This window comes from Pinus tabuliformis, chromosome 2_2 (assembly GCF_031772625.1).
Source record: "Pinus tabuliformis cultivar Carrire ecotype Pingquan chromosome 2_2, CPIR1, whole genome shotgun sequence".
Taxonomy (NCBI): domain Eukaryota; kingdom Viridiplantae; phylum Streptophyta; class Pinopsida; order Pinales; family Pinaceae; genus Pinus; species Pinus tabuliformis.
This window is the reverse complement of record NC_142300.1, coordinates 687,834,526-687,906,614: the sequence shown is the minus strand read 5'-3', so window position 1 is coordinate 687,906,614 and position 72,089 is coordinate 687,834,526. Positions and strand designations below refer to the sequence as shown.

The following is a 72,089-nucleotide window of genomic DNA, read 5'->3' as shown; positions in this document are numbered from 1 at the left end:
CAGGTCTTGGATATTCTGAAGAAGCATCTCAATCATAAAATCCATCCACCTCCAAAAGTTATCTTGATGCAGCAAGGAGAAGTGAACAGGTTGATAATCGATAGCAAACGCATAAAGTAGATCACTAGGTAAATCAATGTCAATCTACTTCAAGGATGAATAGAGATCACCAAGTAAATTAGGGGCAATCTACTTCAAGGATGAACAGAAGCTACAACCAACCGCAGGTAAATCATTCTCAATTTGCCTCAAGAATGAATGTCTATGGAAACTACAATCACCTGGATGGTAGGTTTGATAATTGCAGGAATTTCTTCAATGGCCAATGTTTCTCTTGTCATAACTTTGGACACAAAGCAGCTCAATGTGTTGCCTACAAGACCATCATGACCAGAGAAGCATGAAATCAAAGGAGTGTGACTGGAATCATGAAAAGAACCTACAATAACTTTTCTACTCTTGAAAATGAAATAGAATGTTCTATTTGTAACAACTTTGGTCATGAAGATTCTAAATGTAGGAGTAGGTTTCGGAAAACAGCTTAGAAGGAGCAAGCTTCATTGAGTCCCAAAACATGGAGAAAGAAAGAACCATAACCAGAAAGATGTGGTATAGCCTTATATGTAGAAGGACAGGAAAATCAGTGGTACATCAACAGTGGATGCTCGAAAAATATGACAGGTGATAAAGAAAAACTTCAGTCATATAGTGCTTTAGAAAAGGAAAGGAAGGTCTCATTTGGAAATGACACCCCTGCACTCATAAAAGGTAAAGTTTCTGTTCTTTTGAAAGAAAAGGTCAAAGCTGGAAATGTTATATATGTTGATGGCTTAAAGCATAATCTATTGAGTGTCAATCAAATGTGTGATCAAGGAAATGAGGTAATATTTCGATCAAATGGATGTATTGTTCGTGAGCTTGATACAGGAGAAATAGTGATCAAAGGCATAAGAACTCCAAATAATTTATACATACTCAAGGGAGGACAACAACAATGCTATCTAAGCAATAACGATGAACATTGGCTATGGCATAGAAGATTGGGGCATCTAAGCTTCTCTCAGATAAGGAAAACATGCAAATATCAAGCAGTTCATGATCTCCCTGACATCAGAATTCCAGACAATACAATATGCAAATCATGTTAGTTTGGTAAGAAAACCAAAACTAATTTCCCTGAGAAGTAAAGATCAGCTAGTAAGCCACTTGAACTTGTCCATACTGATGTATGTGGTCCATCCAAGAAAAGGTCACCTCAAGGAGAACAATACTTCATATTGTTCATTGACGACTTTTCCAGGATGTGTTGGATAGGACTTATAAAGCATAAAGACAAAGCTTTCGAAAATTTCAAAGCATTCAAGGCCTTGGTTGAAAAGAAATCAGATCGCAAAATCAAATGCCTCAGGTCTAATCGAGGAGGGGAATTTACCTCGGATGATTTTTTTTATTTTTGTGAAGAACATGGAATAAGAAGGGAATTCTCTACTGCAAGGACTCCTCAGCAAAATGGATTAGTAGAAAGGATGAACAAAATGTTTCAAAAAATGGCTCGTGCTATGCTTGATAAGTCTGGAACTCCTACAACCTTCTGGAGTGAAGCTGCATTTGTTGCCGTTACTATTCTCAACAAGACAAACATCTGAGTGAACAACACTCAAACTCCTCATGAACTTTGGTATGGTCAGACTCCTATGGTAAAATATTTCAAAATTTTTGGAAGCAAATGTTACATCAAAAGGACTGATGAAAACCTTGGCAAGTTTGAACCTAGAGCAGATGAAGGCATTCTCCTTGGTTACTCTCCCAAAATCAAAGGATATAAGTGTTACAATAAAAGACTTGGAAAAATTGTTGAAAGTATTGATGTAGTGGTTGATGAAGAAGGAAACAATCCAAGGCAGGTAAAATCAGAAGATTTCAAAAATGATGAGGACTATCCTTCAACATCAAATCAGACTTATGATGAAGAAGAAACCTATGAGGCACCATAAGAACAGATAAGGGTAGAAGAAAAGACTCCATCCAGGTATGTCCAAAAGAATCATCCAGAGACTCAAATTTTGGGGCAGAAAGAGGCAGGTGTACAAACAAGAAGAACTATTTCAGAAGCTTCAAGCTATCTAGCATTGCTCTCCTCCATTGAACCATGAAAGGTAAGTGAAGCATGCAAAGATGAATGCCGGGTCAAGGCCATGAATGAAGAACTTGAGCGGATTGAAAGGAATAACACTTGGGAGTTGGTTCCTAGACCAAATGATAAGAATGTCATAGGGACAAAATGGATATTCAAAAACAAGCTGAATGAGAATGGAGATGTTATTAGAAACAAGGCCAGACTTGTTTGTAAAGGGTATGCTCAACAAGAAGGCATAGACTTTGAAGAAACTTTTGCACCAGTTGCTAGACTTGATGCCATAAGAATGTTCCTTGCTCTTCCTAGCTTTCAGGATTTCAAAGTATATCAAATGGATGTGAAATCTTCTTTTCTAAATGGAGACTTAGAAGAGGAAGTGTACATTGAGCAACTAGATGGATTCATCCTTGGAAATTATCCAAAACTTGTATGCAAACTCAAAAAGGCTCTCTATGGCTTTAAACAGGCTCCAAGGGCTTGGTATTTTCAGTTGGACAAATACCTCCATCAACAAGGTTTTTCAAAAGGATCAACAGATAGCAATCTATATATAAAAATTGATAATGATAAATTGCTAATACTTGTTGTGTATGTTGATGATATCATCTTTGGTAGCAATGAAGAAACCATGAGTCAAAACTTTGCATTGGTGATGCAGAAAGAATTTGAAATGTCTTTACTCAGTAAGCTCACATATTTTCTTGGTTTACAAGTTCAATAAAACAAAGACAGTATCTTTCTATCACAAACCAAGTACCTCAAGCAGATCTTGAAGAAATATGGGATGGAGGATTTGAAACCAGTATGTACCCCTATGGTAACAGGATGCAGCCTCAGCGCAAATGATGAATCAACAGCAGTGCATCAACCAACCTATATATCCATGATTGGAAGTCTGCTCTATTTGACAGGTACCCAACCAGACATCATGCATGCAATGGGAATAGTTGGAAGATTCCAGGAAAATCCAAAGGAAGCACATCTTCAGGAAGTTAAGAGGATTTTAAATATCTTCAAGGAACACAAAACTATGGTTTATGGTATCCTAGAGGCATAGATCCCACACTTCATGCATATATAGATGTAGATTTGGCAGGAAGCGTGGATGACAGAAAAAGCACTAGTGGTGGTGCATTCTTTATGGGTTCTAGATTAGTATCTTGGTTCAGCAAGAAAAAAAGTTCAATTGCATTATCTACAGCTGAAGTAGAATATGTAGCTGCAGCATCTTGCTACACAAAACTCCTTTGGATGATGCAAACATTGCAAGATATTCAAATCACTTGTACTACACCTATCTCCATTTTTTGTGATAATACGAGGGAAATCAGTATTTCAAAGAATCCAGTCATGCATTCAAAGACCAAGAAAATACCTTTCAAATATCATTTTCTCTGGGAACAAGTGCTTGAACAAAAGGTCAAACTGGAGTATGTTCCCTCCAAGGAAGAGGTTGCTGATATATTCACCAAACCGCTGCCCAGGGAGACATTTGCATACCTCAGACAGAAGCTGGGAGTAGTTGATGCATCATCTTGCTGTTGAAATTATCTGTTTCAGAGAACAGTGGTTGTACGTGAGTTTGATGAAGCGTATTCGCGTACATATGCTAATTTCTGTGGATACAGTCGCATATATATATTGGTTTGAAGACAAACAGTGGGGCCGGACTTAGGATGAAAAAGAGTCTGATATGGGTCCGACAGAGACCATCTAGCACAAGTTCACGGGGAGCATATACTTCTAATAATGCATTTTCGGCATTATCTTAGAAGATCTTGGTTCATTTTCTTTCAGGTGGAACAGTTGCAGAGGGAGATCATGGTTGCTCGTCTTGTTGATGATTGACAGATCCTACCGATGTTAGTTATTGATGACTATCATAGTCTTTTCTCATATATTTAGTCTCTATGTCATGTATTTCCTTTATTATCAAGGTCATGTAACGGCCTATCTTGGTTTCCCCACTATGCCTGGGATGGATGATGTGATGTTCTTGTTTTATCATGTGTAAACTTTTGGTGTATCCCCACTTGGTTGGGTGGATGAGTCAATATTGGTATATCCCCACTTGGTTGGGAGATGGATGTATGTATGAGTCTTTGGTTATAGGAAGGTCATTTACAATGTATAGAGTCATGTTATTTCTTGTAGAACATCTTTTTGCAGACCTTGCCTACAATCAAGGGGAGCATGGACAACTCAGCAAAGCAAACATTTCAGCATGTACTCAGGGGGAGCACCCTTTGCCCTTGATGACAAAGGGGGAGAATGACTTTGAGTGACTTGGGGTTGCCATCAAGTCCAAAGGGGAAGATTGTTGGCATTATGACACAGGTTTGCCGCTATGACACAGGTGTTGTCCTTGATGGCAACTCACTCAGATGATAGATCATAGTTCAGGCTCTCAGAATGAAGGAAAAAGATTTATACACAGGTTCCTCTTAACCAAGTCACGTATACACGTGGGATCGCCGATCAAAAGGCGCGTATACGTATGCACGCACTTCCATGCAAGGAAAAGTGTGTACATGTGGGAAAACTTATTTTTTGTTCCATGGTATTTAGTCCTTGGTATTTGGACCTATGGTTTTGGACCATGGTATCTCATCCGAAGTGTTGAACCCAGGTATTAGGTCCATGGTATTGATTCTTTATGGTTTTGGACCATGGTATTAAGAAAGGCCTAAGACTATAAAAGGGGAAGGAGATCATTAGGCAAAGGTATTCACTCAAGCATTAAATATCTTATGAAGAGCAAGATCTAGAATTGGGTTATGGTGCATAGTTGGATCTGAACCAAGGAGGAACCTGAGTGCTAGAAGAAGGATAAGTTCTATTGATGGGTCAAGATCTTAACGCTTGAATAGTAATATCTATATGTGATTCTGATCTGTTATATTTGGTGCATGACTTGATCTCTAAATCTGATAATCTGGGTATAACTGATGTCTGAATAGGTGAAAAGGGTAAATTATGTTTTATAGATCTTTACGCAGGTTCGACACAACAGAGGCGCATATACACGCTGGTTCAGTAAGTTAAAACGGCGTATACGCTAGTTGGAATTAATACAGAAGCGTATGCACGCAGGTTCTACATATTGAAGTAGCGTAAGTCTCATGAAATATGTTTTAGCTACTTTTATTTATTGCTGCAGTGTTTTGGGTTCAGGATTGGTTTCTGGTTACTGTTACTATATTCTGGTTATAGCTTTTAGAGAAGTAATTGTTTGATTTAGTTTTGATTGGAGCAAAGGAGATTGATTGATGCAGATGTATTTGATGTTTGATTATTGTTATTGATGGATCCAATCTGAAAATTTATGAAACGTGGTCCCTGGAAGAAAAGAGAAGGTTGTAGCCTTCTATAGGTCAGCACCTATGTACTAGTACATCAGCTAGTACAAGAGCTAAGGGGGTTGTAGCTCCCTTCCAGGAGAAGATGGAAAATGAGAGAAGGTTGTAGCCTTCTGCAGGTAGAAGCCTGCGTACTGGTATAAGACTGCACCAGTATAGAAACATTGTAAAAAGAAGTTTCTAATTGAAAGAAGATAGAGACGAATTGCATCAGGTGCTTTTCACCCACATTGGGTTTCCACCTTATATCTTGTGTTCCTGTGTGTGAATGTCTATTCTTTTTAACTGTTCTTGGTTACTGTTTATATGGTTCTGACACACAGATTAATTATCAACATCTAAAGAATAAATTAAATTATAAGTCTACAAGTTATACGTGAGTTTTCTTAACTGCAGTTGCGTATATACACCGTTTTCACTAACTAAAGTAGCGTATGCAAATTTGATTATGAAATGAAAAATAATTGACTTGATAATACTGATTCACCCCCCCTATCAGTATTATTTCTAGCATTTAATAGAAAATGGAATGGTCCTGCAAAGCTTAACAAAAAAAAAAAAATTAAATAATAAAAGTGACAATAATATTGTTACTAATAATATTAATTAATTAATAATTTAATTAAATATTAATAATGATTTATTTATTTATTTATAGTAAAAAATAACATAATAATAATTATTTGTATTTTTTATAATAATTAGTTTATTTATTTACGAGAAATAATTAATTTTTAATATTACTTATTGAAATATATATATATATATATATATATATATATATATATATATATATATATATTTGTTACTACTACTAATAATAATGTTTATAATAATTTATTAATATTAACTATTAGTTATTAAATTAATAATAATTAATTAGTAAATAATAATATTAATACTAATAAATTTATTTTTATTTAATAATAATTAATTTATTAATTATTATTATTTAGTTAAAAAAATCAATGATGGTTAATTATGGCCGACCATGATTGATTTCATATTGAGACAATCATTGTCAGAATGTGACGTTGGACCATGGTTACCACTATGGTTGACCATGGTTGACCATGATTGACCATGGTTGATGATGGTTGGCCATGGTTGATTTTATTATTGAGACGATATTTGTCACAATGTGACATTGGACCATGATTTACCATGACTATAAACCCAAGGCATTTATATTAAACCCCAGGATTAATATTCTAAAACCTGTGAATAATTTTATACCCGAGGAATATGAACCCTTAAATTAATAAACCCAAGGTATATAAATCCTAATATAAATATTTTAAACCCCAAAATAAACATGGATGAACATGGTTTACCATGCTTTATTTTCATATTGAGACAATCTTTGTCATAATGCGACATTGGACAATAGTAGACCATGATTGATTTTTATATGAAGAAAATCTTTGTGACAATGAGACGTTGGACCATGGTTGACCATGGATGATTCTCATATTGAGACAATCTTGTCATAATACGATGTTTGGCCATGGTTGACCATGATTTCCCATGGTTGTCATAATGTGACTTTGGACCATGAGACAATATTTGACACAATGTGACCATGATTATTAACCATGTATGATAATGTTTGATTTTCATATTAGGACAATCTTTCTAACAATGTGACGTTGGACCATGGTTGACCATGGTTGATCTTTATAGTGAGACAATCTTTGTCACACTGTCATGTTGTACCATGGTTGACCATAATTGACCATGTTTGACCATCTTTGAACCTAAGATAAATATTATAAACCCTAAAATAAACCCTAAGGGATATAAACCCTAATATTAATATTATAAACATGAGGATTAATATTATAAACCCAAGGCATAAAAGACCCAAGTAATTTATATTATAAACCCTAGGAATATGAACCTTTAGATTAATAAACCCAAGAGATTGATAATATAAGCCCAAGGGAATAATAAACTCAAGACAGTAATACTAAGAACCCAAGGGAATAATATTAAACCCAAGGGATTAATATTATATACCCAAGGTATATAAAACTTGATATAAATATTATAAACCATAAAATAAACATGGTTGACCATGGTTTCCCATGGTTGATTTTCATATTAAGACAATATTTGTCACAATGCGACATTGGACCATGGTTGACCAAGATTTATTTTCATATGAAGACAATCTTTGTGGCAAAGAGATGTTGGACCATGGTTGACCATGGTTATTTTTCTTATTTAGACAATCTTTGTCACAATGTGACCATGGTTATTGACCATGGTTGACCCTTTTTTATTTCCGTAATGAGACAATATTTGTCACAAAGTGCCATTGTACCATGGTTGACCATCATTGACCATGGTTTATCTTCACACTAAGACAATGGTTGACCATGTTTGAGCATGATTGGTTTTCATATCCAGACAGTCTTTATCACAATGTGACATTGGACCATGGTTGACCATGGTTGAAAAGGATTATAAACCCAAGGGATTTATATTAAACACAAGGATTAATATTATAAACCCTATGAATAATATTTCACCCTAGGAATATTAACCCTTAGATTAGTAAACCCAAGGCATTAATATTATAAACCTTAGGTATATAAACGTTAAGATAAATACTATAAAATCTAAAATAAACATGGTTCACCATGGTTTACCATTTTTTATTTTCATATTGAGACAATATTTGTCACAATGTGACATTGGACCATGGTGAGCATGGATGATTTTCATATTGACACAATCTTGGTCACAATGTGACACTGGATCATGGTTGACCACAATTGACCATGGTTGATGATGGTTGAGAATGGTTGACCATGGTTTATTTTCATATTTATACAATATTTGTCACAATGTAACCTTGGTCCATGGTTGATTTTCATATTGAGACAATCTTTGTCACAATGTGACATTGGATCATGGTTGACCATGATTATAGACCCAAGGGATTTATATTGAACCCTGGTATTAGTATTATAAATCCTATGAGTAATATCATACCCTAGGAATATGAGCCCTTAAATTAATAAACATAAGGAATTGATATTATAAACCCAACGAAATAATAAACCCAAGGGATTAATACTAAAAACCCAAGGGATTATAAACCAAAGGGAATTAAATATTAAACCCGAGGGATTAATGTTATAAGCCCAATGTATATAAACCTTAAGAGAAATATGATAAACCCTAAAATAAACATGGTTGACCATGGTTGATTTTCATGTTGAGACAATCTTTGCAACAATGCGATGGTTTGTCACAATGTGGTATTGGACCATAATTGACCATGATTGACTTTCATATGGAGACAATCCTTGTTATAGTGTGATGTTGGAACATAGTTGACCATGGTTGACCATCATTGATTTTCATATAGAGACAAACATTGTCACAATGCAATGTTGAATCATGGTTGGCCATGATTTATTTTCATATGGAGACAATCTTTGTTACAATACGACATTCGAACATGGTTAATTTTCATATTGATAAAATCTTTATGACAATGTGATGTTGGACCATGGATGACCATGATTATAAACCCAAGGTCACTATGGTTGACCATGATTGATTTTCATTTGGACACAATTTTTGTCACAATGTGTGTACTTCAAAGAAGAAGAACCATAATGAAAACTATCAAATCAAGAACACAGACACATGGGTAACAGAGTTCACCCAGTGTGGGCTACATATCCTAGCCACAGTATCAAGAGTGGGGAAGTTTCTTTGTTAAATGTTGCAAAATGATGATGAGTACATGGTACATTGTTTTTCATAACAAGGATAAATACCATCAACCAGAGTGGCATGTATCTCCATGAGACATTCTCCCTATAAGAGATCTCACTCAAATGGGCTCTCCTTTAGCATGACAAGCTAATAAATTATCAAATGGCATGGCATACAAATATCCCTCAACATAATGGTAATCAAGGATCTCAACAACAAAAACATCATCTCAGAAAATCAGAAGAAAGACATGGCATAACTGCATCATTTACCTCCACCTTTAGGGATGATCGAAAAAATTCAAAGACTAGATGACAAAATGGACTGCACCATTGAACTTGTGCATGAAATCATTTCAAATTAATAGAAACTTTGCTCATTTCTGACACTGTCAAATTTTGGACCCTCGAGAATCTTGAAGATTCCTTTTTGAAGATGGCCGAAAAATTCGTTGCTTGCATGAATATTTTGAGCACACCACTATGCTCCTCATGAAATTTTGTGAAAAATGACTATAAAGTTGGCATCATTCTGCCTTGGTAAAAAATTAGCCTCCAAGGGAACTTTTAGATTCCATAAGATTCTCCAAAGATTCTTTGTTGTTGGATGTCTGAAGCTCTGCTACTCAGATGGGGAAACAGATTACACGGTTGGACTCCTGGTGAGAAAACATGAAAAAATGACTATAAACTTGTCAAGTTCTGACAATACCACCTCTAGCCCTCTAAGGTAATCTTTTCAGCATCTTGGCATATTCCCCCTCCCATGGTTCCAAACCAAAAGGCCACTCAAGGTTTTGCCACTCCTCCATCACCAGGCCTCCTCAAATGGAAAATTATTTGAGTTGATATAATAGGCAAAGACGTTAATTTTATTGTGGGATGTCTGGCCTGTTGGCAACAAGGCTTAAGTTGTGGGGCAGGTTGGCGGTTCCAACCCCCCCCCCGACCAACATAGAATATGATTTTCTTTTAAACGTGGCTTAACATATTTCAACACCGGCGGTGAAATGCAATTTGGTAGTTAGAGTTTATGACATATTTTAACATATGTTGGTTTGGTGTTATTCCACCAGTGGACCAACCAATTGTTAAACCAGGCAGATTAGACACCCACCATAACATATATGGTATACTATTAGTGGTTGGCAGGTCTGCTAACATATTGAATATTACATGTGTTTTGTGTGTATGGTTGGTGGTTGGGTGGGTTCATCTTGGGTGGCCCACCCACCATACTATTTATTATACATATGGTATCTGGTTGTTCCGTGGGTGGCACGGGTGGCAGCCCACCACCCAAAATTATATATATGTTTTATTTTTATAACATAGTGGTTCAAAATGTCCCTCTGAAAATTAAGGGTCACTGAGAAAATTAAGTAGGTGAAATATTCACCCTTTCTGGTGGGCAATTCCATTTTTCGAGACTCTACTAAATTGTTTCCTCATCAGTGATTGCCACTTAGCCAAGTTTGACATGAAATTTGAACAACTACAACTTTAACATGCAAACTCAGTTTTGAACGACTTTTGCACGATTTGAATTAGGACGATGAGAATTACGATCTTGTCTTAGTCTCATTTCGATCTGAAGAATTTGATTTTTGAGCTTTTTTTCAAGGCTACATTTGAATTCTAAGTGTTCCTAGAGCCATCTAGATAATTACTCCCCATTGAGGAGCTTTTGGTCCTCTAAAGTCATGAATATAATTTGGAACTACTATGTTACATTGTCTGCATCAGAAACGTCCTGACAAGTCACAATTTTTTTTCCTTCACCCTTGTTCTTTGGAGCCATAAGTGATGAGTCGACACCCGCATCCTCTGCAAACTTGTAGTACAATATTTGCAAACTATATGCTCATTTACATCATCAATCATGACCCGAGCATCTACATACTTGCCAATATTTTATAGGACACACTGTTTGGTCACGTTTACATCAGAATATAAACTAATACCCCAGTTATTAAGGCCAAAACATCATCGTTGCTTTAACAAGTGATGAAAAACACATCGTGACTTTTACATTTATATTGAAACACATGATTTACAAAATGTGGCCATTACAACCTACCATATCTAGAAAAATCATCTCTCACTCATGAAAGTGAATGGGTCATCATCCCCATGTGGTAGATTCGCTTGTTGAATAATTTTTCCAACTAGTTCTTGCACAGGTGCTTTGTCCTTAAGACGTTGCTCTCGATGGAGCCTCCAACATGTGGCCCCTTGATTTCCACCTCTATTACAATGACTGCAAAAAATATTCTTCCTCTATACATGCTTAACCTTCTTCTTTCCCTAATGTGGAGAAGGCATTTCATGCCTAATCCTCTTTCTTGCTGCCATTCTCTTCCAGCACCCAACAACAACATGGTTATGTAAACCACAAAAACTACATATTTTTGTATTCCATGATTTTTTTTCATCATTAACATGCTTGTAATAAAAATGTACTTTAGAATACTGAGACTGTTTATACCTCTCTTGAATATCTCTCATGCATCCCTGGTGATGAGATTTTTCCTTAGCTCTTAGTCTGCAATGTGCACTATCATGGGAGGATTGGGATTTGTTCCAATCATACTCTTTTTTTGATGGCTTCGACAATGTCCTGGAAGCTTCTGATGCCTTTGATCACTCTCCTCCAGTGTATCCCAAACCTGCAAATCGAGGTCTTCGTATAACCTCCAATTTCGGAGTCATTCTTTGGCCATTAACACCAAGTCCTCCTCCTTTATACCCCATCCTTGTAAGGAGTCTCATGTCAGTTCCTGAAATGTGTACCTCCATGACTCCAACAGAAATAGTGTCACGTGAAAATGAAATAGAATAATGATCAACATTGTTTACCTCAGTTGTTGATTCTGGAGCAAGTAATGATGCCATCGCTGAGCCTTCATTGCACTTCAATTTTTCCAAGCCATCTTCTGTGGCTCGTAACTAAAGCTGAAATCTCTACTTCTACTCTTTTTCTACTCATAGAATCCTCCTCAATTCAACATTCTCTTCCACAGGAATTTGATTCATCTCCTCATCTGAATGATAAGAGGATGATGAAGAAGAAGAACAATCATTGGATGATGGAGATGGAACATCGTCCTCTGCTTTTTCTTTCTCCCATTCATCTCTTGCCATATTCTCCTCATAATCTACATACATTATGTCTACCATGCGTGCCATCGTGAGGAGTTCCTCGTATGGATATTTGTTTTTATCCATTTCCATTCTTTTTGCATGTTCAATCATTCACACTCGCAATTCACATCCGCAAGAATACCGCTCTGATACAAAAACTTGATCTCGATCTCCTCAGCTACTGGAATTAAGAAATACCTTTTACTTCTGCGATATTAGCATAATTACATGTGAAAGAGTATAATATGACCACATGTGCATAATTTGAAGAAGAAAAGCGATAACGACAACCACCAAATCAATAACACAAACACATTGATAATGGAGGTCACCAAGTGTGGGTTATGTCTTAGGCCCTGGTGTGAAGAGTGGGGAGGTCACTTCATTAAATGTATCAAGATGATGTTGAGTACATGGTACATTCTTTGTCATTACAAGGATAAATACCCTCAAGTAGAGTGCCATATCTCTCCATGAGACATTTTCCCTATAGTAACTCTCACTCAAATGCGCTCTCCTTTACCATGACAAGCTAATAAATTATCACATGATGTGGCATACAATTATCCCTCAACATAATGATAATCATGGATCTCAACAAAAAAAATATTATCTCAAAAAATGCAAAGCTCAGTTGATGGTTTATGACATATTGTAATTTATGTTGGTTTGGTGTTGTTCCACTGGCGGACTATCCTGTTGTTAAGCCAAGTGGGTTCAACAACTTGTCAGAACATATATGGTACACTATTAGCGGTTGTCGGGTCTATCATCCTATTACATATAACATGTGTTTTGTGTATATGGTTGGTGGTTGGGCAGTCTGTCGGGGGTAGCCCACCCACCACACTTTTTATTATACATATGGTATGCAATGGTTCCAGGTATGCCAGGGGTAGTAGCCTACCACCCAAAATTATATATATATGTGTGTGTGTGTCTGTGTGTGTGTGTAACATAATTGCTCAAAACCTCCCGCCGAAAAATAAGGGTCATTGGCTAGATTCCATGCACCGGGACTCTGCCAAATTTTTTCCTCGTTAGTGGCTGCCACTTGGCCAAGTTTGACCCGAACTTTGACCAGCTATAACTTGAGAATACTACATTGGATTTGAGTGTCACTCACACTGTTGAAATAAGGGAGATGAGCACTACGATATGGTTCTAGTTTTGTTTCAATCTGAGGACTTTCATTTTTGAGCTTTTTTCAAGGCCACTTCTGAATTTTGAGTGTTCCTGGAGCCACTTGGATCAAATTAAGGATTATAGGATGTATTAATTAGATTTACTGAGTAAAGCTTGAGAGAAAAACATCTCCTTAAATATCATGTGTCAAACCCGAAACATATTACGCGGTTATAAAAGGTTTTTGTAGGTTTGGCAGGGGGTGAAAGAGAGAATGGGGTTGTCACCAATGGTCATTACATGCTATGATTTTTACATGTATCTTGGAGGTGGATAAATATCATAAAAACTTAAAATAACACAATACAATCTATGAAATCAACAACCAGTGTCTTCTCCGACATCGAGCACCACCAATTTCATTTGAAGAACTTGTTTCCACGGGATCATGTTGCAAGCGAAGAAATATCACATACACCATCAAATAACACAATACATTCTATGAACTTCATGACCAGTTCCGTCTCTGATTCTGAACAACACGAAATTTATTTAAACAACATCATAAGATTTACATCTTGTTGTGGATATTCCTATAGAAATCATAGAGAATTTGTTGCTGAGTTCGAAAGAATTACTACTAAATTCTTAAGTACTAAAAAAATTATTTGAAAATTATAGTTCTTGTATTCACACTCTTGCATGTGCAAGTAATTTTTTTATTGTATTGATAATCTATGAGACATGCGTAATAAACATGAAGCTGCAGTGACTATTTTGCAAGAATCTATTGTGTCTCAAACTTCTTAAATCTATGATTGTTTTGGTGTGATCAATGAATCCACCAATCCATGATGAAGATCTGATCGTTACAATCGGTGGAGATGAAATAGTTTTGAAAGCCTCATGGTACAAAATAGTGGAGACTATCTCACAAATCTAACACATAAACGCACACATTTGATTTGCAGTATAAGAGAAGGGGAAACGTATACAATTGCAAGAAAAGAGTGAGAGCATTTGCACACTAATGGAAAAACAAATTTGTGTTTAACATTGTAAATTGGGCAAAGATACACATGCAAAATCCAAAAATATTAACATCAAATATTCTCAAACAAATCTCGAACAATTGATAAACAATTAACGAGTGTAACTACCCCAACGGTCCAAGCCATTGATCTAGATCAGTAATGCCTATAAAGAAGAGGCACCTATTCAACAAAAGGGATTTCACCATAGCACTTGTCCCCATCCGCCATGGCTGAAAATTCTTCAATGAAGATATGGTTTGATACCCCTTGGGTAGTCTCAGAGGTGGTTCCTACATTATATTTATCCTCAACAGATCACTAAAACATAACAAAATCATGATATATATATTCATGGTGGCCATGAAAGGAGATTGAATTATGGATTGCAAATCTTACTTGAGGTAGGGTGATTGAATGCAGGTTGTTAATAAGTGAGAATGCAATCGATAATATTCAAATTAATATTAAATTTGAATTCATGCATCTATCATTGAACCTATACATTAACCCACATTAGGGACAAAGAACGAGAGGCAAGCGAGGACGAGTATTGAAATGAATCAGTAAATAGATGAATCATTACCTAATCAAATGTGTTACTCTAGTTTGGAATTCATTATTAAAAAATATTTTTAAAACATCGTTTCAATTAATTCTACTGGTAGGTTACCAGTGGCATGCACTCTAATTTGTAATGCCCAGGAGGAGAGTGCTCTCAGCCTAAATTGTTTATTCAGACAAAGCATATTCTAATAATATTGAATCTTAATCGCTAATTTAAAAGTCAACCCCACTCCATCCACCGGAGGTTGAAATAAGACACTTTTGACAAAAGATGAAATATAAGAAATTGAATTAGTTTTTCAAATATAGAATTTATATTTATAAAATTTGTGTTTGATTAGGTGAAATTTGAGTTTCTCTAGTGATATGTTATTTTTCATACAAAATAGAATGCAAATGTTAAAGTTAGTGTAGTTGTTGATGTTGAGTATAGAAATTATGAGACTTCCTTCTTGTGCGAGATTTTTTCTTCACATTTTATAATATTATGTCTGTGTGTGTGTGTGTGAAAAAATCATTATATCCTAGAAACTACATGACATTGTGTTAGTGAAGCCTTAGTTTGTAGGACTGTTATATGTTTAGATTGTAGATATTGGTTTGTATTAGTGAAGGTTATAATTTATTCTAAGAATGGATATGATGATCCAAGACATGTATGTATTTTAAGATTCTAATATATGTCAATACAAAGACATACAATGAAAAAATGGTTCGCAAAAATGCAGGTTTTTATGTATTAGTAGCTCAAACCACCAAGTTTATCATTTCTAACATTAATAGGAAGAAACCAATCTAGGAAGCATGTAGTTCAAATTTTTCACTTCAACCCAAAATATTTAAACAAATAGAATGTGCACATATTTCTTTCCTTTTGTTAATCACACATAATTTGATTAATATGATTCTTCAAATATATACAATATGGTTATTTCTACTCTTCTACTTCATGTGAAACCAGACTAGTAGAACAATTCTTTTTTTATATAACATATTGTTTAAACTAACTCTAACTATATAGAAATTTTTCTATCTATCTTCCTATCTACTTACAGAAACTCTAAAATTCACAACTAGGCTTGCAATCACGTGTTTCCTATCAAGGTAAACACAAAATTTTACTTGAGGACTATCTACTTGGACTATAAATCCACTTTAATTGTATCAAGATAAGCCTCCTATTCCTATAATGTTAAGAACTTTAGATGAATTTAATATTTTGTCAGGATTAAGATATGTTACTGAGCTTATTGGTATACATTTGGAGTTCATCAATACATAATAGTATTTTCTATCGAAACACTATTCATTCCACTAAAACCTACACCATTCTTTAAATTCCAATAGATATTGATGTCCTACATGTATCTTATGTTTTTGGTAGTGGTACTTCCTATGCGAGGGATCCCATGCAAACATTGCTTCAACTTTTGCATCTATTATGAAATTTCTTTCAAATCCCCCCTCCCATTCTACTTACTATGTTTCAACTTGAAATGTCATGGGGACATATTGAACATAAATGGTAGTAGAGCACTCCATAAAGCATTTCACTCTAGAATTGGATAGGAGAGAGCTATTGTAGCATACCCCTTAGGCTCCATGACATCCCTTTCTAGGCATATTGGAGGATGAAGTCCGATACATGGAATTCCAGTTACGCATAGGATACTAGGACGAGAGAGAGGGAGGAAAATATATAGAGAAAAGTAGAAAGGTTCCCAAAGATGAGGGAGGTGAAACCAAAGAGTTAATACTATAAGAGTGCCAACTGCCAAGACATGTAAAATATTACAAACAAGGAATTTATTACAACATAAAAACCAATGAAAATATTCAACAAAAAAAAGTAATAACTCTAATAGAAAGTAAATATAATCAAGAATAGGGATCTAGAGGCTGGAAAAAGCCTCGATTTACATGTTAAATTTTGATGCTATGACTAGAAAATTTGTAGAGTGGAACTAGGGTACCTATGAAAACAACTGAGAAATAGTTAGAACAATAATATTCAAGACAATGTAAGGAAAAATTTTATGCAATAAAATAACCAAAAGGGAACAAGAAATTTATGTGAAAAAATACTAAGTCAAACTAGGTGCATCCCATAACCATGTTAATTTTATTACGTTTTGGATTGTTTAACCAATTGAAACAAACAAGAATATGATGGTAATATCTTCATGAATGAGGTAAAACCCCCTTGGTTGTAGTGGAGTTTGATATGAGGTTAGAAAGTTCAAATTGTATATGGAACAACATCACAATGAGACTGGGAAGAGGAAGCATAGTAGAGTAGTTACCCTAATATCATCCTAATCAACCATCACCATTGATTAACCAAGATTTCATCTTCACTAGTAAGTCCAACAACTTGCTAGGGTTCCATGCAGGAAGTGTGGGCCTAAACCTATAACCCATCGCCCCATGATGCAACCCTTTGTGGTAGCCATCTTGGATAGTGATATGTATGACTATATGCATATAAAATATAAAATATAAAATTCACACCTTACAAAACACTTTGGTGAATGTGGAATAATTCAAATGAACCCCCATGACAATGTTTATAAATATATAAGTTGTGCAAGTTATATATATATCAGTTTGAAACATAAGAGTTATATGTCATTTTCAATGATGCAAGTGGTAAGTATATGTATGGAGATCAAGAGGTACGACCTATAATGATTTATAAAGACTATACAAACATATATAAGTAAGCATATAGATTTATATATATATTGAAATAAATAAAAGAATCATAGTACTATATTCTTGAATATAAGAGTTCAAGAAAAAATGAAGCTCGGTCTTGATACAGTAGGATTTGGAAATGATCCAAAAAATTTAAAAACATTCCTAGAAAAAATAAAGTATGAAAAAACATTTTGTAATGAATTTCAAGGGGATATAATAGAAGCATCAAATGTTATCTGTAAATAGTAATAAAATCATGATCAGGTAGTCGATGTGGTGAACTTTATACAATGCTAAATTATGCAATTGTGAAATATATTTTCCTTAAAAAATAATTCACAATGTAATATTTCTATGACAATTACATACTTTTATTCTTTGTAATATGGGAGATATGTTACATCTCTTTCTTACTTCCTCTCTCTCCCTTTCTCCCTTTCTATCCCATATCCCTCTACCGGCCCCCCTCCCCATCACTCTCCCTCTCTCTCTCCAACGTTGCCACTATCTCCTTCTCTCTCTCCTCTCCTTCCCTCTCCTCATCTCTCTCTCACCTCTCCTTCTCTCTCTCCTTCTCTCTCTTTTCCTTCTCTCCCTCTTTCTCTCCTCTCCCTTTTTATCTCTTCCATCCTTCTCTCCTATCTCCCTCACTGTCTCTTCATCTCTTCCTTGTCACTCAGTGTCTCTCTGCACCTCTATCTCTCAATGTACTTGGTTTTGCCTCCCTCTCTCCCACTCCAACTCTACCTCTCTTCCATCATCCACTCTCTCTCTCTCTCTCTCTCTCTCTTTGTCTCCCCATGTGTATCCCCCTTTCTCGCTCTCCTCCCTCCATCCATATGATCAAATCTTTAGGTCTAATATAATAATACTTATAATGCATACAATTATTATTCTAATATATTGGAATAATAATTACTAATATTATTAATTATTATACCAATAATAATATATAAATAAATAACATGTTAAAATCAAAATAGCATGTTAACTTTACATTATAGACACAAATTTCTTGTGATCAAATTGGTAGTTCTATGCCTTACATTTTAGATTTTGTATTTACATTTTTCATTTTTCACCTATATATTTTTTATTTGAATCCTAAGTAAAACATATGAATGAAACATTTATTTGTTTATTTCTATATATATATCATCCCTTGGTAGATTCCTGCAAAAATCAATAGGATTAGATTTTACCAGTTTTGCCAACATGTAGTATTCTCAATGACTTGTCCCATACTCCTTAACTAATAAAAAAATGATATAATCATGATTATTAAGTGAAGTAACCTTAGAAAAGGAATAGTGAATCTCATAAAATAATAACCATTAAGGCAATTTGTTAAGGTAATGCCTCCTATTACAACTTTTCATCCTTAACATTGTTCATTTAGTTAATTTTTTTAATAGCACATTGAATGACGTGATTTTCAACATCATGTAAGGTAGTGATACCATCAAAATAACAAAATAGGAAAGCACATGAATGTTCATCAATATACCTTAGAAATCCCAAAGGGAAAAACAAGAAAACATTTATTTTAATAAATGTTCCATGAGGGAGTTCATCTGTCGCTCAATGGAAGAAAAGGAGCCCATCCCTTGTCCACTGTTTAACTTTTTACAAAAAAAGTTTAATATTTAATTTGAGCATAATTAACTACAGGTGATTACATTAAGCATGCTCCCACATTATCGAGTAGTTTTTTTAGCACAATGTCGTCATGGTATGGTTGTTTCCCGTAGTAAGATACCTCTTGTAAACTATTTTAAATGATATTTTAATCTATAGGTAAGAATAAATATGCATAATTACCTCATCCCTTACAATAAGATTAGTTCAAATCCATTTTTCGATCGTTGGAAAAGAGGTTATATTAGAAACTATCACTATATTCTTACAAAAGTCATGATTATTTCCTACAACATTATCGTTCGTAAAATTCTAACATCTTGATTATCTAAAATATAAATTTATCAACCCAAAAACATTATGACTTTTTCATCAAATATATGATTTAATCACTATGAGTTATCAATTCCATATCAAAACCACTAACATGATTCTACTTATTATACCTCTTACTATGAACACTTTATTTCACATGTATAAATAAAACTAAAAGTCATATACCTAACAAATCTTTTTCTTTTAAATGCATTTATAATGCATTAAATAAATGCTTACAAAAACCATACCCATTAATCCATTGCATCAAGATTATAAAACATTCCTATTCATATATCTTTCCATTGCATTAAATAAATGCACAAGGATTATAAAAGAATGTCTATTTATCAATAATTTACATGCATGCATTCAATGCAAATATAACACCCGTCATGAAAGGAATATCATTCACACAAAATATACAACATTTTTATAGGCAGGGTTCACTCAATTCCAAACTGTCAATGAGTAGAAGAAATATATTACTTCTAACTCTAATTTCAATCAAATTAATTCCACGTCATGTCGAGAAAGAGACTTTGTGCTTCCCATTGGAGCTCAAGACTGAATTGCACTTGCATTAGGGTTTATGGTTTATTACATGGGATTTTAGCAAACTCAGATGGAAAATTATAGTATTTTTTTTAGTTAAAAAAGTTCTCATATGATACCGCAATCTAATATAAAAGATTATTTGTAGTGAATTTGAAATTATAACAAGAGTTGAATGAAGAGTTGCTAGTCATGAACAGTTGAATGAAGTGCTGCTAGTCAAAGGCAAGCATAGACCACATAACATAATCTTTGTATATATACAACCGTCTATGCAACATTTGTTTGCATATATATTATATGCATGGATTTGTTCTGATCATTTTGGGATGAATTACATAAACGCACTAAGGGATTTTTTTTAGATTAAATTATCTGGATGAAGAACTATGGTGGAAAAAGTTGAAACTTTGAACCCATCTCAATAAGGTGGTATGCATGTGAATAATATAGCCCTACTTCCTCAGAGTCTCCCGACAAATCACTACCACACACATCTACCTATCCTAATTCACATACTGGGAAAACAAAATAGCATTAGTGAAGTAGAAGCTCCCCGTCATTAAATATAATGAGGATTTATGTCATGTGTGGAAGATGATATAGATTTGTAGGAATCGAAACCACGACCATGACCATTCTACCTTAAGTAAAACCATACTACCATGCATTTAAAAATCATAGTCTCAAAGGAAATAAATAATTTATTGCTTACCGAGAGACTCAAAGAGGGATTTGCCAGATCTATAGACATACCTCGAACTACAAATATTTCCAATGTTACATATTTGTCGGTGATAATGGAGTGTTTCACGAATTCCCTTTGATAGAACTTTCCAACAGTGAACTTTCCAGCAGTGAAAACATGCAATAGCGCTACCTGAAATCGTTCAATTTAATGACTCTAACTTTCCATATTCTAGATACCTCAACTCTGTTTGTAGAACCTTCCTCTCTCAACCACAAATATTCACTTCACTACAATACACAAAAAAACATACAAAGACATACCTTCGCTACACTATTGATATCTACAGACATACTAGATGAAAAAGAAATGCAAGGACTGCCAAAAGCGAGGCCGATCAAAAGCGAGGGGATCAGAGTGAGATCATCTCACTTTCTTCTTCTGAAATTGGCGAGTGATCTAAATACAAATGGTTCTGCAACTATTTCTTCACATCTAATGATTTATTTCATTTTAATTTTAATTTTAATTTAACTCTCCTCCCAATAAATTATGGCAATTAGCCACCTCCAAAACTACAGTGATATTAGGGCTTGCATGTGAAGGAAAATGTGACCGATCGTATGGAGTCTTTATTTCCATTCACAAACTTAATCATTGATTATTAAAATCCCAATGATGTGTATCTATGGTATGCATAAAATATAGTACAAGAGGTTTAAATACTAGCATTTTCACCAGATGTTGCAAAGGAAACGCTGTAAGGCATAAATGTAAATGGCCATTGAAAATAAGAATTAATAAAGGCATCTTTTGCATCATTCATAGCAAGAACCTACATTCCAATACTCTGCACAATAAGTAGTTATGCACACACCTTTGAAATGATAAAAAGAGATTCTTCAAACTCTATAATAGCAAGTGATTCCCTAGAATCTAAAGTGGTTGCCAAGTTCCCCAAGTATAGTGATCAAGTTACTTTAACAGAACCACCAATAACAACCTGTCAAGAAGACATCATTCCCAACAAAAATTTGTATTTTAGAAACAAAATAGAGGAAGAAAGATATTGAACAAAATTGAGATTGTGAATCAAAAAACTAAAAAATTGCAGAAGTATCATTCAGAGTCAAGGACTATGCACTCAATTTGGTGTGATCAAAAGAGATTCCCCTAGAACCTATATGGTTACCAAGTTCTCTATACACTCATAAGTTGCTTCAACAACACCACCATCAACAATTATCTATCAAGAAAGAAAGCATATTGGCTAAATAACGGAATTGTAGATAAAGGAACAAATCAATATTTAAGAAGATAATAATTTAATCAACCCAATAAAGAAAAACTCTATAAAAGCTCAGATTCCTATGTTAGATTCCATTGTCCTTATCACGGTGGATAAAGGCGTTGTGCATAGAGCATTCCATCTCATCCAGCATGTAATCATTAGCACACCTCATAATATTATGGAAACCTAATTTATCACGCATGTGACAAGTGATCTTAGGCAATTCCAAACTACCTGATTGAATATAGTCATCACTATTTTTAAAATCTCTTTTTAGCAAAACACCAGTAATGATGCACAACCCAAGAAAATATTTAACAATGACTCGTGAGAAAGAGAATGCATTATCTAGGAGAATCCCCTAGGTAATATCCTTCCACAAATTATATATATGTTGTGGGGCAATGCATTGCTATTATCATCATCTACTATTCATAACTAATCAGAGGGATATACATGCCATATGTATGCAATTTGCTCTACTTTGAGTCTTATATCTATAAGTGGAGTAAACTGCATACATATGGCGTGTATATCCCTCTGATTAGTTAAATTTGTAGATGAGGCTTGGATCTTGAATGCTTACATCCTTTGATCAAAATGCATCATCATCATCAACAATGTGCTCCTATACAACTCCATATGCATACCCAAAAAATGATGGATCGAATGTTTCACCACCTACCATATCAGAAAATTTAAGAACCTACAAAACCAATCCCAAAATTGGAGAAAATATTTAACAATGACTCGTGAGCAAGAGAATGCATTATCTAGGAGCATCTCCTAGGTAATATCCTTCCATAAATTATAGATATGTTGTGGGGCAATGCATTGCTATTATCATCATCTACTATTCATAACTAATCAGAGGGATATACACGCCATATGTATGCAGTTTGCTCCACTTTGAGTCTTATATCTATAAGTGGAGCAAACTGCATACATATGGCATGTATATCCCTCTGATTAGTTATGAACAGTAGATGATGATAATAGCAATGCATTGCCCCACATCATATCTATAGTTTAAAAGTAATGCTTAGTGCTTTGCAAGCAAAATGTTTATCTACTTATGAGCAACAATTTCAAATATTTGAGAATGCAGATTTCCATAGTTCATCATATTAACCTTTTAGAGTTTAACATGTGGAGTTTTGAAATAAATTAAATTATGTTTAGAAATCCACAGTTTCAGACACATTGAAAATCCAAAAATTCCCTCACAATATGCCTCCAAGCATGCAAATATGACTGATCATTGAACTTTCCTATTCAAGCAGTATCATAGTTTTAAAAACCGTCTAGTCTAAACTAGAAATTGGCCAAACCGGTCGGTCAAATAGGCCCAAATAACAACCGGTAGAAAATCCCTTTAGGTTCCAGTTCAGAACTTGGTTAGATAGGTGACATTTTCAAAACCCGATTCCAGTTTTTAAAACTATGAGCGGTATCCAGTCGCTCTTAAATTTTTAGGATATGACAAGTTCAAAAAATAAGAATGGAAAGTACCAACAATAATTCCAAATATTAATATATTTAGCAATGCACAATTTCAGATGAATTAGAAACCCCAAATATCCTTTGGATTTGCCTCGAAACATGCAACTATGACTAGTTAACTGAATCTTTCCATTCAAGTGCTATCCAGTTTCTCTTGAATACTTAGGATATGAGTAATTAAATAACTACAAATGGCAAGTACCAAACATCCAAAGACCAAATCTTAAACAAAATAAAATCTAGTTTGGAACATATCTAGAAACGTGCCCCAAATTCTATCAATAGACTTCCAAGCTATGTCAAATTAAAATATATTGTTGTCTAAAGGCACTAGGACTCTGCCAAATTCTTTCCTCATTCAGCACTTCTAGACAAGTAGTATTGACGAGTTGAAAGGATGTTCTTTAAGGAAAGGATAGCACATGACAATTTCAACAAACATTTTAAGGCCTTCATCAAACCTGAAATGAAAAAACAACTCAATATTGCAAATGCCTTTTCATAACAGATTAAACATTAATCATGTGCAACAGATGGTGATATGAGACACAACGGTATCAATTTCAAACTCAAAATTAAATCATAACTATGACAATTTCAAGACTATAACCAACAAAGACTTGAATGCTTTTATCTTTGGAAAGGGTTTATCTTTGGAGACAGCTAACTGGATGGTCAAACAGGCTGGTAGAAGCATTTTGGATGCCATAAGATTGACGGGCATCTCCTTTCATGGAATGAAAATGTCATGCAACTTCAAAGCAATTGGGTAAATTCACAGGTTTCGGATCAGGACTAGCAGTTTAGAGTTCAAGCAAGGTTGGCATTTTTAAAAAAGATGTAGAGCCTCTTGAAATAGGATTGAAGATAGATATGTTGGCTCTCCTAGCCAATGTAGGGAGTAGTGATATTTTTCCCAAAGAACTTTTTCGGGAGGGTCTAATTAAAATAGGCCCATGAGAAGCAACCACACTATTGGCTGCAAGTCCTTATCGAATAGGTGATAGACCCCTAACAAGTTCCAAGTTCTGGTCAAGCATCTTAGAGAAACCAATAACAGGGTCTGTTATAATTCTCTATGCAGGTATACCAAACGATTTTTCATTCTTTATCTGTAACCATAACTCATTAGAGGCTTCTTTACATACATCCCCATAGGTTGTATTTTCATCGTTTTGTATTGTTGATAGTTCCCCCCTCATATGCATTAAGATATAAGGGAAAAAGAGATCGACAACTATAGAAAACATGTTGGGATACAAATGACATCCATATATATTGTTCACAACATGGGCTCCATTTCTTACTGTCTCAGATGCAACTTTAGCATCGAAAGTATCTACTGATAGGATTTTACCTTCAGCTTCAGGAATCTGCACAACTGCTTCTAAAACTAGCAAAAGCCAAGACAATTCCTCCTCTGTTGAAATGCTTAATGCTGTTGGCCTGGTTGACTGTGCTCCAATGTCAATCATATCCGCTCCTTCAGATATTATCCATCTAACCTGATCAACTGCATTCTCTACAGACGTGTACCGTCCTCCATCACTAAAACTATCTGGTGTTAAATTTAAAACACCCATGACATGAGTTTTTCTCGACCAATCCAATAACTCATTTCCAATGGGAAAAAATCTCTTCATTCCCTCTCGTCCCATAAGGTCTTCCCCTCCAAGTTTCTCCCATGCCTCAAATATGCTACCATTTCTTCCCGACAAGGTGTGCCAACAGGAAACAGTGTCGTTGTTAGCTACCAATCCAAGAAGGTCTACAAGCAGAGTAGGAACAAAGGGTCGCTCCCACAAATTCTGATGGGGTATCGATGAAACCTTGAGCTTTCCATAGAATAAAATTTCCAAATCAATAGGCCGAGGCCCATACCTTATGCCCTCAGTCCGACCTAATCCCTTTTTAATTTCTTTCAGAACTGTCAACAAAGCATGCGGACCAAGTTTTGTGATTGCCCTTATTGCAGAGTTAAGGAAGCAAGGTTGATCAGTTATATATGCAGGCCTAATCCATTTTTAATTCCTTTCAGAACTGTCAAGAAAGCATGTAGACCCAGTTTTTTGATTGCCCTTATTGCAGAGTTAAGGAAGCAAGGTTGATCAGTTACATATTCAGGTGTGGTCTGGTATAATTTTGCATTCTTTTTAATATATACACCAGCTTTCCCCATCATGCTCAAAGCTCTATTCAAATTTTCAACTCCGCTGACAACATTGCTGCCCAAGGCAATGACCACTACCTCCAGGGAGTGAACTTCAATGCAAGATTCAAAGGCTGATGAGTATGCAAAGGAATCCCAAGAATAAGAAACTCACCCAAAGCTGCAAAAGATAGACCCAGAGACAACTATTTCAATGAAGGATTCATGAAAATGGTTTATTTTCCCATTTGCATTAGCTTAGATGAACTGCCTAACGCGTAGGTGAAATTCAATGCTAATGTCTAGTGCATACATACAGGAAGAGTGTGTGCGCCTCTACCGCAAGAGGCTCTAGCATAGAGAATGAATTTGATATAAGCCTGCATGTGGAAGAGGTTCTATTGCTTAGATTCTAATTTTGAAATTTATCTTGATATTACTGTTTGGTGATTAATGAAACTTGGAAGTGGTTCCTATCTTATACAAAATATACAAATGCCCAACAAATAAAATCACATGGAAGGGAAATTAATGAAAGAAATGAATTTATTATGAGGGAGAAGACTTACCAGCATTCTGGGAACCCCACGGAAAAACATCCAAGTTTCCATAGCTTTAGATTCCAAACCCATTGCATCCATTGTGCCCCGAGTATCCATAATTTAATCTATCAATCTGAATCTCTGTAATAAAAATCTTTCCTTTTTCCAAAAATTATGCTTTCCTCGGGCACTTAACGTTCTTTACTTTTTGTTCTTTGTATTGCTCATAATTTTGGCAACTTGACTTGTTGAAATAACTTGCAAGATATAAGGATAGAGGTTGCCAAAAATTAATATTAATATGTATTTGAAAATATGTTAACAACTTAAATAAAGTATAAAATTTTAATACAAGAAAAATAGTCTATGAAATGTTTTAATTCCCATATTAGATAAAATATTTTAATATCCATATTAAATAAAATATTTAATGTCAACTATACATATATGTATATATTATATAAATCTCTTGAAAAATGAATTTTTTACCATTAAAATAGTTTTAAACATTTGAATTAATCTCAGAAAAATATTCAATTTTGATCAAGTAAAATATCCCATTGTAAAATCTTAAGTAGTATCTTGAGTAATATTAATGTGTATTTGAAAATATATTAATCACTTAAATAAAATATAAATTTTTAATGTAAGTCATATAGTTTATAAGAGATTAAAGATTATAAATTTTGAAAAATAAGTGTGGAAGACCTGTACTCTTAAATATGGGGTTGTTTGATAATGTTAAGAAAGTTACAATAAGGGAAGGCTTTGTAATACTTAGTCCGAGAGAAATGTGTCATTTCATCCATGCTCAATGTGAAATTGGCACATGTTCATTTTAAAATAAAAATAAAATAACTATAAATAAAAAAAAATGTTTGTTAGAGTATACGTACTTGATTAGTTTTAGTTAAAATCTAATAGAAATGGATATTTGGTTAAATGAATATACACATTTGGTTACACTCATTTTAAAATAAAAATAAAATAACTATAAATAAAAAACAATGTTGGTTAGAGTATACATACTTGATTAGTTTAGTTAAAATGCAATAGAAATGGATATACATATTTTGATGTCTATCTTAAGTAACATAATTTATATCAACTTTATATATTTATACACTCAAAGAAAGAAAGAATTAAAAGTAAAATAATTTAGAGATTTTCTACAAAGAGAGAAATGTGTAATTCATTTAAGTATCTATATCTATATATATATATATATATATATATATATATATATATATATATATATATATATATATATATAATTGAAATGAAATGCAACATTTAAAATATATTATTGATAACAAAAAAAATTCAATTTTGATCAAAATAAATATCCCACATTAAAATTCTCCAAACCAACAATTCTTCTCTATCTATTTATTTAATAAGTTGAAGAAATTTAATACTCCAAAAATGTATACATAATCCTTATAGTATGCTTCAAAATCCAAAACCTTATGTACTTAGATGAAAAACAAACAAACAAACAAACAAACAACCAAGTTGCCTTTTTAAGCAATCTAAGTTTAGTTATCCAAAAAATGGATAAAATTCAAATTGTCATTATCAGAATCTTTATTAATCATCACTCCCAAACTACTAAAATTCTCCAAACCAACAATTCTTCTCTATCTATTTATTTAATAAGTTGAAGAAATTTATTTAAAATAGTTGGATATTTAACAGAAAGTATAAATGATTATAACTGATTTTAAATCAGAATCTTTATTAATCATCATTCCCAAATGATTAAAACCAACAATTCTGCAAACCAACAATTCTATTTATTTAATAAGTCGAAGAAATGTATTTAAAATAATTGATTATAACTAATTTTAAATCTGAATCTTTAATCATCATCGCTCCCAAACAATTAAAATTATGCAAACCAACAATTCTTCTCTATCTATTTATTTCATACGCTGAAGAAATTTATTTAAAATAGTTGGATATTTAACAGAAAATATAAATGATTATAACTAATTTTAATTTCTTTATTAATCATCACTAATTCTATTTATTTAATAAGTTGAAGAAATGTATTAAAAATAATTGATTATAACTAATTTCAAATTGGAATCTTTAATCATCATCACTCCCAAACGATTAAAATTATGCAAACCAACAATTCTTCTCTATCTATTTATTTCATAAGTTGAAGAAATTTATTTAAAATAGTTGGATATTTAACAGAAAATATAAATGATTATAACTAATTTTAATTTCTTTATTAATCATCACTCCCAAACTATTAAAATTCTGCAAACCAACAATTCTTCTCTATCTATTTATTTAATAAGTTAAGAAATTTATTTAAAATAGTTGGATATTTAATAGAAAATATAAATGATTATAACTAATTTTAATTTCTTTATTAATCATCACTAAACTATTAAAATTCTCCAAACCAACAATTCTTCTTTATCTATTTATTTAATAAGTTGAAGAAATTTATTTAATATAGTTGGATTTAATTTCAAATAGCGCTCCCTTTAATTATCAACAAAGATTTAAATTGATTTCTTTATTTCAAAATTAAAAATTTGAAATCACTTTCCAAAATAATAAATCAAAATATTAACTTTACAATTCACATGAAAATATTATACTAATAACAAATCTAATCCTAGTCATAACATCAACATTGAAAATACTTATTCACTTAGTAAATTAGAGTTGTGAAATAAATTCAAAAAGTTAATATTAAATAATTATTTTAAGTTAATTGTGGAATAATTAAATAATTTTTATTTTTATTTTATATTATAAATATTCAAATTACAAAATGAATATAAATGTGGATGATGGAGAAATAAATTATTTTTTATTAAAAATTAAAATTATATTTTTAATTTTTATAAATTAATTAATTATTCCAAAAATCAATAGAAAATCAATTTATATGTCAAAAATAATCAAAATATATTTATATAGAATTTTTAAGCAAACTAAATTTAGTTATTAAAATAATAGATAAAATTCAAAGTATAATTATCAAAATCCTTATCAATCAATTCAAAAAATCTATTTAATATAGTTGGATCTTCAAAGAAAATATGAATAAGTATAACCAATTTTAATTTCAAACAAGGCGAGTTGCGAAGCAGCAAGTCCCTGCTAGTGTCCAATAGTTTGTATTGTGGTTTTGAGTAATAATGATTTAGTTCAACGATTATGCTATATTAAAGCATTGCTGAAACAGGGGATTGATGAATGAAACAGTGTTCTGGTCCACAAATGGAACTTTATTGTAGTTTTGGGTAATAATGATTTAGTTCAACGATTATGCTATATAAAAGCATTGCTGAAACAGGGGATTGATGAATGAAACAGTGTTCTGGTCCACTACTGGAACTCAAAACCCATGTTTCCATTTATGATTCAGCTACTGGAACTCAATCTTCCAACGAATCCTAGAGTATAAAGTAAATCTGCCAATAGAGCGTGAATCTTGATGCCTGGCTTCAGAAGAACAAGGTGTAGAATCATTTCACAATGATGAAGCAGAACGAACAAACAAATGATTCAAAGGTAAGCTTGTAACGGAAGGCTTACTCGTAACAGAGCTGATGCCACATTAGGCTATGGGAATGGTATCATTCTTCCAAAAGAGATGATTCAATGTTTAAAATTTACATGATCAAGTTTTGTTGAACTTAGAACTGACACTGAAGGAACTGGAAGTTAGCTTGAAGGCAGGTTTACTGTTTGCTAGATTGATTGCGGAACAGGGGATTGTTTTCAAAGAAGAGTTCTAAGATATGCCAATTGCTTTGGACCATGTAAGAAGACAAGACTCTCAGACCTGTCTTGGTCCCAAGGATTTGTGAAACCCTAGAATGAGATCTAGAGCGCCAAATGTCAGTGAAGGTAGATGTCAACCCGGAATTTTATCTAAATTGTTCTTAAACCTCATGATCTGTAGGACTGATGAATGAAACAGTGTTCTGGTCTTATAGGCTAAGGACAAAGTCAGACATATACAAAAATAAAGGGAGCTATGAGTCTGAAGTTTGATGCTTCTTGAGCTGGCTAGAATCAGAACCCAGGTTGCTAAATTTCTTTTTGAGTCAAAGAAAGCTAAGAAAGGTTATTGATCATAGGACTCCCTGAAGGTCAAATTACTGAAATCGAGAAGCCTGAATATAAACTTAAGGAAAGGTCAAGCCATTGTTCCCCTGCTGCAAACACTTTATTATGCAGATCAGTTAAAGACAGAGTCCACTATCATGGAGCTTCTTGTTGGTTTGAATTACATCTATGTACTCTGTTCTTGGATTTTATCTTGAGCTAGATGGTACCCGAGCAATTGAAAAACACGTTGACTGGAAAGCATTAGTAATAACTTCTTACTAGAATTAATATTGATGAAGAGTTCATTATTGTCTTCAGATTGTTAGTGGCAGCTGCTTATTCTTGTCAACTAACCTTAGCTAAAAATATAAAGGTTGGAATACATGACATTGCTAGAAATTTAAAAGATTGGAGTACCTGACTTTAATACTCCATGTAAACCAGAGGTTCTAAAGACACAGTTACAGATTCAAGCTAGTGGGCTCGCTGAGGGTGGAAATCAACCTGTTTCTTTGGACTATGTTGAAATGCAGAGGATGTAGAACATGAGAGGACACTAATCAAGCCAGGAATCATATCAAATTTAAACATTAGAATGTAACTAGGAAACAAAAAGAAGAATAGGCTGCCTTAAGTGTCTTTGCTCTTATGGCAGAGACACTTAAAGATCTCCTGTGTCTTTGCTGTCATGGAAGAGGCCCTTAAAGGTCCCCTACAAATTTATTTTAGGAATAATTTTAGAGAGATTTATTGGCAAATTAAAGATGACTACTTACATCCAGAATATATTTCTCTACACCCAAGCGAGGGATCCTTCGTTACCAATAAGAGTGAAAAGAGAATGAATGCAAGAAAGTGGTAAGCAGAAATCATCTTCAAATTCAAGACAAACGGATTCATTATAAATATAAATTGAAAACCAAATCATATTGCAGAGAATTGTATTTTAATTTGAATTGCTATCGTATTGGGGAATCAACTGTCTTTGTTTGTTTGCAGATGAAATGCTCAAGTGCACCTCCATAGATCAATTAAAAGCCCAAGAGTAAGAGATGACCTTTACAGTGAATAACTAAATTTCTGTTGATTTGCCAGCATTCCGTCTAATTATCGTTGTTTCAGTGAATGCATCTATTCATGGACCAAATCCAAGTTAAGAATCTCGCATTCCATTTTAATGTTGTAGTGAGAAATATAATAGTGCGATGAAAATCAGATTGATCATTCTGAACTAAATAATAGTTGCTGACTAATACAGGCTTGAAGCAATAATTTTTAACCGACTGATAAATAACATCTGACATGGTTACTAGCATTGAAACAAATGAAAAAGATAATTAAGTTTATATTCCAGAAGGTGGTTGATTTAAGCTGAATTTTAAAAGTGCAGATTGTAGGATGATGAAAATCATTTAGCCCATAACCTGAGTACTATGATGATTTCGCCAGTCAAGACAGGCATGGATATAACTCAACGTTTTAGTGTAACCCCTGGTCTGAAAGGCACAAATATGCGAAGGACCTTTAAGTTTGAAACATCCACCAGATCACAGCAGTGCCTCATATTACTTCAAAGGGGTAAAGATATGCAAGCTTCAGCAATAAGCAGATGAACTAAATCTAAACTGCGGCAATTGAAATTTTGTAAGCAGCAACTGTGGACCTTCCAAGCAAACCACAGTGAAAACGAGTTGCTTCCATGCTTATATGTCGCTGCTTCCATGCTCATTGCTCATTAGTAGAGGAGGATAGGTACATAGTAAAATTAACTATATGCATTTACACCGAGTTCTTAAATAGACAGCTGGCAAAAAATAAAAATTTTAATGTCTAGTGATATGAAACGATGTTCAAAACTGGTGACTTAAGTTTATTTTTCGGGTCAACACACTTGCATGGATGGCAAGTGTCACTTACAAAGTCGTAAGTGTCCTAAGTTTTTACAGTGTTCCACAACCTCAAATGCTTCCTCTCGGCTCATCGAGCCAGAGTTTTTGGAGAAGACCACGGGCTCCAGAGCTCTGAAAAAGATGTGCAGTTGAACAGTAGTCTTACCGCAGCTGAACAGTAGTCTTACCCCACCGTGACAAAATCGTACGAAGAATTTGTCCTTTTTTTTTCTCATCTGGTTTTTACAGAAGAAGTACTTCAGCCTCTTTCTTACAAACAGAGAACAGTTTATTCCTGCCCAAAAGAAAAGGAAATTTGGAAAGCAGGTACAGGCATTGCAGTAATGCATTCACAGGTAAGAAATTTCATGCCTGTAAGCTAGTGATAATGCATTAAATTGCAAAAGTTGCTGACTAATACAGGCTTGAAGCAATAATTTTTAACCGACTGATAAATAACATCTGACATGGTTACTAGCATTGAAACAAATGAAAAAGATAATTAAGTTTATATTCCAGAAGGTGGTTGATTTAAGCTGAATTTTAAAAGTGCAGATTGTAGGTTGATGAAAATCATTTAGCCCATAACCTGAGTACTATGATGATTTCGCCAGTCAAGACAGGCATGGATATAACTCAACGTTTTAGTGTAACCCCTGGTCTGAAAGGCACAAATATGCCGAAGGACCTTTAAGTTTGAAACATCCACCAGATCACAGCAGCACCTCATATTACTTCAAAGGGGTAAAGATATGCAAGCTTCAGCAATAAGCAGATGAACTAAATCTAAACTGCGGCAATTGAAATTTTGTAAGCAGCAACTGTGGACCTTCCAAGCAAACCACAGTGAAAACGAGTTGCTTCCATGCTTATATGCCGCTGCTTCCATGCTCATTGCTCATTAGTAGAGGAGGATAGGTACATAGTAAAATTAACTATATGCATTTACACCGAGTTCTTAAATAGACAGCTGGCAAAAAATAAAAATTTTAATGTCTAGTGATATGACATGATGTTCAAAACTGGTGACTTAAGTTTATTTTTCGGGCCAACACACTTGCATGGATGGCAAGTGTCACTTACAAAGTCGTAAGTGTCCTAAGTTTTTACAGTGTTCCACAACCTCAAATGCTTCCTCTCGGCTCATCGAGCCAGAGTTTTTGGAGAAGACCACGGGCTCCAGAGCTCTGAAAAAGATGTGCAGCTGAACAGTAGTCTTACCGCAGCTGAACAGTAGTCTTACCCCACCGTGACAAAATCGTACGAAGAATTTGTCCTTTTTTTTTCTCATCTGGTTTTTACAGAAGAAGTACTTCAGCCTCTTTCTTACAAACAGAGAACAGTTTATTCCTGCCCAAAAGAAAAGGAAATTTGGAAAGCAGGTACAGGCATTGCAGTAATGCATTCACAGGTAAGAAATTTCATGCCTGTAAGCTAGTGATAATGCATTAAATTGCAAAACTAATTACTGATAATATCTGAAAAACACAAAAAATGTTTGACAAAGACTAGTAAGGTTTGTTTAGCACAATGTGAACAGCAACAGGATGTGGGCATCACAACAACCGGATGATGTGATGGAAAGCAGGTACAGGCATTGCAGTAATGCATTCGCAGGTAAGAAATTTCATGCCTGTAAGCTAGTGATAATGCATTAAATTGCAAAACTAATTACTGATAATATCTGAAAAACACAAAAAATGTTTGACAAAGACTAGTAAGGTTTGTTTAGCACAATGTGAACAGCAACAGGATGTGGGCATCACAACAACCGGATGATGTGATGGAAAGCAGGTACAGGCATTGCAGTAATGCATTCGCAGGTAAGAAATTTCATGCCTGTAAGCTAGTGATAATGCATTAAATTGCAAAACTAATTACTGATAATATCTGAAAAACACAAAAAATGTTTGACAAAGACTAGTAAGGTTTGTTTAGCACAATGTGAACAGCAACAGGATGTGGGCATCACAACAACCGGATGATGTGATGGAAAGCAGGTACAGGCATTGCAGTAATGCATTCGCAGGTAAGAAATTTCATGCCTGTAAGCTAGTGATAATGCATTAAATTGCAAAACTAATTACTGATAATATCTGAAAAACACAAAAAATGTTTGACAAAGACTAGTAAGGTTTGTTTAGCACAATGTGAACAGCAACAGGATGTGGGCATCACAACAACCGGATGATGTGATGGAAAGCAGGTACAGGCATTGCAGTAATGCATTCGCAGGTAAGAAATTTCATGCCTGTAAGCTAGTGATAATGCATTAAATTGCAAAACTAATTACTGATAATATCTGAAAAACACAAAAAATGTTTGACAAAGACTAGTAAGGTTTGTTTAGCACAATGTGAACAGCAACAGGATGTGGGCATCACAACAACCGGATGATGTGAACAGCGACAGGATGTGGGCATCAGAACAACCGGATGGATGTGGGCAGGGTTCAGTATCGGGCCGAGATCAATTCAGTGAATGATACGGCAGAGTTTCACTGAGTTACCAGCAGGTTTCATCGTTCCACAAAATTCCAATGAAAACCGACTACTGGGCACTTCTGATATAGATTTTTCTGAAGTGGTCAGAGAAACGTATGAAGCAGGGTAACAGTATACCATAAAACACGTGTACCAGAAGATCCACCACATGTTAACTAACGCTACAGCCGCTTGTACAGAAGATCCACCACATGTTAACTAACGCTACAACAACGCTGACATTAGTTCCTATGTTATAAACCTTTCCGCCTCTTTCCGGCTCGAAAAAAGGCCAAATAATGCTAGCATTAATACGAAACCGTTAACGGTCAGGCATAATCAAACTGCGCGTAAATAGCAAGTTAACCTATGTTCGGGCCTCTTCCGCCTCGGGAAGAGGCCAAATAAGATGGGAAACGTTAAGGGGCGAATCCGACTTTGGTTACCGAATTCCAGACTTTAGTATAAGCGCAGTATAACAGGGACTAAAAGCTCTAAACTAATGCTAAGTCGACTTATAACGATTACAATAGTCCCTGCCGATTGCCAGATGGCAGGGACTAATAATAGCAACCTTAATTATTAACAAAAATTTAAATTAATTACTCTATTTTATTTAAAAAAATAAAAAATAAAAAACAAAAAACAAAAACAACACGAAAACCTATATATACATGTCTTGGACCCATCAATCTTTTAAAATTCTCGATACCCATAATTCTAATGAGTCACGTATATAATTTAAAACATAATAAACTGATTATTAATTTAAATAAATAGTAATGATTATTATCATTATATTTCTCCAAATCCATAATTTTTATGAATTATGTATATAATTTAAAACATAATAAACTAAATATTAATTTAAATAAATACTAATCATCATTATCATTATATTATTATTATCATTAAAACCATGGAACTGATCCCAATAACCTGTTGGTGGGAGTTGATTTAGGCGTGCCAGAAAGCGTAAAATGAACATTAATTGAATTGTGAGGAACTTGCATCGTCACGCATTAAAATAGTTAACAAAATTAAAAGTGACAAACTTATTCTAAAAATCAAAATAAATTCCAACGAAGACATTGATTAATTCCCAATGTTTAGGATGCTAAACACCTTCTACATATCAGAACTTTATTTATATACTCTTGCCTCCACGGGTCATAACCATTACATTGAAACATCTACTACCTTTTGGCTTGGCTAAGATCGTTACAATCGGCTAGCTCCGCAATCGGCTCCATAGAGGGCGTGCAGTGAATTTCGTGATTGACCGTGAAAAACAAACTCACACTCCCTAGCTGGATTTCAAAGAAACGGGCATTTTATATAACATTTTATATAGCATTTAACCATTTGCAAAACTTCTGAAAGCAGAAATATTTATGACAAAAACGTCGAACGAGACCTTTCAAAAAACCAAACCACAAGTCTGTTCAAAAAACAAACCTACCGAAGCAATCACAAGTCTATTCAGAAAGCCAACCGAAGCGATTCGATCCGCCGTGTTTGTTAAAAGTGTAATTTCAACGCAGCCGAAAACCACCAAACAAAACCATCTACCTTGTTCGCACCGCCTTTTGGCAAAGGCTGTTTTTCCTTGGAGCCCTCCGAACACATTCAGCATGAGACACGCGTCCAGTGTACGAACCCCCCAAAACCATTTTCCCCGGACAGTAAAGTTCGTTTGTTTTACCCGAGGTTGGTGTGCGAACCTCGTTGGATCAGCCAAGTGATCTGGGCATGAAATCTTCACCGTCGATCTCCGGAAAGTGCACAGGCCCACGTCAAATCAATTTTTACGTGGAGTAAAAGGTCTATGGTTTGACCGCCGTGTAAGAAAAGTCATGGCTTTTAATGCTGTTCGTAATTGTTTGGTGGAGGCCTGTTTTAAATGGTTATGGGCATACGTCCCATTTGTATTTTTTTTATATATGCATTTACGTAAGTTTAGGTGTAGGCCATTTAATATGGTTATGGGCCTCGTTAGTTTTTTTTATTATGTTTTTTTATACATGGCTATGTGTGTTGATTTTTTTTGGTATGTATTGCGCACGGGAGTAAAGAGAAAACTGGTTTTTTACGGCAGTAAGAAGAACCAGAGGGTGTATGCACAGCAGTGCACAAATATGTTGTAATGTTTTTGTGTGGGCATTGAAAAACAGAGGTGAAGGAAAACCATGTGTGGTTTTGCAAGTGCATAAAGAAAATGGTGGAGCGTAAGTTGTTTTACACACCAGTGAATGTAAATTTTGTTTTACAGCAGTAAGCTCATGTAAACTTTTGTTACAGCAGTAAGTTGTTTTTCACAGCAGTGAATATGAAAATGATTTTACAGTGGTAAATCTCTCTCAGAAAAAGAGGATGTATTAGTTTTTTTTTTGTTTTAATGAATAGAAATATTTTATGGTGGTGAAATCCTCTGTTACTCAGTGAAATTTTTTTTAAGCTGTCTGTGTATAAAAATCCTGTGGAGGTAAAACAGAGCATTGCCTCTGTGTTTAGTTTGAATCTTGGTTTTGGTATTTTCCCCATCAAAAATACCCAACAGTGGTATCAGAGCAGGATTAGGCTCTTTGTAGGAGACAAAGAAGCTGAAGGGAGAAGGTTGTTGCTGCAGCAAAACCTCTCAGGCAGTTAGAAGACTCAGACAACGAAAGATTCAGGTATTCTCCAAAAGCATTTCTCTTGTTATTGCAGAAGACAGTCAGTTTTTTTTTAAAAAAAATCACAGTCAAAGATTTAAAACCATAGTTCAAGATGCAAGGAATGGCAAGCACAAGCATGGGTATGTTCAACACCCAGCTCCCACACTTTAATGGGAAGAACTATGACTACTGGTCTATAACCATGAGAGCTTTGTTCATCGCTCAAGATATATGGGAACTAGTAGAATATGGGTTTGAGGAACCAGCAGATGAAAATGAGTTCAATGCACTAACTCAGGGAGAGAAGGATCAGCTGAAGCTCAATAGGAAGAAGGATGCAAAAGCCATTGTCTTGTTGTATCAAGCAGTGGACCAGAGTATATTCCCAAGGATAGCAGCAGCTACAACATCACACAATGCATGGCAAACCCTCAAGACTGCCTATCAAGGCATGGAGAGAGTAAAGACAGCAAAATTGCAAATGCTGAGAAAGGATTTTGAAAACTTGAACATGAAGGAGTCAGATAACATTGACTCATTCTTCACTCATGTTATTGGTGTAATCACACAAATGAGAACTCATGGAGAAACAATTGAAGATAGAAGAATAGTGGAGAAAATATTGAGGGTCTTACCCTCAAGGTTCGATGCCATAGTCACCACCATTGAAGAGACAAAGGATCTCTCAAAATATTCAGTTGATGAGCTACATGCATCACTGATAACTCATGAGCAGAGGTTGAGTAGGAATGAAAACTCATCCCTTGAGCAAGCCTTCAAGACCCAGATGTCCTTTGGAAGAGGAAGGGGTCAAGGAAGAGGAAACCGAAGAGGAAGAGGCAGAAGCCAGAACAGAGGTGGAAGGAACAGCCCAGCAAATGTACAAGGAAGAGGCAGCAATCCAAATCAGAACCAAGGTCAAGGCAGCAGCCAACAAAGAGATCAGTATCAGGCTCAAGGACAAAGGTATGATAAATCTAATGTTCAATGCTATTATTGCAAAAAGTATGGACATTATGCTAGTGATTGTAGAAAGAAACAGCATGATATGAACAGCAGACAAAATGCAAATGTTACAAGAGAAAACAGCAGTCAAGAAAATGTCCTGTTAGCTTGTAACATGGCTGAAACACATAGTGAGGACATATGGTTTTTAGACTCAGGTTGCAGCAACCATATGACAGGGAATGTAGCCCTCTTTTCAGCCTTAAATCAGAATTTGAAATCAGAGGTCACACTAGGAACTGATTGTAAAGTGTCTGTTATGGGAAAAGGGGAGGTAAAAATAGTTACAAAACAAGGAGAAAGGAAAACCATAGCAGATGTATACTATGTCCCCGGAATGAGATGTAACCTATTGAGTGTTGGACAACTTATCCAAAAGGGTTACAATGTTTACTTTGTAAATGATGTGTGCACCATCATGGACATACCACCCAGCAAAAGATGCATTGCTGAAGTGAAGATGACAAGGAACAGGATGTTCCCTCTCCGGATCCGGGCAGACATGAAAAACAAAAGGGAAATGGCAGCAGTCACCCAAGAGGCCTTCCAAAGCGTGCCAAAGGATGAGAACTGGTTATGGCACTTGAGATTCGGGCATCTAAATTTTGGAGGTCTAAACTTGTTAAGCAGGAAAGGAATGGTAAGAGGACTACCATTGATAGAGAAACCGGACAGCCTATGTGAAGGCTGCATATTGGGAAAACAACACAGAGAAAGTTTTCCATCAGGTAAAAGCATAAGGGCAAAGACACCCTTAGAGATTATCCACTCAGATTTGTGTGGACCAATGCAAGCTCCATCATTAGCTGGCAGCCTATATTTCTTGACATTCATTGATGATTTTACAAGAAAGACTTGGATATATTTCCTCAAGAACAAAAGTGAAGTCTTTGAGAAATTCCAAAACTTCAAAGCACTTGTGGAGAACCAAAGCGGGCTGCACATAAAAGTATTGAGAACTGATAGAGGAGGTGAGTATATCTCAAATGAATTCCTAAAGTTTTGTAGAGAAAATGGAATACATAAACAGTTCACAACTCGGTACACCCCACAGCAAAATGGAGTTGCTGAAAGGAAGAACAGAACCATCATGGAGATGGCAAGGAGCATGTTGAAGGCAAAGCATTTGCCAAATGAATATTGGGCTGAAGCTGTACATTGTGCAGTTTATATTTTGAACAGGTGTCCTACAAAGGCAGTCATGAACAAAGTGCCAGAAGAGGCATGGAGTGGAAGAAAGCAAGTAGTCACCCACATGAGAGTTTTTGGGTGTGTGGCCTATGCACACATTCCAGATAAACTAAGGAGGAAGTTGGACAGCAAAGGGGAGAAATGCATCTTCATTGGATACAGTGATGAATCCAAAGCCTACAGGCTGTACATTCCATCTACCAAGAAGTTCTTTGTCAGCAGGGATGTTCAATTCATTGAAGAGGAAGCTTGGGATGGAAGCATAGAGAAAACAGTGAATGTTAAAAACTGTTTGTCTCATGATGAGGATGAAGAAGAGGTGGCTGAAATGAATCCCCAAACAGCAGCACCAACACAAGAACAGCAAGGTACACCATTGAGGATCAATGAGAGTGCTTCTCCAAGCACACCACAAGGAGGAAACTCAAGTGCATCTTCAAGCACTTACACACCAAGTGAACGAGGTAAGAAGTTTAGAAATCTAAGTGAAATTTATGAAGAAGGAATGAATTCCTTATTTGCCTTGTTTTGTCATGTTGATGATCCTATCCATTTTGAAGAAGCTATTAAAGATAGGAAATGGATAGAAGCTATGGATGAGGAAATCAATGCCATAGAAAGAAACAAAACATGGGATTTGGTTGAATTACCAAAAGGCAAAGAAGTCATTGGTGTGAAATGGGTCTACAAGACCAAGAGCAATGCTGAAGGCAAGATTGAAAGGCATAAAGCAAGGCTGGTTGTCAAAGGCTACAAGCAGCAGTATGGGAGAGATTATGAGGAGACTTTCGCCCCGGTTGCAAGAATGGAAACCGTGAGAGCAGTGCTGTCCATAGCAGCACAAAACAAATGGAAAGTCTACCAAATGGATGTGAAATCAGCATTCCTAAATGGAGTGTTAATGGAAGAGGTCTATGTGGAACAACCTCTCGGATATGAGAAGAAAGGAGAAGAGCACAAAGTGTGCAAATTGAAGAAAGCTCTTTATGGGCTGAAGCAAGCGCCAAGAGCATGGTACAGCAGGATAGATTCATATCTATTGGATAATGAATTCGACAAGTGTGAAGGAGAACCCACAGTCTACATCAAGGAAAAGGATGGTAAGATTTTAATAGTTGTCTTGTATGTTGATGATGTGATTTTCACAGGTAATGATGATCAGCTCATTAAGAATTTTAAATCAGTCATGAAGGATGAATTTGAAATGACTGATATGGGTTTCTTGAGATACTTCTTAGGCATAGAAGTAGATCAAAATGAAAAAGGAATTTTTATATCTCAAGCAAGATATGTAAATCAAATTTTGAGCAGATTTAAGATGGAAGAATGCAAGGCAGCTATCACTCCCACAGTAATGGGATTAAAGCTCAGCAGAGAGGACAGCAGCAAGGATTTTGATCCTAGCTTGTATAAAAGCATTGTGGGCAGCCTTATGTATCTAACAGCAACTAGGCCTGATATTATGTATGCTGTTAGTTTGATTTCCAGGTTCATGGAGAGGCCAAAGGAGGCACATTGGCAGGCAGCAAAGAGAATTTTGAGGTATGTCAAAGGTACCAAAATGTTTGGAATTCTATATCATGCCTCAGAACATTCAGATTTGGTTGGGTACACAGATAGCGATTGGGCTGGAAGTGTAGATGATCGGAAGAGCACTTCCGGTTATGTTTTTAATATGGGTTCAGGAGCCATCTCATGGGCTTCTAAGAAGCAGTCCATTGTAGCATTATCTACAGCAGAGGCAGAGTATGTGGCAGCGACAGCAGCAGCATGTCAGGCAGTATGGATGAGAAGAATGTTGAGAAGCTTAGGCCAAGAGCAGGCAAAAGCGACAGTGGTCTTTTGTGACAATAGCTCAGCTATTGCTTTGTCAAAGAATTCAGTGTTTCATAAGAGAACGAAACACATCGACACAAGGTTTCACTACATCAGAGAGTTAGTGAACAATGGAGAAATTGTCTTAGAACATTGCAGGACTCAGGAACAGGTAGCAGACATTTTGACAAAGCCACTGGACCAGAAAAGCTTTGAATTTTTGAGGAAGTGTCTGGGTATGACAGAATGCCCAGCTGTTGAAATTAAAGGGGAGTGTTAAAAGTGTAATTTCAATGCAGCCGAAAACCACCAAACAAAACCATCTACCTTGTTCGCACCGCCTTTTGGCAAAGGCTGTTTTTCCTTGGAGCCCTCCGAACACATTCAGCATGAGACACGCGTCCAGTGTACGAACCCCCCAAAACCATTTTCCCCGGACAGTAAAGTTCGTTTGTTTTACCCGAGGTTGGTGTGCGAACCTCGTTGGATCAGCCAAGTGATCTGGGCATGAAATCTTCACCGTCGATCTCCGGAAAGTGCACAGGCCCACGTCAAATCAATTTTTACGTGGAGTAAAAGGTCTATGGTTTGACCGCCGTGTAAGAAAAGTCATGGCTTTTAATGCTGTTCGTAATTGTTTGGTGGAGGCCTGTTTTAAATGGTTATGGGCATACGTCCCATTTGTATTTTTTTTATATATGCATTTACGTAAGTTTAGGTGTAGGCCATTTAATATGGTTATGGGCCTCGTTAGTTTTTTTTATTATGTTTTTTTATACATGGCTATGGGTGTTGATTTTTTTTGGTATGTATTGCGCACGGGAGTAAAGAGAAAACTGGTTTTTTACGGCAGTAAGAAGAACCAGAGGGTGTATGCACAGCAGTGCACAAATATGTTGTAATGTTTTTGTGTGGGCATTGAAAAACAGAGGTGAAGGAAAACCATGTGTGGTTTTGCAAGTGCATAAAGAAAATGGTGGAGCGTAAGTTGTTTTACACACCAGTGAATGTAAATTTTGTTTTACAGCAGTAAGCTCATGTAAACTTTTGTTACAGCAGTAAGTTGTTTTTCACAGCAGTGAATATGAAAATGATTTTACAGTGGTAAATCTCTCTCAGAAAAAGAGGATGTATTAGTTTTTTTTTTGTTTTAATGAATAGAAATATTTTATGGTGGTGAAATCCTCTGTTACTCAGTGAAATTTTTTTTAAGCTGTCTGTGTATAAAAAATCCTGTGGAGGTAAAACAGAGCATTGCCTCTGTGTTTAGTTTGAATCTTGGTTTTGGTATTTTCCCCATCAAAAATACCCAACAGTGTGAATCTTTTGGGCTTGCCGAAGAAGAGAGTAAGAATGCTTCCTTCAGCGGGGAAAGAGCCAGTTTCCGATGCGGGGGATCCAGCATCTTCTTGCTATTCATATGGTTTCAAGGAGAAAGCATCCGATCCAACGGTAGCAATCACTTCTTGCTATTCATTTGGTTTCAAGGAGAAAGCATCTATATTGATTCAATTATAACGAAATTTTGATCCAACAAGTGCAAGCATTTGAATCGTCTAACACCAAATCGGATGGATTATAGCAAGACAGGTAAGATTGGAGGGTGTTGATTTTGAAGAGAACGCATAATTAGCGTTATATTTGGTTTTGGATGGATTATAGCAAGACAGGTAAAACTGGAGGGTGTTGATTTCAAAGAGAACGCCTTATGGCATAATTAGGTTAAAAAAATTGAACTTACAATATAGTCCAGGAGGTTTAAATATTAGTGATATTAGCATTATATGTATTGTAATGATGTAAATAAATTCAATTCTAAATATTAAATACCACATCATGAATTTTAATTTTGATATTATGTTTTATGATTTGTAGTGGTTTTAGGGATATTACAATATATATTTTTTTCCATCACATTTGAAAAATGTTGGCATATCATGGAGGGGAGATGTTGACATATTTTGTTACTCATTTATCTTACACATCTCCCTATACTATGCTGTAGAGAGCTTCTTGGCCCAAAAATTAAAAATTTTCTCATTCATAACTAAATTTCTAATAAATTCTTACAAAAGAATCAAGCCATAAAATAACCAAATAAATGCAAAATCCTCCCAGGTTTCCTATCAACTTGCATAAATAATTGCAAATATCATGATTTTTCAACCCCATCACATTATATAAAATAATAAACTAAATCTTTTATTTTATTTAAAACTACAATTTTTTCAATACAAATCTAAATTTAGTATAAATTCCTACAAAATAATATGCCCATAAAAAATAACGGAATAAATGCATCTTTAGACTATTATGAAGTTTCCTATCAATTTGTGTAAAAACAAATTCAAAGATCATTTTTTTTTCAATACCACCATGTTATATAAATTAAACAACTTAAACCTATCAGATTTTTTAAAACAAATTTTCCCATTCACAACTAAATTTTAGGTAAATTCTTACCAAACAATCTAACTATAAAATAATCAAATAATAACAACTTTACACTCATGCAAAGTTTCTTATCAATTTTCATAAATAAATTTTAAAAATCATAATCTGTCAACTTTTAAAAATCATAATCTGTCAAAGCCATCACAGTATATAAATCAAACTACTTAAATCTATTATTTTAATTAAAATTACAATTTTTTTCTCATAAACAACTAAATTTAATATGAATGGTTACAAAGCAATCCACCCTTAAAATAACCAAATAAACACATCTTTAAACTGTGTTTAAACTACTGTAAAATTTCTTATTGACTTTAATTAATAATTAATAATTTATTTTTCTTAGTGGGGCAACACTACCAAATGATTTGCACAAGTTCATTTTCTGTCTGTACAAACAGTATGGAATCTTCTCAACGTTGCTAGGAAAACAAAAAGGCTGTCGTTATAATATTTGTCGATGGCATAAAGCCGTGTTAATAATTATTTGTTCATGTCGTGGTACATATATAATCTCTTTGTTAGTAATGATTTGTTCAGACCGTGGCCTATACGAGATCTCTACATCTTGAAACAATAAACCTCTTTCTTACCGATTCAAAATTATTATTTTATTTAAAAATATAAAAATCATATTATTTTATATAGAAATATAAAAATCAATTTTAAGAAAATACATATATATTTTTATTTAATTTTAAAAAAATATTAGAAATAAAAAAATATTAGAAATTCAAATTAAATGGCTCAAATCTATTATTTTGTTCAAATTATATAAATGACTAAAAACTATTATTTTGTTTAAAGCTGAAATTTAATAAATTAATAATTAAACTGTGAATAAATTATCTCACCAGAATATACCCATATAAAACCAAATAAATCCAAAACTCTTATATTATTTAAACGTAGAAATTTTCTAGAATTACTCTTTTCTTCCCTACTCGAAACTACAATTTTATTCACACGTTCAATTTTTTTGTAAAACTCTTATTCAACACTTATGGGATACTCAACTATATAAATTACTCAAAGTTATTATTTTTTAAAAAAATGGAATTTTTTAAAAAAATGGAAGGAGCTAGTTCTTTTTAGAATTATTTGAATTTTTTTATTTGAATTTTTTTAGACTTTTTTTTTTTACATATACACATCAGAAAAGTCTGTCACATGAAACAACACTGGAGACTCCAAGAAACAAATGCGCTACAGCATCTGCAGCTCTGCAGAAATCGAACTACAACCGGGGGCGTGTAAACTAAGCAGCCCAACCAACACTTCATGCACGCGAAGTGCAAAGCTATTATTTTATTTTATTTAAAACTATAATTTAATCAATTTATAATTAAATTTTGGAGATACCTCTATAATTACCAAATTAACGCATCTTGAGACATATAACGATATAATTACCAAATTAACGCTTCTTGAGACTTCTTTGCGTATAAATAATCTGCAAATATCATGAGTTGTCAACACAGACATACTTTGTGGCTGTTAGGAAAATATCGAATATTCTCAACGTTGCAGAAAAACAAAAAGACAGCGTTAATCATATTTGTCGACTACATAAATCACACACTAAATTATTTGTTTATGTAGTGGTCCTCTATACGTGATTTTGGAACTCTATCTTTCTCCCCGATTTTCAACGGACTTCTTTCCACCAACTATAAACACTGCACCTGGCCTCTCCTTGGATTAGTTTCTACTTGGTAATGCTGATCAATGACACAACCTCGGATTTTCCATCGTTGGTTGGTTGGTTGTCAAGATGCAGAGAATACAGTTTTTTCTTCTGTCAACTCTTTTGGTGGCAGCGGTCGTTCCTTGTCATCAGCTCACCTCTCAAGGTGGCAAACTGCAGTCGTGGCGCAAAGCTATAGGAAGCAGAAGCCGTATCATAAAAATTACCAATCGGGAGAGCGAGGGAAAGAGCTAACCAACCATATATTGCGTATTTAATGCCTTCAGAGTAGCACACGACTTAACGTGATAACCTGGCAGCTGGCAAATTCGTCATTAAATAATATTTGCCGGCTGCTGTGTTATCGAGCTAAGTGGCGTGCTGCTCTGAGGACATTAAATACCCAATATATGACTGATTAGCTCCAGCTGAAAACGAAAGCGCATCAACCAGGTTCAAGAATGATTCCGAATACTCCAGCTGAAAACGAAAGCGCATCAACCAGGTTCAAGAATGATTCCGAATACTCGCAAAAAGCCGATTATCTGCCACAAGACCTCTCCGAGCAGCCGGCCGGTTTCAAATTCCGACAGTACTCTGGATATGTAACAGTCGATGCCAAGGCAGAGAGAGCGCTTTTCTACCATTTCACCGAAGCCACTCGAAATCCCTCCAAGAAGCCACCGGTTGTCTGGTTTAATATTTAGAGTTAAGTTATATTTTGGTAAAAGTCCGAAGTCAAACTGTTAAAAAGGTTTCGATTAAAGTTTGTTCTTTCACGATTTCATAAATTGTGACGGGTTATATATATTATTAAACTAATATAAATGAGTATTGAATATTTAAAAGGCTTTGGCTTTTAATATTTAGAGTTAAGTTATATTTTGGTAAAAGTTTAGTTTTTAGAATGTTTGTTTGTGAAGTTATTTTAGGTAAGTGATCCGTAGAAAAAAGTTTAAATATTTCTCTAAAGATTATTGTAAAATCTTTTTTTTGTGATCAATTAAAAAAACCACAACTCATATTATTATGGTAATTATTTATATTATTGTGTATATTAAGTCCGTGTCCTTTGCAACAAAAATGGAACTTGTATTATTATGGTAATTATTTATATTATTTTGTGTATTAAGTTCGTTTCCTTTACAACAAAAAATTCCATTGTATAAATTGAGATGGCATTAGTCTAAATTTATTAAAAAGTCCACCACATATTTATTTCAGTCTGCAACAGACAACATTTATAAAGTATGTTAAACAACAGGCGACAACATATATCTATTGATAATTTTTCATGCTAAAATAAAATCAAAGGACAAAATAGTTTTTCCTCAGTATTTAGTTTTTATTTTATAAATGTTATTCTGAATTACTTTATATACAAAATTATATATTTCTTATTTAATTATTTAATTTGTATTAATATATATATTAATAAATTATTATTTCATTTTAATAATAATAATTTAACCTAATTTAATTTAAAGCTATAATTTGAATTTAAAGCTATATATTGTTGGAATGTTAATTCCAACTGCAGGCAGCAGGCGGACGTGGGCAGCCGACTCAGCAGTCGTACCAACGCCCAAACCACGCAGCAAAACCACAAACCAGCTTGAGATTTCTCGGACCGCCTTCCTGCAGAGAGTGGTTTCCGTATTTTTGAACCCGATGGAATATGGGGCAGACGCGTGGCTCTCCCCATACATAAGCAAACGTAATTTCTCAGGTGCTAATGTTCAGCATAATGAGGCCTCCCGATATTTATCACCGCCGTCGGATTGCCTTCATCAATCTCCGTCGTCGATCGCCTGAAGCTGCATACGGGCTCGCATCAAATCAAGGATTGCGTGGAGTAAAGTTCAATGTGGGTTGACCGCCGTCATGAAATTAAAATCATTTACTCCGGTTGGCAAAGCATTTAAGTTTTTTTTATACGGCCTATATTATAATCGTTTTGTTGTGTTAACATAGATAAGGTGTATGGAATACGTTTCTTTTGTGTTGACCATTCGAGAGATGTAGTAGCAGCGAAAAACTAAGGGTGAAGCACATCTCGTGCGAACAAAATGAAGAATGCTTTTGTTATAGAAATGCACAGTAGTGCATAAGAAATGCTGCTCATTGTAATGTAACTCAGTGGTGTGAGAATGAAAATATTTGCACAGCAGTGTGAGAAAAAATAGGGAGGAGCACATATGTTTTAAGTTAGTTTTTTTTATGTGTGTTTATTTTTTTGGAGTGAATGAGCAAAATGAAAAAGAGCTGCGAGTGAAGCACTGAGCATATACCACACATCAGTGCGAACCCAAGAAATCAGGGTTGTAATGTAAATTTTTATATTGTCCAAACGAAGGGGAGCAGGCATGTAATTTTTCTTGGTAAGCATGTGTAAATTTCTTTTTCAGGAGTATGTAAAAGAAGATTTTTACACCAGTAAGTGAGAATTTATTTTACAGCAGTATATGTAAAGTGTTTTTCACAGCAGTAATGTAAAAAGGGTTTTACAGCAGTAAACCCAGCTCAGTAAATTCTCAGGGTGAAAACTGAGTTTTGGTTGAATGTTGTTTCTGGTAAATCCCTCTCAGCAAAGAGGATGAATATGTATCAAAGTTGGCTGAATGTAATTTTTTTGGTAAATCCCTCTGAGTGAAAGAGGATGAATGTTGTTTCAGGCTTTATATTTTAATGAATACAAGGATTTTTATGGCTGTGTAATACTCTGTTCTGAGATTTTTTTTAAAAGCTTCCCTGTGCAAAAAGATCCTGTGGCAGAAGGAAACAGAGCATTGGCTCTGTGGTGTTTGTTTGTTTGTTTGGTTTTGGTATTTTCCCATGAAAAATACCCAACAATGGTATCAGAGCAGGCTTAGGCTCTTTGAAGGTGACAAAGAAGCTGAAGGGAGGAGCTTGTTGCAGCAGTAAAACTTCTCAAGCAGAGTGAAGGCTCAGTCAGGAAAATACTCAGATATTTCACAAAGTTTTTTTTGTGTTGTTGAAGAAACAGTCAGTGATTTAAAAAAAAGTCAAGTATTTAAAGCCTAGATAAGAATGGCAAGGTCAAAGAAGAAAGCCTCCAAACCTGCTAAAAATGTGTCTCCCTCCTCTACTAAACTAGAAGGCAAATTATTTGAAAGCATTCTATTTGAAGTTCCAAAGTTTGATGGAAACTTTGATGTATGGGAAATAAAGATGAGGGCTTTCTTACAGTTTGAAGGGATTGAAGTCTGGGAGTCAGTGATTGATGATAGCAAGAAGGATAAAGAATCCATGGAGTATGATGCACAAGCAGCAAAACTAATCTTGGATGGACTGCCTGATTCTGTGAAGAAGAATCTAGGGAAATATTTATCAGCAAAGGATATTTGGGACAGACTGCATGACCTTCATGCAAAGGGAGTACTGACCATGACAATGAGTCAAGAAGAAAATTATGAACCCATCATAGAAGCTGAAAATGAGAAGGTTGACCTCATCAAGCTTCAGGTAAGAGAAAGGGATGAAGAGCTTGCCAAGCTTAAGAAGGAATTTGATCAATGCAAGAGGAAACATCATGAAGAAGTCATATCCATGACAAATCAGCTGAATGAAGCAAAGAAGCAGGAAGATGCCTTGACAAGTCAACTTGAACAAAGGCACATGAGAGTGAATAAACTTGTAGAAGAGATTGGATAGTACAAGGTAGAGGTCTCCTCCCTTAAGTCTGACTTACAAGAAGCCAGGAAGCAGGCACAAGGCGCTGAAAAGAAGATGGAGAGCAGTCAAGCATAAATCTCCAAAATGAAGTCAGATATTATCTCCCTTAAAATAGCAGCAGCTGAAGCTACTCGTAGCAAAGAAGAAACTGAGGAACAACTAGCAAAGAAAAATAATGTATGTGAAAAGTTGGAAGAAGAGATTGTCCTCCTCAGGAAGAAGGTTGAAGGGATGAACAAGATCATGAAGTGCTCTCAAGCTTTGGATGACATGCTCAGCTATCACAGATCTCCATCTGATAAATCAGGACTTGGGTATGTAGGTGAACCCTCAAACAAGGATGAAGATGCTTTAAGCAAAGGAGATGTGAAGAAGCCAGAAAGAGATGGTGATGCTCCTAGTTCCAGCAAAGGCAAGGAGAAAAATGAAGGCTGCAATAGAAGAAATCCTGCTCCAAGAAGAAATGTAGCTGATGTCAAAGAGGCAAGATGCAATGGTTATCATCAAAGGATCTTGAGGCAGCAAGGCTTCAGAAGTACATCAAGGAAACCTCCATCTCCCAGGTACCAAAGTTCATTTCATGGTTATTGTTATGCTTGTTCAAACTTTGGTCATATGGCAAAAGACTGTAGAGCATTTCATGGAGATAGATGTTGTGTTCCCCGACAATCTCCAAGAAATAATTCCACAAGAAGAAATCATGAATTCTTATTCATGAATAAAGTTGAATGCTTCAAGTGTCATAACATTGGGCATATGGCACGTGACTGTAACTTAACATGGGCTCTTACACAAGCTAGACCCATGCAAAAGAAGAAAGTTACACAAGTATGGAGAATGAAGGAAAGGCAATCTGAAAACCCCTTGAACTCCCCAGTGGATCTAAATTTGTTTTGAGAAGAGTCTGCCAAAAGAAGACAAGCACACATTAAAGGGGAGCTTGTAATTTTTTGTTGTTGAACTGTCTTAACAGTCACTCTTTGATGAAGACCTTTTGTAAAGGAAAGACATGAAATCAAATCTGCCATAAGAGCAGAGAAGAAAAGGGGACAACGCTCAAATGTAAAGTGCAGCGGCGCAATAAGGAGTATGCAGAGCATGGAGACCCTCACAGCAGTGGGAAGACAGAACATAAAACAGCAGTTTGGAAATTTTTTTTGGAGCACATGGATTAGAATGAACAACAGTTTTGAATTTTTTTTGTTATGGAGCACATGCATTGAAATGCATAGCAATGGAAGGTAGTTTCCTTCTATGTAATGTGAGAGAACATACTTACAGCAGAGTGAGTACAATACACAGCAGTAAAAAAAATGTAATGCTTTTCTTCATATGCAATGCAGCATGCAAAGAAATGCATAAAGAAAAACAGGGACAGCAGATTTTTAATGCACATGGGTGAATGATAATGTGTGGCAGCAGAAAAACGAAAGGAACTGCACAGCAGTGCATTGTGTAAAAAAAATGAATGAAGACTAAGATTGTGAGAAGCAAGGGTGTAAAAAGAAAAGGCAGCAGCCCGTGTTAATTTTTTTTTGTTGTGTGGAGAATGCAGCGCAAAACAGCGTGAGGATGATTTCTTTCTATGTGCAAGTAATGGAGAGTAAAGAGTTAGTGTATGGGCACACAGCAGTATGATGAAACAAAAGGCAACCACAGTGCAAATTGCAGAGGCAACGCAACAGCAAATAAAAACCTAGGGATGACAGTCTATGGTTATGGGTATGGACAGCAGTGAATATGAAAAATGCAGCAGCAAGAAGTTATGGACAACAGCATGATGGCAAGAAGGAGAAGCACACAACAATGCAAATAAGAAAATGCAGCAGCATGAAGTTTTTTGTTGAAGAAATGAAAGGTAATGGACAGCAGCAGATGTAAAAGAATTTTTTTTTCTTTACAGCAGTAAATGTAAGTATAGTGAATGTGTTGTTCATTGAATTGAAATGCAACATATGCAACAACAGTGAATGTAAGAAATTTTTACACACAACAGTGTAAATTTGTAAGGTGGGACAGAGTAATTGTTCCAGAAAAGACAGAGTATTCTGTCTTTGAAGAATGCACAGCAATGCAGAGTTTGCAAAGAAATGTAAGTGAAGTGCAGCAACACAACAGCAAGTGTAGACACAGCAGTGTGGGGTAGATGCAGCAAATAAGATGGCACAACAGTGCAGCAGAGAATATGCAGCAGCATAAAAGAACAATGTAATGAGTATGCACAACAGTGCAATGAATGTTTTGTTTTGAAACTGCATCTAAAGCAGTGTTTGGCAGTAATCCCTCCGTGAGAGGAAGTGAAGTTCTTGGTGAATCCCTCTGTTAAAGAGGAAGGTGCTTTTCAGCACAGTGTCATGGTAAATCCCTCTGTCAAGAGGAAGATGCTTTTTAGCATACACATGGTAAATCCCTCTATCAAGAGGATGATTCTTTTCAGCATAGTCACAGGTGAATCCCTCTGTCAAGAGGAAGGTGCTCTTCAGCACATTGTTATGGTGAATCCCTCTGTCATGAGGAAGGTGCTCTTAAGCACAGTTTCAGGTTAATCCCTCTATTAAGAGGAAGACTATTTTGTTGTGTGTGGAACTGCATCAGAAGCAGTTGGTGAATCCCTCTATGTGAGGAAGATGTCTTTGTAACAGCAGTGTTGGTGAATCCCTCTATGTGAGGAAGTGTTTGGGTATGATTGAATGCCCAACAGTTGAAATTAAAGGGGAGTGTTGGAATGTTAATTCCAACTACAGGTAGCAGGCGGACGTGGGCAGCCGACTCAGCAGCCGTACCAACGCCCAAACCGCGCAGCAAAACCACAAACCAGCTTGAGATTTCTCGGACCGCCTTCCTGCAGAGAGTGGTTTCCGTATTTTTGAACCCGATGGAATATGGGGCAGACGCGTGGCTCTCCCCATACGTAAGCAAACGTAATTTCTTGGGTGCTAATGTTCAACATAATGAGGCCTCCCGATATTTATCACCGCCGTCCGATTGCCTTCATCAATCTCTGACGTCGATCGCCTGAAGCTGCATACGGGCTCGCATCAAATCAAGGATTGCGTGGAGTAAAGTTCAATGTGGGTTGACCGCCGTCATGAAATTAAAATCATTTACTCCGGTTGGCAAAGAATTTAGGTTTTTTTTATACGGCCTATATTATAATCGTTTTGTTGTGTTAACATAGATAAGGTGTATGGAATACGTTTCTTTTGTGTTCCATTCGAGAGATGAAGTAGGAGCGAAAAACTAAGGGTGAAGCACATCTCGTGCGAACAAAATGAAGAATGCTTTTGTTATAGAAATGCACAGTAGTGCATAAGAAATGCTGCTCATTGTAATGTAACTCAGTGGTGTGAGAATGAAAATATTTGCACAGCAGTGTAAGAAAAAATAGGGAGGAGTGCATATGTTTTAAGTTAGTTTTTTTTATGTGTGTTTATTTTTTTGGAGTGAATGAGAAAAATGAAAGAGAGCTGCGAGTGAAGGACTGAGCATATACCACACAGCAGTGCGAACCCAAGAAATCAGGGTTGTAATGTAAATTTTTATATTGTCCAAATGAAGGGGTGCAGGCATGTAATTTTTCTTGGTAAGCATGTGTAAATTTCTTTTTTCAGGAGTATGTAAAAGAAGATTTTTACACCAGTAATTGACAATTTATTTTACAGCAGTATATGTAAAGTGTTTTTCACAGCAGTAATGTAAAAAGGGTTTTACAGCAGTAAACCGAGCTCAGTAAATTCTCAGGGTGAAAACAGAGTTTTGGTTGAATGTTGTTTCTGGTAAATCCCTCTCAGCAAAGAGGATGAATATGTATCAAAGTTGGCTGAATGTAATTTTTTTTGGTAAATCCCTCTGAGTGAAAGAGGATGAATGTTGTTTCAAGCTTTATATTTTAATGAATACAAGGATTTTTATGGCTGTGTAATACTCTGTTCTGAGATTTTTTTTAAAAGCTTCCCTGTGCAAAAAGATCCTGTGGCAGAAGGAAATAGAGCATTGGCTCTGTGGTATTTGTTTGTTTGTTTGGTTTTGGTATTTTCCCATGAAAAATACCCAACATATATCAAATTAGTATAGGGATAATTTATTATTGACCTCATATATGCTCTAACTAGCTGAATCGTAAATCATCTATTCTTTGCCGATATACAGAGATAATACAAAAATATAAAAAAAATACAAATACAAATAAAAGAATAATACCCAACTCGATATGACCACAAACTCTTTCTGGATAATGATGTTAAGGGTAAATTGCTAAAGCGTCCATGCTTCCAACAGTGGCGAACGTATTGTTTTTGGAGTCGCGAGCAGGCGTCGGATTCTCATACCGGTAAAGTGTGAATTTTTGGGTTTTTTTGAAAATACCACCTGGAACCGATGATGGGAAATCTGAATGTTTTAATAGCGTTTTTGCTTTATTCCAGCTGAAGAATCGTATGCTCTCCTGGTAAACTGGTTCAACAGATTTCCTCAGTATAAATTCCGAAAGTTCTACATTGCAGGCGAAAGCTATGCAGTTGGTATCGTTTATAATATCTATGATGCTTGAAGTGTTATGTTAGTTTCAGATTAGGTATATGATTAAAAATTTTATGAGAGTAATTGCAATATGCTACACTAAAATATGCACTAGTCACATCTTTAAGTTTAGAGATACGATAGTTTGGACAGACGTTGTACTGAAATTTGTTAACGACTGTGATACTCTTGGTGATGGTAAGACGAACTATGTCCGCGCTGCAAGAAAAATTTCTAACCTCATTTGATTTAGAAGGTAATGTTTATTTTTCAGTGAAGGAATTAACCGTAATTATTGATGGTTGGATTTTACATTCCAGAGTTGGCCTCAAAAATTTTGAAGCACAAAATTTTTTCGCATGCATCATTTATTAATTTCAGAAGAATAACGGTGAGTTCAACTCACACTTATGACTTTCAAAAGATTTCATCGGTCTCAAATCAAATCAAAATACCTACAAAGAAAATCCAAGATACAAATTATTTTTTTATCGATGCTATGTGAAGTTTTCAGACCTATAACTTGCAAACTCTATAGAAAGCCATCGTCCTAAAATCTCAAATTTGGAAATCCACAATCAATTGAAGCGCGAAAATGCAATTTATGCAGGTGGGAAACCGCGTAACGAATAGTGATATAGATTTTATTGAAAGATTTCAGTACGCATGGAGTCATGCATTGATATCGGATCAACTCTACGAGCAACTAATTAGCAACTGCACCGGTCTGATTTCGATGCAACGGTGTGCAATGATGTGGAAAGTATAATGTATAACGCAATGGGAAACATCGACCATTACAGTATCTATGCTCCTCAATGCATAGGAAATTCATCCAAAATGGCCACGATATATATATATATATATAGAAGGGAAAGGAATTTTTACATTTATGTTTAATGACATTAAGAATCAGAACCAACACTTAAATCAGAATCCATGGTTCTTCTTCTATATTTACCAATTATAGGAGTTATAGATGAAGCTACGTCCTGAGCAAATGCCTTCCCATTACAACTACCTACATATTTATCATAATAACAGCTTCAAATTCCCACTGAACCACAAACCCACCATCTTATTTTCATGGTATTCTGAAATATGTAAGTTAAGTTCAGCTAAGCTCAACAGCACTCTTTTACGTCTTTTCCTATATATATTTATTTCTGGTTGACATCTCAAATGCAGCAATGCTTTTGCTAAAGATTTACTTATGATTGTTGTGTAAATAGCAAGAAGAAACGGAAATTCCAGGATATGATCCTTGCGTCGATAACTACGTAGGAGCGTATTTTAATATTCCCGAAGTTCAGAGAGCCATACATGCAAATGTAATGAAGATTCCTTACAACTGGACCCAGTTCAGGTATATCAGGCTTTAGACCTAGCTACTAATATCTTTTTTTTTTTTTGGGTGGCAATTTAAGTTGTCAATCTTCTTACACTCACAACTTGGTGCGCTCAAGTATGTTTTCATGTGACTGCTTAACAGTGATCCTCTTTTTGACAATTGGCCGGATGCTCCATCAACTGTCTTACCAATTTATCGTCAACTAATTGCAAGTGGGTTGCAGATACTTGTTTACAGGTATAATATAGGACAATTTCAATGCCGTTTGGAGTCTATTATTAAAAAATTTAACTGATTTAAAATATCTATCTATTTTTTTATGAAAATTGAATTAGACCCGCTTCCCAACAGTCACAATCACATCCAGTAATACCAATACAGGAAACAAGTTTTTATACAATTTTTTATGCATAATTCGAGTATTTTATTAACATCTTCTTTTCGTTTGGTTTTCAGTGGAGACACAGATTCCATGGTTCCTGTGACCGCGACAAAACTATCGATCAATGAGCTGAAGCTTCCCATTGAGACTCCATGGTACCCCCGGGCTAATGGCAACGAGGTATATAATCAAATCAGATTCATTAGTTTCAACCATAGTTACCAAATTATTAGTTTCAACTTTCAACAGACAAAATGATAATATTCATTTGATCTCTACTTAATGCATGCGTTCTCGTTGACGGTGCAGGTCGGTGGATATACTGTAATTTACAAGGGTTTGACATTTGCGACTGTTAGGGGGCGGGGCACAAAGTTCCGGAATTTCAACCGTCCAGGGCTTTAACTTTGTTCAAATATTTTGTAAATGAAAAAGCCTTGCCAAAATCCCATTGACAGAAATTGCTTGCAGCAAGGAAAATGACTCTCCAAAATAATAAAATTATATGGAAATTGTATGGAAATAAGGGGAGGCCTGGCCGAATTAAACAGACTATTGAAATTGGTATTGTAACCCGCGGGCAATCTGAGAATTGTTATCGTCTGTATAATCTGCTTACATTAAATATTTTTGGTGCAATATCGTCATCTTCCAACCATGGGATTTGGGGTTTGCGACCGGTAACCATTTATTGGGATGCAAATGTCATGTTTGCACTATAAACCTTGCTAATATCCGAATGATCGGATTTGACAGAAATTGCTTGCAGCAAGGAAAATGCATCTCTAAAATAGTTACATTATAAAGAAACTGTATGCAAATAAGGGGACGCCTGGCCGAATTAAACAGACATTATTGAACTTGCTTGCATTTGAAAGTGCGGGCAATCCTGATAATTGTTATCGTACGTATAATCTCTTTCCATTAAATATTTTTGGCGCAATATCGTCATCCGCCAACCATGGGGTTTTCGGCGGTTAACCATTTATTGGGATGCCAATTTCATGTTTGCACTATAACCGTTCTGGAAAACTTCTTGTATAATTTGACCTCGATACCATTTCAAATCTGACGAGTTATCATTTTTTTAAAATAATTTTGTGCAGATCTGATCAAATGTAAAGAATTCGTTTTAATTTCAATTATGATTCTATATACTAGCAGATAATGCTTCCATTAATAGTGCATTAATGTAGTGTGTTGAATTTAGAATTAATTTCAATTATGATTCTACATACTAGCAGATAATGCTTCCATTAATAGTGCATTAATGTAGTGTGCTGAATTTAGAATTGGTTTGATATTTTGTTGAAAGAATATTTTAATCTCCATATTCATGTTTAGAATTAGTTGAATATATTGTAATTGAATGAAAAAGTAGTGCAATAATAAATATTAGTAGTGTGTAATTTGTGATTTTAAATTTTTGTGTATATTTTGTATGGGACATATATGGAATCTGTGAGAGTGACAAATCACTGACGAACTTGCATAGATCTGTTTGTATACTACGAATGGACAGCGTGATCTTTCCTCGATAGCATGGTTCCGAGGAGGCTAAAATTTAATATTTTTGCAACCTTCGATTTTCCTCACACAATTCCTTCATCAAAGATCGGATCCGGTCACAACAACCATTGGATTCCGGCACCGACTTCTATCAGAGCCATCAGCTGGAGTTGTAGCAGTATTCTGTTTCTCATGCCCATCGAAGGCTTACCTCGTAAAGCGCAACGGAAGAAACGCAGTGCTCCTGAAGATCACGAGGATTGGTTGACGGCACTCATTTCTCCAACGAATTTGTAGATTTGCTGCTCGACATTTCTGACACACGGAAGATGGAAAATATTTTGGAATGGGCATTTAACAACAACTGTCGTCCGTGGATTATTAATTTTGGCCACTAAATCGGGTGTTCGTTGGTCTATTGCTGCAAAGTATATGATCAATATGTGAATGAATCCGCATATCATTGTTATATCCACCACGCATTCCAATTACGCTTTATGGCGTTGCTTAGCCCGACTCCTTTTATGGACACCGAGAGTGATGTGTGCCCTTGTTATCTTATTTCAATATGTGGCCCCTTTTTAGGAACTGTTCATTGCTCACTGCATGGGTGAACTGGTTCAGAAAACGACCAATGGGCCCGAACCGTCGCTGACGATGTTTATAGCGGTGAGGTCTTTTTCGGCCAATGGGTTGGGGCGTTCGATCGTCTACGCATTTTTCTTCGCATCGAAGATTCTAGCATCGTTGGATTCGGTGCAGGTTGATTCTTTTGTCATGGGATCCACAGTGGCTTTTGTTTTTCTGTTTCAATGTTAGGCAGAATTCATAAACTTAGCGGCTGGAGCATTCGATTTTACGCCCTTTCCTTAATATTAAAGAATAGTTATTAAGTTTGTTTATTTTGATGTCTTCATTTTATAATGAAACAATTAATGAATAGGGTAATATTATTCATGTCGCATTTCTGAACATCAATTATAGGTTATTCTTATATGTTGTTTGAGTAGTTTCTAAACACATTCATGAGCTATTTTAGATAATTGGCCAATAAAATGAGTCATTGGACATATGTTTGTTTGTTTTTTTGGACAATTATCACTAGTAATGTAATTTAGCAGAATAAAATATGTTAATATGGTTAATCATTATAAATATGTTAACGATGGTTAGAAATTGCTTTGGGTTAAGTGTTAAGTCCGAAATGAGAGATTTCAGAGTGGGTAATAAGGGTTGATGAAGACCATTCTAAACGAACTTGACTTGAATGTGGATTATATGTGTTTTGCCTATTGTTATTGGACATGTAAGCATTAACACAGTCACTTGGAGATAAATATTTCCTTTAATGCAATGTGTTGAGTTTAGAGTTGGTTTAAGATTATGTTGAGAGAATATCTCAATCTCCATATCTATGTATGAAATTACTTAGATCTCATACCAACTATATAAATGTGTTGCAATTGAGTGCAAAGTAGTGCAATAATAAATATTATTCATGTGTAATTTGTGTATTATATTTACTCCTCAAATTTTCTAACTCATCAAATATCTAGATCGTTCATAAAAAAGTTAAAAAGTTAATTATATTTAATTGATTAACACTTACAAGAATGGAAAGTAAGGTATTCAAGGAAATCGGCTATAACAACAAAACTCCTCTAAAACTATCAAGAGGGAAAAGAGAGGGAAGAACCATCTTCAAAAAATCAATAAACTCACAACCTTTTATTGTGAAAGTACATGTTCCGTACATTCATCTTCTTACTCACAAAATAGATAAGATTCTTTGGAAAATAACATTCAATTAGTATTCAAACCATTAGAGAGGTTCAAACAAAAATTTATATCCATAAAGACAATATTAACCAACATCAACTCAAGAGAGTATACACAATTAATTGTTTCAACCTTCAATGTAATAATTAAATAACATGTAGTAAACATAAAGAATCAATGAAGACCCACTTTTTCTCTGGAAAAATATTCCCTCCACATTAAAAACCATACATGTCTTCAAAACATAGACGTCAACTCCAAAGAAAACTAAGAATATTCAGAGAAACATTAGAAATACCAAAACATCTCAACAATCTCAATTGAGATGGAAGAGATGGTAGACTTGAGGTAAGAAGTAACTCATTCCTTCTCATCAATCACTTCATCAACCCTTAGTTTCTTCACCTTCACTTGTTCTTTTGTCTCTTTATGTATTTGTTTCCCTCTCTCCCTTTGATTCTCTATATGAAAATTCCCACTCCCATTTATTTTTTTACCTATTATCCCTTTTACTATTATTTAATTCTTCCATTATCGTATATGATCCATAAACTTCCGTGGATATTCCACTAGACAATTCGTCACAACAAATCTAAAAATATTATATTAAAACTCTGGAAATTATACACTATTACAGTTTATTAAACTTTAAGATCTGTGGATTTAATTGTAATTAATGCATGCATGCGAATGGAAATTACGAAGAAAAGTAGAGAATAAAAAAATAATCACACACACACGCAAGACACAAGATATTCTCTTTGGGAAACCCTTTCTGGAGAAAATTCAACTGGAAGGTGAGGTCGCTTCACTCTCTTTCTTCGTTTGGCAATATGACTGCAGGTACAAAGAAGTACTGTCTATGGCCTGTGGGATACTACAGTGCACAAATCCTCTGTGTGTGCTCTACCTCCTATCTCTCCTATATATCTTTGTTCAATTATGGAACAAAATTCTCTCGAAGTATGGAATGTCTCTTCCTCCTAGTGGCTCGTTTATAATACAACCCAATAACCTACTAGTGGTTGAGTTTGACTACATCAACTTTTAATTAGAGTTACAAAATAGACTCCTCTAGAGTCTTTTACATCACAAACATGTGGTTATCCTTTTTTCCATGAATAACGGGGGCTGATGCGATATCCTTCCAAACTATAGGTGTGAAAAGATGAAGGTCAAATTCTGAGTGGCATAATTTTTGCATACGGACTCCGATTGAAGCACTTCTTGCATTGTTGGAAAGGTTTATGTGTGTAGAATAGCATGAAAACATGTGGTGCTAAAGCAGAAAATTATTACCCCAAAAAATGTCATTTGATGCCTCAAAATGCTTCTGGAAGGTTTGAGACCATGTTTCACTAAACTGGGTCCCGCGAGTAAAAAAACCCCATAAGCAATTCCTCAATTTTTTCGACTCCAAATACATAGAGATGGATAATAAGAATATAATGATCCAATTCAGATAAATATCAATTCTTTAATTAACATATTACTTCATCTCTATAAAAAAAAATTTAATATTATTTTCTTATATATTATAATTATAGAAAAATATTTTAATTTATCTATATTAAGGTAATAATATTCATTTGGGAGATTCAAGGACATGTTTCTTTTATTCAAATACTTAGACTTATGCCTCCTATCTAGAATATTATATTATAATAATATAATATTAATATTAAACATTATTTTATATATATAAGTGTTTTAGTATGATATTATATAATTATATATATATATATATATATATATATATATATATTTAAGTGTGGTTCACGGGCACCGGAGTGGCCGCTACGTCCACATAGAGAAGCGGGGCAGCTCCACCCGAAGGGATCTGCCGGTCGGCCATATCAGGCCTAACCCCGAGGGCATCGAGGAGATTTGACCCCGTGACCTCCCAAACCGGGAGAGTACTTAGCAACGGGAACTCGACCATTTGAGCTATCCCTCGGGGCTATATGATATTATATTATTAATATAATAAAATATAATATAAATATTACCGGTTTATATTTATCTAAATCTTATATTTCTAGAATTTCAAATAAATCTTTTATGAAATTAAATTTTCAAAAAAATATATTATATAATAAATTTTGCAAAATATATTATAAATTGTGTAAAATGAATGCTAAAGAGATTACTAAATTCACCCTTCTCTTTGATTATTGTTATAGATTCTCCTTCGATTCAAACTCTAATTAACCTACCAAGAACAAAACCTTTTAGAAGGCCCCGCACATTTTCAAATTTAAACGCCAACTAAAATAAAATTCATGGATGCATATGGTGTATTACCAACTTATGCAGATGTTAGGAATTTTTTTTATTAATAAACCATTCTAATTCATTGAGGAATTGGACCTGTTACCAACTTATGGGCATGTTTTGAAAATGTTATTCTCTAAAAGTATATTAGAAATATTAATTAATCATCGTGGTTTACCAATTGCATAAATTCTATATCTTACAATTTCATTAAAAATCAATAATAACTGGCATAGAATTTTACAATTTCAATATAAAGTAATGATGACAAAAATCATGTTGGCATTCTTATTTTCTGCTCTGTTTATTTTGCAAGTTTGTAGTTAATTATAACTATACACTGGGAAATGACTATCTTATATAAAAAATTAAAAAATTTACTAATAACCAAATGACAATATTTTGAAAGCATAGATAAGACTACAGTATAGGTTGTTGTTGAAATTCTTGGTATACGTTGCAGTTTTATCTATGCTTTCAGAGTCAGTGTTTGATGTCAAATTTCAAGATTTTAGGTGTTTTAGGTGTTTTTGATGGTGTTAAATCCATTTCCACTATAAAAATAACACAATTAAAAGAGTCTATAGTACTGTTTTTTTTTTGGGAGAAAAGACCAAATTCCCAAAAAAAAAAAAAATCATCCTGCAAATTTGTGGCTTCATTGGACAACACCGTATTTGATAGTCTTGCAATGTTAGCATCCAAGATCCTGCACAAAGAGCCCAATTTCCTAGAAATTGACGTCAAGAACAAATGTAGCATTGTGGTGGTGGGCGATGTTCATGACCACTTGCACAATGTTCTTAATCTATTATAGACCGCAGGGAATCCAAACTTTTTTATATCAAAAATATGAAGACTAGCAAAGCGCTTGCTTATTTCATTCATCAACCACCATTATTATACATGCATGAGCCAAAGAATCAATAGTGATCTCTGTTGACTAAAATTTACTTCTTACTGACTCCCGCTGACTATCATCTACCGTCGATTGGGGAACAATGGCCCGCGTCATCGTGATTAATGTTCTAACACCTCCCCTTAATCACGACCTACATGTTGACTTATTTGTTGGTTTAAGTCTCATCTAGGCTTACAAAAGGGTCCATGCTTGTTCATTCACTGGTGTAGTCACAACTTGATAACAAAGATTTCATTTTTTCCTTCTTGCTAAAGGGTCCATGCTTGTTCATTTGTTGGTGCAGTTTCATCTTCACCTTTCTTGCCATAAGATAGTGGTGTAGCTTCTCCTTTTTTCTTCATCTTGATTTCGGGATAATTTTCTTTGTATTCAATATTGTTGCAGGTTCTTATCCCTTATACTTGTCCTTAATGCTTGCAATTTCTTCAAGTTTTATTGCTTCTTCTTGACTGTAAATATCTGCACACTCAAAGGCAATGTTAGATTTATATAAAATATCATAAAAAGAACCACTGTCATCCTGCTCTTTTAAGAGAGATTTCCTCTCTTCATCTTTCTCTGTTGTCATAATTGGTTGTTTCATGTCTTCAACCTCTTTAATCAACTCTGTTGTTGCAAACATTTTGTCCTACATTTGATTTGTGTATGGCGGTATCTCTTCTAACCAAACAACAACTCATCAATAAGATGTTTTTCACACGTAAGATTGAACCACTCGCCATGGGATACATAATTCTCATCAAATTTGACTTCATACGTCTCTATATCACATGGAGTTTCCTTATTATCACATGCTACTCTATTGTCATCTATAAACATACGTTCAGTCTTGATCCCAGTTATGATGCTTTCAGCATAGGCACCATTTTTAACAACATATTCATCAACTTGATGTTTCTCACTCCACTTCATGCTGTACCTCATTTCAAGAATATCCCAAAACATTTCTGTATCACATATTTCACCATATTCATACAAAATACTCGAAAAAATGTTTTCATCTAGATATGATATGATGAGAAGCAATGTCACTTGACACCTACTTTTATCATGGGGATTTATAGAAGTTTCTTGAACAAATTTTGATAAATCTACTAAGTCAAGCAGTCCCTCCATTTTAATTGCCCGAAGTTCAAAATTTTTACGTGTGAAAATTGGAAAAACTCACATTAATCGTTTCAGTATTGCATTAGTGCCTTCAAATTCTTCCATCTGCTTCCGATATACTTTTGGTTGAAGCATTTCATATTCTTTTGCAGCTAGTTCCCTTTAATTCTTTCTCCCCACCTGCTTCAATTCTCAGTGTCCTTTATTGACCCATCACTCTACCATAGAGTCAAATCTGCAGCAAACAACAAATACCATCAATCTTAAGTTACATCAACAACAATGATTTACACAACATGCTTCTCAAATCAGATTTTCAATTGCTCTTACAACTCACAGCAACGACAAATCTTATCCTCCTACACACTTTTTGAGAAGCTTGAACACACTAACAACTATAATTAGTTCGAATGCTTAACACACATACCAAGTCTTCCTCATGACACTGGAATCTCACGCTCACTCTACCAGCGCTCACATGCTCTTGTTAACAACACTCTGTCCCATGAATAGGTTCACAAACAATGGTTTGGAGCAAAGTTGAAAACATCAAATTTGGAGCAATGAACACTTAACTCTCAAACACTGAACACTTTATTCTGACATTTTATTTCTCTTGGCCTTGAAGGTATTGTACTTTCCTATTGTTAAGGTCCTGCCTAGGGCTTTGTAGCTTTGGTGCAGGAAATGACATGACACAAGCAGTAGTATGACATTAGTTTTTCGCTTGGCTAAACAAGAAATTTTATGTAAGCATTAAAAAACTAATGTGTCATTATGAAAAGTAGATATCACTGAATAATAATTCAAACGTTTTTGAATAATAACAAAAGTTTTTCAACATCCTATAAAAAAAACATATTTTTAAGTGGTAGTCTACCCAATCTTCCAATTTGCTTGGAAAATTATGGAAATTTTGGGAAGATTTGGATAAAATCTAGCAGGAAGTTTTGTAAATCCAGGTAACAGCTATCAAACTTCAAATTTTGGGTGCCCCGAGAGTTTTTGATGGTTCTAAATTCATTTCCACCATTAAAAACTCAATTCAAACATTCATACTCCTAGTTTTTTTTAAATTCTTTTTACCAAATTTCGACCAATTTTTACTGAGCTAGATAGATGATGTCTATTTTGAAACAACATTGAAACTAATTTTATAATTGTCCAGCATTAAACCATACCATCCATTGACGTATTACATTAATCATACTTATTGTTTCATATTATAATAAGATTTAAAATTTCTTTGAAAATCCATTAATGTATACGGAGTTGTCTTTAGTAAGATTTTTTGGAAGCTTTTCCGATGGGTTTTTCTGGTCTAATTTATCTAAAATAAGGAAGGAATTTACTGAAATCACAAGCTTGATAGGTAACCCCTGCATAACCAAAGTTCCCTAGAGGTTTTTCAGGGTGTTGAACCCATATATACTATTAAAAAACCACTTTAAATAACACAAATCAAGATTTCACCTCAATTTTTTTCACTAGATTCGAGCACCAGAAAGTCCAAATAATCACACTAAAAACAATTCCAATATATACCTCTCTACATATAATTAGAAAACAAAATTTTATATTTTACAATAAACACAAAAACATAAAATTAAATAGAGAAATCTCATGTGAACTGCATTTCCAAAAAATATTCTAAATAATAGAGAACAATATAATAAACAACAATCATCTCTACTACAATGATGTGGCCCTTGGACATAGTCATATCCCTCTTTCGGCGATTATTCCATGGCCATTCTTCTGATTTGTGCACTTATTAAGCTAAGTCCAACTTGTCTGAGGAAAATAAATATAATATAATATTACAATACCAAATAGTATTTCAATAAAATATTATTATATAATTATTAAATTTATTTTAATGTTTATGGAAATTAAAATATAAATAATATAAAACTTATTATAATAAAGAATTCAAAATACAATTAGTTTTTTTAAATAAGTTATTCAATTATTGTAATTTTAAAATTTTAACGATTAATTTTTTTATTTTTTTTACAAAAATAAGATATGAGTAATGGACTGTAAAATAATTCCAAATAAAATTAGTTTTTTTAAATAAGTTACTCAACTATTGTAATTTTAAAATTTTAACGATTAATTTATTTTTTACAAAATAAGATATAAGTAATGGAGTGTAAGTTATTAAGGTTTTTCATAAAGTGTTAGTGTTAATGTAAATATGAAAAATAATAATTTGAAGGAATAACTCAAAAAAAATTCGCATGGAATTTGTATATGGTGTAAAAGAGATGAAGGGTAGGAAATTGAATAAGCTTTTCAAATACCTAATCTATATCTTTTTATTTGTTATTTGGAAAAGATTTGTATTAATATGATTTTGAAATATAGAAAATAATTATTTATAGTCATCTACTATAAGGGAAACAAAATTAGTAGAACAAAAATATAGTTTTATTTCATAACATATTGTTAAAAAAAAAACAAAAAAAGACAAAACTAACTAAAAGGTAAATTGTCTATCTAGAAAACTATCTATTATTATAGGCTTTCAAATTCATAGCTATGCTTGTAGCATTGTTTCTTATAAAATTAAACAAAACAAAAAAACATTGAAGGACTATCTATTTTGACCATGAATCACCCAAGCTGTATCAACATAGACCTCCTCTTCTTCTAATGTTGAGAACTCCAAATCAATTTTTTTTTGTCGGCGCTGAGATTTTGTAAATGAGATCATTAGTCTACCTTTTCAATTCATTGGTGGATAACAAGATTGCCTATTGAACTTTTATTCCTTTCAATAAAAACGTTCCCATTATTTCCATTAAATTGTGATGTCCTAAATGTATCTTATGTTTTTGGTGGTCATACTCGCTGTGTCAAGGGTCCACATACCAACCTTAGCTTTGAAATGTGTTTTTATTATGAAACACCATTCCATTCTCACCTCCCATTCTAATTGTCTTTCAACTTCAAATTCTAGGGGGATAGATTGAACATAAATGGTAACATGGCACTCCATAAAGCATTGCACTCTAGAAATGGATAGGAGAGAGATATTGTAGCATCTCACTCAAGATCCATGAAATTCTTTTATAGAAATATTGGAGGATAAATATTAATACAGGGAAAACCACTTACACAAAGGATTGTAGGAAAAAAGAGAGGAAGGAAATAATATAGATAAATGTAGGAAGGTTCCCAAAGACACAAGCGGTGAAACCAAAGGGATAAGACTTTGAGAGCACTAAGTGCTAGGAGAAGAAAAATCCTAAATACAAGGAATTTAGTTCAACCTAGATACCAATGAAAATCTTCTACAAAAAATAATAATAACTTGTTGACGGTGTTGGATCCCACCAACATATAGGCGGTCTCCCATGTGTGAAGTCCCAATTAGACCTCGCACCATTTGGTGTAGGAGCCTCATTCGTAAATGTGGCCCAACTACCATGTTCTAAAAGATTTCCCTTAGCTATAGTTATTAGCATAAGAGAGAAATGCACATGTAGTTTTGAATGAGCAAGTAAGTATGCCCTGTGAAATGTTCAATTGCAAAATGTATCAAGGTTCTTTCACTAAAAGTTAATAAAAGTGAATCTTTAGGAGAAAGGTAATAGTACTATTCTAGTAAAGACACACATGCATACACATGAAAGAATCATTAACCAAGTAGAAAAATAGCTCACATAGAAGTAACAATCACTAAAAAATTTACAATGCATTCAATAAGATGAGCACCAAAGCCAATGAAATAGTTCAATTTCATTAGTACATATGAATGCAAACATATATCGAAAACATCCAAAGAATAGTCTTACAACATTCACAATATACGCATGAAATTTTATTGTTATTGTATTTATTGTTCTACCTTCAATTATTGTTGATGATTGGAAATATTAATTATTGATGAAATATTTCTAATACAAGAATTGAATTGGGCTAATATAATTGAAACAACATAGGGTAGACTGAGATTTAAGATAGTGTGATCCACTGATATTTATCCACCAACAAGTCCTCTAGCTTGAGCTTCCACAACTTAAAGATAAAACCTTTCAATTTCTCAATCTCAATATTTCCATTGTTCATTATTTTCTTTAACCATGACAATCAATCTCGTACATCTCCCACTTTAACAGGGTTTACCATAGGCCTGAGAAAAACCTCTTAAAAGCTAAGGAATCCCCTTGAAGCCAAAAATTCTCTAATACCAGATGAATTTTTTAATCCTATACAAAAATTACCTCAAAATGAATTCTTAAAAGAAACAAAATATATACAATGGCGAGAACATAAAATATACACAAACATTTTTCTCCCAAAACCCAAAACTGGGAAAAGTAGATTGTTTATTCATTATTTTCCTTTGAATGTTACAATACATTATATATATATTCTAAATCATTCATAAAATCCAATCCATTAACCCTATATTATAACATAATTGTACTTCCCTTGATCAAATCTACAAAATACTATGGCCATAACCATCATGCCCAAACCCATGCACAAAAAACCATGTGAAAAAGCCATGGGTAGGTCCACCCGAGTCTTCCCACCATTCTTGCATCCACCAAACCATGATTGACCCCCCCATACAAAATTCATGGAAGGGGGTGCTACCACACCCCGTATGTTATGAAACCAGCTCACAAAAATATAGAAAAGATAGATCAACGCCTTAGAAACAAGCCTCTTCGAGGGGGTAACCTCCTTTACATTACATAAATGAACAATTCTTAGATGATTCAAATAAAAAAACCTCCTTTCTATATATAGGAGTCTAAGGGGTCATAATTTAACCAAAGTCGACCTAACAATAATAATATAAAGGCACAAAAATAATAATAGTGGGATTCTATGGGGCACAATAATAACAATAGGGGCACAACAATAACAATAAGGGATACAACGACAATAGTAATGGGCAAATCACTAGTATTATAGGGACCTAACATGCCCCTCCCCTTCAAAAAAGTGTTGTCCTCAACGCTTGAGTACTTCTGGATGTTTCTATATAAAATTCCCATCCTCCCATGTGTAATCTTCAATGGGTAAGTTCTTCCACTTGATGAGATACTCTGAAATTGATCGATTTCGTAGCTGTCGAGTTCTTGTTTCTTTGACTGCTTTAGGTTCCAATTTTATTTTTCCTTCCTCATCAAGTTTTAGCAATATTGTTTGAACTGGAATCTTGTCACCTATAACCTTCTTTAAGCATGAAACATGGAAAATCGAGTGCACTCGGGAAGCTGCGGGAAGTTCCAATTTGTATGCCATAGTACCTATCTTTTGGAACACCTTGTACGGACCATAATACTTTGGTGATAATTTATTATCCTTCTTAGCTTGCTTGAGGGACATTTGTTTATATGGTTGTAACCGTAGGAATACCGAATCACCTACATCAACAATTCTTTCGATGCGATGTTGATCTGTCTGTTGTTTCATTCTATTCTGCGCCAAGGTGAGGTTATCCTTTAAGAGTTGGAGAACTTGTTACTGATGCTCGATGTGATATTCCACTGCTTGAACCTTAGAAATTTCTCTTAAATATGATGTGATGGATGGTGGATGATATCCATAAAGTGCCATAAATGGGGTCATTTGTTTTGTAGTATGGAAGGAAATGTTATGCCACCATTCAGCCATAGGCAACCATTTGACCCTTTGTGTCTGTTTATCAAATACAAAGAAACGAAGATATCCTTCCAAACATTTGTTTACTATCTCATTTTTCCCATCAGATTGAGGTTGATAATATGAGCTATGAGCTAACTGAGTACCAAGACAAGAAAATAATTTTGTCCAAAAATTTCCATTGAAAATGGGATCTCTGTCACTTACAATAATCTTTGGGTTTCCATGTAGCTTTTGAATTGTTTGCATAAATGTGGTAAAAATTGTAATTGCTTTAAATCGATGAGATAATGCAAAAAAGTGTGCATACTTGATAAGTCTATAAACTACCACCATGATAACACTCTTTCCTTTGGACTTGGGTAAACCTGTGATAAAATCCATTGAAACCTCCTCCCAACGTTGGCTTGGAATGGATAAAGGTTGTAATAGTCCTGGGGTCTTAAATTTTTCAACTTTATTTTGTTGGAAAACCAAACATTCCATCACAAAATTTTGAATATCCGATTTAAGGCCATCCCAAAAAAAATCCTTCTTAACCCTGTGGTAGGTTTTTAGAAATCCTAAGTGCCCTCCTAAGGGAGAGCTGTGCAATTCCCTAAGAATATTTTGTTTGAGTTGTAAATTCTTACATAGGTATAATCGATCCTTGTACCATAACGAATCTTTTTTCCAGCTAAATGTATCAGATGTACTGGGATCTTGTTGTATCTTGTGAATAAGTTCCCACACTTCCCTCTAATACTAAATGTTATGAAACCAGCTCACAAAAAGATAGAAAATATAGATCAATGCCTTAGAAATAATCCTCTTCAAGGTGGAAACCTCCTTTACATTACACAAATGAACAATTCTTAGATGATTCAAGTCACAAAACCTCCTTTCTATATATAGGAGTCTAAGGGGTCACAATATAACCAAAGCCGACCTAAAAATAATAATATAAAGGCACAAAAATAATAATAGTGGGATTCTATTGGGCACAATAATAACAATATGGGGACAATAGGGGCACAACAATAACAATAAGGGATACAACGATGGGGGAATCACTAGTATTATAGGGACCTAACACTGTAAAACCCCCCTCGATGTGCACAATGAAATGTAATAACAATTGCAGCTAGGTGGAGGAGGGCGGGGGGTAATTCACGATGAATAAAATCGAGAAGAAAGAGCACAAATCTAGTTCCGAATAATTTTATCCATCATCTCTATTATGAGTGTTGGCTTGTTTTTCAATTTCAAGGGCCTCCTAAAACTTTCTTTAGTGATAATGATCAATATTAGCCAAGACCTCAGAATATTCAAGAAAAATATGGTGCTTAGTTTTCTTATAATATTCAAGACAAGTATGGTAATAGAAGAATTATCTTGAAGAAAAGGTTTAATGGAACTACTTGTTTCACCTATATAAGGATTCTAGAATCATGTAAACACATTTCATGAAATAAGGGTCAATGAGGTCCTTTATAGACCTATGGGATTATTGAATGGAACAAAGAGGATTAAAGATCTTCATGATTTGTGATGACATGGGACTCTTCATTCCATGAACCATATATCTTAACATGCATGTCCATAGCATTGAACATTTCATATGCCAATCCTCATAGAACCTAAGAAAATAACATATTGTTATGTGAAAAATAATATAGATCACACTTGTCCCAAAAATTTTCAAAGGAATGGTGAGAGAACTTGAATGGAATTTGGTTCCCAAATACTACTTTTATTTCCTTGGAGCCTTTATTTTTATGCAAATCTATTATTTTTTTTACCATATTTTGAAAGTTACCTATTCCTTTTGCTACAACATTGTGTCTTCCTTCAATTTTCAAGGAATGTATAGTGCAAAGTGTTAAATGATCACAAGGATGGTGGAGGGGGGAGGGGGGTTGGACTTGGTGGTATAATTAGAAAAAATTAGAGGTCTAAAATGGACCTTCTAAGGAAAATAGTAAAATAATAGTTAAAATAATATCACAAGAGATAAATTTTGAAGAAACACATTTTTTCATGTATATACAATTTACTTCATTGTGAGGCCTTTGAAAGTTTCTTAGTTAGTTCTTATAGGACATACAATTTGAATTTTCATCCATTATGTCTCTACACTTCAAACTTGTGTAGGCCTATAAGCAGTTAATTCAAAAATATGTTTTAAAAAATAGTTGTATTTCTTTCCCTCCAAAACTATTTACCCTAATGGTTGACATCATCATCTTAAATCATATTGGCTCTCTTCTACTTGATATTCATATTTTATTTTATTTTCTTTGAGTCCCACTTGTTACCTCAAAATTTCTCCATTTTCTTCTCCATCTAGCATGGAGGGCTCTTATGGCCTCGAATAATCCACATTCACAACAAAGCTAATTTTAATATAGGGATCAAGTTTTAATATGAAGGAATTATTGTTAAACTTCTCAATGATTTGAAGTTTCTATGTTTGAATGACTTTGGTTTCATTTCTACTCCTTAAAATATCTCTCTTCAAAGGTAAAGACGTGCCTTATCTCCACAATGAAACCAATGATATTATCTAGGTTAGTCACATCTAGATTGATACTATTACTAGTTATTGTCAAGGTGATATTGTACCTTTAGTTCTATGCTATTGAACATGTCCCTAAATGTGCTTTCCTTCTTCTCATGCTATTTCCACCATATTTCTTCATGAAATTAGGCATACACAATGTGAAATGTTGAAGGAAATATATGGTAAAAAAAAATCGCAGAAGGTGATTTTTTGGTGGAAGAATGAATTTCTCAATTGTTTGAATGTTGGATGTAAACCAACTGAATATACTATGTCCTTAGTTTCTTATGATTGTACCCCCTCGATATTTGTATCGCTTTCCAGTTGAAAACCTCCATTTGTTTTGTTGTTTAGGGATGAAATGAAGTGGAATAACATAGCTTTATATTTGTTCTTTCCCAAAGTTTTTTTGTAAAATGTACCTAAGAACCTAATATGGTAATTAAATATGATGGAGCTTGGAAATCCAAAATGTATGAAAACATAAGTGAAGAAAAACTCATCTATATAAATTATCTACTATCCATATATATATCATATTATTGAATGGAATATGCATGCACATCTTGGTGAAGTATTCTATATTACAAGGAAATGGGCATTCATGGCATCTAACATAGAGAAACCTCACACAAA

At 34.5% G+C, this 72,089-nt stretch overlaps 2 pseudogenes; one reads left to right on the top strand and one right to left on the bottom strand.

Moving 5' to 3' along the window:
- Positions 1 to 24,590: 24,590 nt before the first annotated feature.
- On the bottom strand, positions 24,591 to 26,577 carry LOC149194532 (folate synthesis bifunctional protein, mitochondrial-like; annotated as a pseudogene).
- A 27,977-nt stretch (positions 26,578 to 54,554) lies between these two features.
- Positions 54,555 to 56,147, top strand: LOC149194531 (serine carboxypeptidase 24-like; annotated as a pseudogene).
- The last annotated feature ends 15,942 nt before the right edge of the window (positions 56,148 to 72,089 follow it).